This window comes from Drosophila suzukii (assembly GCF_043229965.1).
Source record: "Drosophila suzukii chromosome 2 unlocalized genomic scaffold, CBGP_Dsuzu_IsoJpt1.0 scf_2c, whole genome shotgun sequence".
In the NCBI taxonomy this organism is placed as follows: Eukaryota; Metazoa; Arthropoda; class Insecta; order Diptera; family Drosophilidae; genus Drosophila; species Drosophila suzukii.
The window spans coordinates 29,079,860-29,151,948 of NW_027255896.1; the positions used below are offsets into that span (position 1 = coordinate 29,079,860).

Sequence of the window (72,089 nt, forward strand, 5' to 3'; positions counted from 1 at the left end):
AGTGATGTCAATAGATGTTGAATTTGCAGCGGTTGAAGCCGGCAATTGTGACTTGCGATGAGCCGCCAAGCCTCGGCTTAGTTTCGCCTTCACATCCATGAAGACTTCAGCAAATTTAATCCGATGGTCGCTCGAGATCTCTGCAAAATCCAGTCTTTCCAACGATGTCTGCGCAGAATCAAATGCCTGGTTTAGGGAATTGATCCATTCCATTCGCGCCAGCAAATCAGCTTCGTCAAACTGATTAACCGCATCAGCGTCTAAATAGCATTTCATCGAGCTCATTTGCCGCAAAATAGATTGGGCTTTGACTCGGTAGTAGTCGACGTCAGTTGTGGATTCATTTTGAGCCCGAACCGAGTTTTCCGTATCAGACATTTTTCAATCACGAGAAAGGAAAAAAAATGAAATGAAAATGAAATAAAATAAAATGTCCGACCGCGTTAGAGGCACAAAACACCGTATACCCTTTGCCGCGAAAACGTGAAGGTTAACAAGCGTCGCCGAGATGCAACGGAACCTTTAACTTGGTTGTTGTTGTTCTTGCCGATAAATTGCCTGCCTAGCAACAGCGGATTATTAAACTGGCAAACGAATGTATGTATGGCTATATGTACATATATATATGTAATATGCGCTATTAACAAAGATTAAATGCGATTCACTTTGTTAAGAATTGTTTGCACAACACAGTTTTGGTGTTTTTTCACATCGCAAAATGTACAAAACATCCAACGGCCGGCTGTGCACTTTTATATGCCCTTATGTATGTATGTATGTTCGTATGTTTGTGCCCGAATGCACGATAACGACAGCGAAACAAAGCGTTTGTTTAAACTATATTAAACAATCGCGAGACCGAGTTGCAGACTCCGATAATAACTGCTATCACGTCGGGGTCACCAAATGTTTGTGGGGAAGACAACAAACATGCCACCCTTATATTTATAATTAATTACGCACGAATAGGTTATATTAAAATGTATAGCGTTTATTCGGAGCGGCAGACGGACTGTGAATGTGAAAAAAGCTTGGCTCCAAGATCTTCATATATACATAAGCAGGCTTACAAAGTAATTGTTGAATAGATAAGCGACAGCTTTAGTGGTATAAGAAAGAAGGCGAAAGATAAGCAGAGAGCGCTGCAGGTGCCGTCGTACACCTATGCGCGCATGACTAGGCGCTGGCGATCTGCTCCGAAAAGGGTCAGTTTAAATGATATCCTTTATGCTGGCCCAGTCTTACAGTCCGAACTAACTATAAAGATCCTGAAGTGGCGATATTTCCGATACGACAACAGTGCCGATATCGAGAAAATATATCTGCAGATATGGGTAGATCCGAAGCATTCCCCGTTCCAGCGCATCTTATTCCGCAACAACGAGGGGCACATTCGAGATTTCGAATTACAGACGGTAATTTTTGGAGTCAATTGCGCGCCATTCCTCGCCATTCGAATCCTGCAGCAGCTGGCAACTGACGTGCAGCTCAACCATCCAAGAGCGAGAAGCGTAATTCGAAATCATATGTTTGTAGACGATGTCCTTTCGGGAGCTGACTCCGTGGAGGACGCTAAGCTCATTGTTTGCGAGCTACAAAGTGCTCTAGATTTCGCGGGCTTTCCATTGAGAAAATGGACCTCCAACCACAAAGAAATATTAACTCATATCCAAAGTGATCATCTTCTGACAACAAAATTCCTGGAGATCGACACTGAGAGCACAGCCAAAACTCTCGGCGTACCATCGCCTCGCAAAAGGCAGACGGAGCTGCGATCTATGTGCGCGTAGAGGTAGGCCATAAGACGATGGTGCACTTGCTCACGGCCAAGACGCGTGTGGCGCCAGTCAAAACGGTGTCCCTTCCCAGGCTGGAGTTATGTGGGGCTCTCCTTATGTCCGAGATGGCCGAAGCCATTCATTCTAATATGCCGAGGCTGACCTCAAAACTCCGTTGTTGGACCGCTTCCACGATTGTGCTAGCATGGTTAGCCAAACCAGCGTGCCGTTGGACAACGTTCGTTGCCAACAGGCAATCCGGCTGATTTGGGTAGGTATGGTATAGGAGTTCCCCTTCAAGAGCTGGTGAATAACCCGCTTTGGTGGCATGGTCCAACTTGCCTGCAACGTCCCTGGCCCAGCCAGGGAACCGACCTGCCGGTGACTGATATTGAAAAGCGTGCCGTCAAAGCCCATGTGGCGTCTATGCCGACAGAAGATTTCCTGGATCGCTTTTTCAAATTAGATAGAGCTGTGCGAGTCCTCGCGTGTGTCCATCGATTTGTCCAGCGATGTCGAAGACAACCACCGCTTTCCGGGGTCCGTATAGAGGCCCAGGACGTTGCCGCCGCGGAACAGCTCATGACAATTTGCACTCAGCGCAGGTATTTTCCAGAAGAATACCGCTGCTTGAGTCAGAAGCGTCCCGTGCCCGCGGCAAGTTCGATTCGCCCCTTATTGGGGCGGGGTGGCTTGATCGCTAAAATAACTGAAGCCCCAAGATCGAATGGTACGCAAAAAACACGGCGGTACTTTGGGGTTTTTAACGCGACGTGCTTAGGTGTTTATTAGTATTATTTATTAGTTATTAGTACGCTCCACAGCAGAGCGGAGACTTAGGGAAGAGATAAAGAGGGAGAGCGGACGGCAGTGCGAGCGCGCGAGATGTAGACATCTGGATAAAACTGCTGCTCGACACTGCCTCCTGAAATTAAACGCCCTTTTGACGTAAACAATACGCCTCTAAAATAATTATTTATATTTAGTTTTATAATAAAAATAAAAAATAATCATTATTCCAGAGCGAAATAAATGAAAATCACAAATTATTCATTAACGAATATGAATTATATTTTGCATATAAAGCGATCGCGATGTATTTTTAAACAATCAAATTCGAATCCGTTTGAATCTTTCGGAAGTGATAACTGGAACAGGGCCGAATGTTCCATTTTAATTGACTACCGTAAATAAACGAAATATTACGGTGGCTATTTTGACATTAATAACCCGATCGTTCCTATGGCAGCTATATGATAAAATCGTCCGATTTTTTTTAATTTAATTCGAAATTTTGAAGTAAATTTGGGAAGGTGTAGTATGCACTTATATCGAATATCTACTGTACCAAGAGTACTTGAAACAAACACACTGTAACACTTTGTTGCAGTGTTTATATAAACAAAAGGCTCGGTCAAAAACCTAAGTGGCCGAAACATGAGTCGATCGGCGCGCTCAAAGAAAGTGCAAGTGTCAGCATTCTGTTGCACACGCCGGCCGCTCAGCCAAACTCAAGTACATACACATACCCTCGCGCTCCAGCTGAAGAGAGCATAAATAAATACACTTTATATATATAAGATAGACATAGCCGTCTCTCTGCCGCCCAACTGTAGGCAGCGCAGCTACAAGACTTTGGCTTACTTAGATCCTAAGGCAAATTGTAAAATCAGAAACAACTTGACGTTGGAAGCGGCATTAACGCTGCTCCTAAATACAAAAACCAAATACAAATAAAGAATATTAAAACTACCAAAAGATGCGTTCTCACTAAATGAATAAGGAATATTAAAACTACCAATGCAAGGAGTTTCTCAGAACATGGCGACCGTGACTATGGTCCAAAAGGATCTGGACCTGGATCTGGACTTCAAGAAATAAGAAGACAGCAACAAAGGCGACAGCAGCAAACAGCAGCAACAAAGGCAACAACAGCAACAAAGGCAACAACAGCAACAATGGCAACAACAGCAACAACAAAGGCAACAACAGTAACAACAGCAAAAACGGCAACAACAACAGCCTACAATAACAAGAGAAGAAACGCAGTGAGTAGAGTGTGATGTGTGCCAAAAGAAGTGGTGTGGTCAAAAGATTGAAGATTGAGAGCTGCTCAACAGCGGCAAAGCAATAAAGTGGAACGACTCGGTAAAAATACATGCCGAAGTTGAATACTTAAAAAATTTGCTATCAGAACGTAAGAATCAGACCACAGCCACAGACACATCCACCTACCCTGTAATCCCAAATATTGCCAAAAATAAAAACACATTGCCTCCTCCAGAAAAAGTTGCCATCCCAAAGCTGAAAAAGACGTGCCCAGATGACTGCGAGGGACCACTGTGCTCCCCGTTCTGCGAGTACACCTGTGTAGCCGGCACCGGTGCCCCACCATGAAGTACACCTGTGCAGCCAGCACCGGTACCACGGAAGTGTAAACCGACAGCGCTACCAAGAGCGCATAATTTTTTTATCTTTGCACTGCGTTGAAAAAATTTTTTTAATTGCACTGCGATGCATATTTTTTCATTTATTTTATAAAAACAATTGTAAAAATTGAACGACATAAAAGTTGCCCGATTAGAGTATGGCCTGAAAACCATACACAAAATAGGCAGGAAATTATATGTCAAATATAATAAGAATTGGTCAAAAACAAAAAAGTCAAATCAAAATAAATCAAATTAAACTAGTTGTTTATGAATAACATTAACAACATTTACGAATTAATTCAAAAATCTAAAGTATTTGACAGACCAAGATATATATTAAGAATACCAACCCCAAAGATGGGTTTAATAGATACAAAATCAGTGGATTCCACTGCAAATGTTATTAATAAGGTAGAGTCAAACACAGTTGACTTAGAACTAATTCATACATTGCTAATAATAATTGTTGTTATAATGTGCGCAAACTGTTTCTATAAACTTTATAAATTGCACAATAAATGTCTTAAGAAAAAATATATGAGCCAGGCAATTGATCTGGACAAATTTAAACATTTTGGCACAAACAACATTAATATAAAAATATTGCTGTATTGAAATTTTAAAAATTAAAGAAAATGGAATAAAATACAAATAAATAAATAAAAATATATCAATTAAAAATGGCTACTCTAAAAGCAATTGCAAACACATATGATAGGGACATTTATTTTTGTTCACGTCAAAAGGGCGTTTAATTTCAGGAGGCAGTGTCGAGCGGCAGTTTTATCCAGATGTCTACATCTCGCGCGCTCGCACTGCCGTCCGCTCTCCCTCTCCATCTCTCCCCTAAGTCTCCGCTCTGCTCTGGAGCGCTTAAGTTAAGTTAGGCTTAAGCAGTTCTTGTTTCAAAGTGATACAATAAACATCTACGCACGTCGCGTAAAAACCCCAAAATACTCCCGTGTTTTTTGGGTACCACTCAATCTTGGGGCTTCAATTATTTCAGCGATCAAGCCGCACCGCCCCAACATTTTGGTCCTTCGAGCCGGATTTCAAAATCTTTGGACTTTCCTCTCCTGGAGTTTCCTTTGATTTTGTCCCAGCAGGCTTAAAACACTCCACATAAGTTCCGCTTACTATAATTGCCGGTCATACAGCCAGTTTTTCGATCCCTATTTCGACTAACTTTCTGTATGATATATTGTCTAAATCCAAAAGTGATTAATCCGACGCAACGGCATTTAATATATGTATTTCTATTCCGTTACTTGTGCCCGACAATATTCCAGTTTCCTTTGCCCACAATTGTACACTTCAAACAATTCCAGAAGATATTTCAGTGCTACTATTCAACAAAAATATTTCTCAAATATATTTTCAATTCCAATTGTGTGTAAAATATAACTCAGCCACAGTAAAAAATTCCCGATCATAAAGATTGTACTTAAGATTTGCACTCTTTATTTTTTACTGTGTTCCAGCTGCATGTGTATATTTACAAAAACAATCTAATACAGTCCACTCGAACTACTTTTTTCTAATACAGTCCACTCCAACTACTTTTCTCGACCTACAAATACGGCCTAAACTATTTCTAAAATTAAAAACAAAGTGACAATATCCACAAATTTACTCCAGCAAATCGTTTGCAATTTAGTTGTGCAGGTGACAAACAAACGCACCGACACACAAACATAAGCGAAGTCTTTCCCATTCCCGCAACGTTATTCTGCTATTCGCACCCCACATATATACATACGTACAGTGTACATACATACGTATACCGTATATCGCCAGTGCACAGTGGGTCAAGAGCTCACAAAAAGTGTTCCTTTCAAACAAACAATATTAAAGTCCGTAATTCCTTACATAAGTCCGACCATCCGATATAATAAATATTTATTGCCTATCCGACAGTGTGACCGTATATATTTACAATCTTAATTGGTTCCTAAATTCCAATTTGATTCCAATCCGTTTCCTTACATCAGAATTAAAATTCTAAATTATTTAACGTCATGGCAACATCAGTAAAATCCGCTTTAACCCGATTTATGGCCACAGCTGACTGTCTGATCCACTTTGAGGCCACTGTGAACGCTCCAGGTGCTCCTACACCAACGTTATCCGCCTATAAAATCCGTCGCGATCACCTCAATTCCTTGTGGCAAACGGTAAAGGCAGCATACGACATATGCTCCGACTGCATTATAGCTGCAGGCGAGAGCGCCGCAGAAACAAAATCCATACTAAAGTCCAAGTATTACCAAACGTACTCCACTTATGAAATATTTGCCGCGCAGCTGATGGAACAAATCCAAAAAGGCTCCTCCCAAATACCTCAAGCTCCAGTAACTCCGTCCCAAAATTCCACGTCCTATGGCTGTCGGCTCCCTCCTATCGACACAGAGGTTTTCTCTGGCGACTATCTTCGCTGGCCGACTTTCCGGGACCTTTTCACGGCAATATACATAGACAATCCGAGTCTAACGCCCGTTGAAAAATTATTCCACTTAAATTCAAAAACAAGTGGCGAAGCTCATTCCATAGTTTCGAGATCCCCACTCGCCAATGATGGCTTTCGCTCAGCCTGGAATAACCTAACTGAGCGTTTCGAAAATAAGCGATTGCAGGTGAACAGTCACCTGAAAACACTTTTCAATGTGCAATCCATAGCACAGGAGTCGGGAGCAGCCTTAAAGGAACTTCAACGCACTTTTCAAGGTTGCTTAACTTCCTTAAAATTTTCCGGTGTTAATATTGAGAATTGGGACCCTATCCTGGTTTATATGTGCTCGACAAAACTACCAAAGCTCACTCTCTCATTATGGGAGCAATCCATCCAAAATAAAACCGAAATTCCTACGTGGCTTGAGCTTGATTCATATTTGACGGAGCGCCATCTAACTCTTGAGGCCGTGGATAGCTTCCGATCTGCCAATTTCCACCACGTCCAGTCCAAAGACACAAATCGAGAGGCAGAATTTCCAAAAATAAATTCCTTCAACACAAGGTTAGTTCCGATAACCAAAGGCTGCGATCTGTGTTCGAAGAAGAACCACCCCGTGCGTATATGTCCACGCTTCCTACAGATGACGGTAGAAGATCGCTTAGCCTATATCCAAAGGAAGCAGTTGTGCTCCAATTGCTGTGCAAGTAGCCATCAATTCCGGGATTGCACAAGCGCTCACAACTGTCTCACTTGCCAAGATCGGCATCACACATTGCTGCATCGAAACAGCGGTCCTACTACTCCGACGATTCCATCCGACCCTCCAAGGCCAGTATCCGCCTCAGTTCCACACATCATTTCGTCCTATTCAACGCAAGTTTCCGTACCAAAAGTTCCTCCTAAGAATACTCCATCCGAATATTGGGTTCCATACCCCGCCTTGGATGGCAGACGTACTCGAGGTATTAAATCCTACCAATGCCGAATCTGCCAAAAGATCCATCCTCTACGGAAGTGCCACCACTTTCTACGGCTAAGCCCCCAGAATCGGCTTCAGGAAGTACATATCCAGAAGTACTGCTCCAATTGCTTGGCTCACAATCATTCCAAGGACTCCTGCCGCAGTGGTCATCACTGCCACAAGTGTGGAAAGGCCCACCACACTCTCCTACATACGGACGACCGATCTATACTTCCAACATATTCCTGAGCCTACTATCCTGAGGTTCTTGCTACGGGTGTCCTCGCAAGGGGGGGGAGAATGTTCACGTCAAAAGGGCGTTTAATTTCAGGAGGCAGTGTCGAGCGGCAGCTTTATCCAGATGTCTACATCTCGCGCGCTCGCACTGCCGTCCGCTCTCCCTCTCCATCTCTCCCCTAAGTCTCCGCTCTGCTCTGGAGCGCTTAAGTTAAGTTAGGCTTAAGCAGTTCTTGTTTCAAAGTGATACAATAAACATCTACGCACGTCGCGTAAAAACCCCAAAATACTCCCGTGTTTTTTGGGTACCACTCAATCTTGGGGCTTCAATTATTTCAGCTATCAAGCCGCACCGCCCCAACATTTTTTGGGGCAGTGCGAGCGCGCGAGATATAGAAATCTGGATAAAACTGCCGCTCGACACTGCCTCCTGAAATTAAACGCCCTTTTGGCGTGAACATTCTCCCCCCCCTTGCGAGGACACCCGTAGCAGGAACCACAGGATAGTAGGCTCAGGAATATGTTGGAAGTGTAGATCGGCCGTCCGTATGTAGGAGAGTGTGGTGGGCCTTTCCACACTTGTGGCAGTGATAACCACTGCGGCAGGAGTCCTTGGAATGATTGTGAGCCAAGCAATTGGAGCAGTACTTCTGGATATGTACTTCCTGAAGCCGATTCTGGGGGCTTAGCCGTAGAAAGTGGTGGCACTTCCGTAGAGGATGGATCTTTTGGCAGACTCGGCATTGGTAGGATTTAATACCTCGAGTACGTCTGCCATCCAAGGCGGGGTATGGAACCCAATATTCGGATGGAGTATTCTTAGGAGGAACTTTTGGTACGGAAACTTGCGTTGAATAGGACGAAATGATGTGTGGAACTGAGGCGGATACTGGCCTTGGAGGGTCGGATGGAATCGTCGGAGTAGTAGGACCGCTGTTTCGATGCAGCAATGTGTGATGCCGATCTTGGCAAGTGAGACAGTTGTGAGCGCTTGTGCAATCCCGGAATTGATGGCTATTTGCAAAGCAATTGGAGCACAACTGCTTCCTTTGGATATAGGCTAAGCGATCTTCTACTGTCATCTGTATGAAGCGTGGACATATACGCACGGGGTGGTTCTTCTTCGAACACAGATCGCAGCCATTGGTTATCGGAACTAACCTTGTGTTGAAGGAATTTATTTTTGGAACTTCTGCCACTCGATTTGTGTTTTTGGACTGGACGTGGTGGAAATTGGCAGATCGGAAGCTATCGACGGCCTCAAGAGTTAGATGGCGCTCCGTCAAATATGAATCAAGCTCAAGCCACGTAGGATTTTCGGCTTTATTTTGGATGGATTGCTCCCATAATGAGAGAGTGAGCTTTGGTAGTTTTGTCGAGCACATATAAACCAGGATAGGGTCCCAATTCTCAATATTAACACCGGAAAATTTTAAGGAAGTTAAGAAACCTTGAAAAGTGCGTTGAAGTTCCTTTAAGGCTGCTCCCGACTCCTGTGCTATGGATTGCACATTGAAAAGTGTTTTCAGGTGACTGTTCACCTGCAATCGCTTATTTTCGATTTCTGAAGTTCAGTAGAATAAACCGCGGTCGTACCCCCGCCTACTTTTACCCAGTTAACTTCTTGTGCACATTTATTTCCGACTAAGGGGCAAATACGCGTTCGAGTGGTTTCTCCCCTACAGCTTCATCAGCACCAGCAGCAAACCGCACCAGCAGCAAGCCAGCGAAGCCCAGCGAACCAGCCCGCCGACGCCGACCGTTTTCCCGCCGTCGCCTCCCACGTCATTCCACCAGCGCCAGCACGGTACCCCGCGACCCCCCGGCGTACATTTTGAATTCTGCAATTAGTTGCACCAACTTCAGTAAGCATTTATGAGTTAGAAAACTTATATATTGAAACATTTCATTTAGATGCCTCTCCACTAATTCATTGCACAAGCACCCAAAAGGCAATTGTCCTATCAACCATCCGAGGGGTACAGGTTAGATCAGTAGTAGACGAACACCCAATACTAGGTAGAACGATAGTAATGATGGCCTTTAAGAAATAATTCATCTCCACAATATAATGGAATGGAATGAATTATATAAGCAGCTAAATAACATAAAAGTTGACTTTGACAAATCATATAAGTCACTTACTCAAAACAGGCCAATTCAAAAAAATACCATTAAAAAACATGTGGAAATTCTAGTAAAATGCTTTAATGAAGCACGAGTACTAATATATGGCCAGAGGGAAAAATTAAATCAAGATCATTGGTCCCAAGTATCAAAATTTTTGTTCAGACTACGATCTAATTTAATATCAACTAAACAAAAGCTTAAGTTGGACATATCGGTACCAACTATACTTAACACTTCCCTAGCAGTTGAGACTGGTGATGAATCGGAATCAACAAAACAAACTGAAAGTGACCAAATAGAATCAGAAGACCTTACAGAAACAAATCCTAAAATAGAAGAGCAAGATTTAAATAATCTTACTATTCCAGCTGTTTTAATGTCAGATCTTGATAATTCTACAGATTCTGATGATAGTTCCATAGTAGAAAATAAAATAAGAAACAATATCACAATGGCACAATCTAATATTGATTTCATTAACACAGCATCCAAGCTTATACCAGTTTTCGATGGTAAATCTGAAAACTTAACAAGTTTTATGGATGCATTAGAAATAATAGAATCAATAAAAGGCGAACACGAACAATTAGCAGTTTCCATTATAAAAACAAAGCTAAAAGGTGTCGCCAGAAATCTAATCGGAGATGAAACAACAATAGCTGAAGTCATTTCCAGATTAAAAAACAACGTCAAAGGCGAAACTGTAGAAGTGTTGTCAGCAAAACTGATGAGCCTACAACAACGCAATAAAACTGCCAACCAGTACACACAAGAGGTTGAACAGATGACGAAATCCTTAGAAGGTGCATTTATAACAGATGGCTTATCCCTAGAGTTAGCCAGACGTTATTCCATTCGGCATCTAGTGAAAGCAATGACTAAAAATTGCACAATAGATAAGGTAAAAACTATCATGCAAGCCAGTACCTTCAATACAATGAATGAAGCCATATCCAAATTTGTAAACAGTTGCGCAGAAGCAACCGGACAGCCAAACACTGTCCTATATTACAAAAATTACTCGCACCGCGGTGGAAATCGCGGACGAGGTAATAATCGAGGTAATTATAACAATACCAGATATTATCAGAATAACGGATATAATCAAAACAATGGTTATAACAGAAATAACCAAAATAACAATTATTACAGAAACAACAACCGTGGTGGAAACACCAGCGGCGGAAACAGCCGTGGGGGAAACAACAACAACCACAATAACAATGTCAGAGTAGGACAAACAAATTCGGGAAACTCCCAACCACCTTTAGATACACGACAGTAAACAACATCAAAATTCACACTTTAAATCTCAGTCAAAATACATTTGTCACTTTCATGAACGTAGCAACAGGAAAAGAATTAGTTATCTTACTAGACACAGGTGCGGAAATATCCTTATTGAAGGAAAATTCTGATAATTTTCAAAACATTGAAGATAATCACATCATAAACATACAGGGTATAAGTCAGGAAGTTACCAAATCAAAAGGTTTAACTTCTATTGAAATTTAAACTTCTAAGTACATAATTCAACATGATTTCCACATCGTAAGTATGCAATTCGCTATTCCATGTGATGGAATACTAGGAATCGATTTTATCAAAATATACAACTGTCAATTAGACTTCAAGCCGACTGAAGACTGGCTTATAATAAGACCAAATAACCTAAAACATCCAATTTATGTTCCAATAGCGTACAGTTCTGGCAACAACTCCCTAATTCTGCCAGCAAGATCCCAAGTCGTCCGAAAAATCGAAATAAATTCAGAAGAAGACAGTGTATTAATTCCGAATCATGAAATTCAGCATGGTATCTATATCGCAAATACCATAGCAACAGTCCAAAATGCATATATAAGATTACTAAATATTGCAAGCACAGATCAAGTAGTCTATATCAAAAAAACTCATCATGAACCACTTTCAAACTACGAAATAGTAAAAACGGACTTAGAAGACAGACAAAAAATTGTATTATCCCAACTTGCAAAAAACTTCCCGCCTCAATTCAATGAACAACTTACAGCATTATGCTCCCAGTATAGTGATGTGTTCGGACTAGAACCGAATCGATCACTACCAATAATTTTTATAAACAAAAGCTGAGATTAATTGATGATGAACCCGTATATATAAAAAATTATATAAATCCTCATAGTCAACAAGACGAAATTAAAAAAAAAAAGTCCAAAAACTCATGAATGAAATAGTGGAACCCTCTGTACCACCTTATAATAGCCCACTTTTGTTAGTACCAAAAAAGTCACTTCCAAATTCGGAAAATAAAAAACGGCGATTAGTAATTGGCTATCGTCAAATTAATAAAAAACTCTTGTCTGATAAATTTCCACTCCCTAGAATCGATGATATTTTAGATCAACTAGGTAGAGCAAAATATTTCTCATGCCTTGACTTAATGTCAGGTTTTCATCAAATTGAACTGGAAAAAAGTTCACGGGATATAACATCCTTTTCAACAAACAATGGTTCGTACCGCTTCACGCGATTACCATTCGGTTTAAAAATAGCGCCAAACTCTTTTCAGAGAATGATGACTATAGCTTTCTCTGGATTAGAACCTTCGCAAGCATTTCTTTATATGGATGACTTAATAGTCATAGGTTGTTCCGAAAAACTCATTCTCAAGAACTTAACTGATGTTTTCGAGAAATGTAGGAAACACAACTTGAAGTTACATCCTGAAAAATGTTCATTTTTTATGCATGAAGTCACTTTCTTAGGACATAAATGCACAGATAAAGGAATCTTGCCCGACGACAAAAAATACGACGTAATTCAAAATTATACAGTCCCACGTGGTGCGGACAGCGCTAGAAGATTCATTGCATTTTGCAATTATTACAGACGTTTTATAAAGAATTTTGCTGAATACTCCCGTCACATAACAAGATTATGTAAGAAAGATGTAAAATTCGAATGGACAACACAATGTCAAAACGCCTTCGAACATCTTAAATCAGCATTAATAAATCCCACTCTGTTGCAATACCCCGATTTCAGCAAATAATTTTGCATAATCACAGATGCTAGCAAAAACGCTTGTGAAGCAGTCCTAACTCAAAACAAAAATGGACTACAGCTTGCAGTGGCATACGCATCAAGATCCTTTACGAAAGGTGAAAGCAACAAGAGCACTACAGAACAAGAATTAGCATCCATTCATTGGGCAATAACACACTTTAGACCATATATTTATGGTAGACACTTCACTGTCAAAACAGACCATAGAGCACTGACATACTTATTTTCAATGGTAAATCCCAGTTCCAAACTAACACGAATGAGACTTGAATTGGAGGAATATAATTTTACGGTGGAGTATCTAAAGGGTAAAGACAACTATGTAGCCGATGCGCTCTCCAGAATAACAATCACAGACCTAACAAATATACAAACAAGTAATAAAATTCTGAAAGTCACTACCAGAAACCAAAGTAGACAGAAATCCTGCGCAGGAAAAGATCAAATAGAATTGCATAAGCAACCTATAGAAAAAGCTTCAAAGCCCAACGTATATGAAGTCATTAACAATGATGAAGTACGTAAAGTAGTGACCTTGCATGTAAATAATAAAATGTGTTTTTTTAAGCACGGAAAGAAAATTACAGCAAGATATGATGTTAACGATTTGTATACTAATGGAACCATTGACTTAGGTCAATTCTTTCAAAGGCTTGAAAAGCAGGCCGGTATTCACAAAGTCAGCCAACTCAAAGTGGCACCATGGGAAAATATCTTTGAACATGTTTCAATTAATAATTTTAAAATGATGGGCAATAATATATTGAAATCGTTGAGAGTAGCGCTACTCATCCCGGTGACCGTAATCAAAAATAATAAAGAAAAAGAGGCTATATTGTCTACATTCCATGATGATCCAATACAAGGTGGTCATACAGGCATTACAAAAACCTTGGCCAAGGTCCAGAGACACTATTACTGGAAAAATATGTCCAAAGACATAAAAGAGTACATAAAGAAATGTCCTAAATGCCAAAAGTCGAAAACGACTAAACATACTAAGACCCCACTAACTATAACCGAAACTCCACAAAGAGCTTTTGATATAGTAATTGTAGACACTATTGGTCCACTTCCAAAATCTAATAATGGAAACGAATACGCAGTAACACTCATCTGCGATTTAACTAAGTACCTAGTAGCTATACCTATACCAAATAAAAGTGCAAATACAGTAGCAAAAGCTATATTTGAAGATTTTATTCTAAAGTACGGTCCAATAAAGACGTTCATTACGGACATGGGAACAGAATATAAAAATTCAATTATTGAAGATCTATGTAAATACTTACATATTAAAAACATAACTTCAACTGCACACCACCACCAGACTGTAGGTACCGTGGAGCGAAGCCACAGAACACTCAATGAGTTCATTCGTTCATACATCTCAGTTGACCAAACAGATTGGGATGTATAGCTACGATATTTCGTCTTTTGTTTTAATACAACCCCATCTATGGCACATGACTATTGTCCATATGAGCTAGTTTTCGGTAAAACTTCAAATCTACCAAAACACTTTAATAGCATAGATAAATCCAGATAGCTTAAAAACTGAGAGACAGGTTGAGGAAATAAATTATAATATTAAAGAAATTACATTAATTAATGACGAAAGTGTCCTAACAATGAGCAAATTACAATTACAATTTAATTTTGTAAGGATTGTTGCTAGCTTCAGTGATATTACGAATATCACGTACTAATCCCCCACACTGCTACAAGGTCACAATCCACCAGGGGGAATTATTATCATTTACTGAAATATTGCACATGGCGATTAAACAATTTAATACAACTACGTAGATGTACAAATAATCCAAATATTATGCAATTAAATAAAAAACTGCAAAGTTTTTCCGTTGAGAAAATCATAAATATATGTTCATAACGCTTCAAATAAACAATTGCTTCTTTTAACCGTATTAATTTATTGAAATATTAAGTACAATACTTTGTGAGGAGTTGAATACCTCCCCACAAATATAAGCAGCAGCAGATGGCCGGCCGCTTACCAGATACGCGGCGAATTCGCGTAGTAACGGCGCGGCGAGGAGAGGATGGAGAACGACAGAGTTTGGAGACCAAGAACGGAGAGCGAGAGAGTTTGGAGACCAAGGATGGAGATCGAGAGAGTTTGAAGACCAAGGATGGAGATCCAGAGAGTTTGGAGACCAAGAAGCGGATAAGAGAGAGTGGAGACTTGCCGGGCAGAGCAAGATTGCCATGTGGGGATAACGGGACTCCACCGTACTTTGGACTCTTCCGTGAACTTTGGACCGGGAGAAGAAGTGCCACATCTCGGCGGTGGAGCAGCACACAGACGTGCCACAAGCATCACGGGAATCAGCGGGACGACAGAAGTGGGCAGAACATCGGTTGGAAGCGGTACGTGAAGGACAAGTGGGTCAACCAGGAGTCACGGACTTTGAACCCGGCGTGGAGAGATCCAGCGGGCCATGCGCAAAAGGGAAATAACAGTTCCCGGAGGCCCTATATAAGGCCGCAGAGCGCTGGCAGCTGGATCAGTCGATCACGAGGAGTCAAACCATCAAGATCAATCAGATACCAAAGTGAACAGTTAATTAGCCAGATAGTCTACAAGGGAGCAACAGCGAGTCGAGTCGTTGGAAAAGCAGCGCCGTGGGAGCCTACGAGGAGCAAGATTGATACGTTGAGACGTTCGGGATTGGGATACCAGGAATCTCCGAATTGAGACGCAGGTAGCTGAGGTCCAGAGGTCATCACAGGGCTAGGTCAAGGCGGTCGGTTTAACCCTATCAACAAAGTCCTGGCGTTACGCCTGGAGGATATCGAGTATAACAAGCTAGAATGGAGAGCGGTCGATCGGTACGCTTTCGAGTGGAGTTGTCCAGGAGAGCCCTACGATTTCGACTTGCGAGGTCCCGGAGCGGCGTGTCCGAATCTCAAGTACAACAAGCCAGAAGGGAGAGCGGTCGATCGGTACGGTCTCGAGTGGAGTTGTCCAGAAGAGCCCTACGGTTTCGACTTGCGAGGTCCCGGAGCGGCTTACGCCCGAACCCCGACCACCAAAAGCCACGCTACGTCCAGCCGCGCAGCCAGCACCACCAGGAGCAGTGCGCAAGATAGCGTCAGCAGCACGCCAGCCACCACATCACGACAGCCGCGCAACACAGAGAGAGCCACGCGGAAACATCCCGGACAACACGCAAAAGGGTGAGGCTAGGGTGGAACGTTCGTTTACACTAGGCGCAGAAGCAAAGTAAGGCGCGAGGCAGCTTCCTGGCGTTCCGCCTTGACTGTCCGCGCGGGCTGAGCAGAAACCCCAGTGGGACCATCCGGGACAGAGCAAGGGACAGGCGGTGGTGTGTCGAAAGGAGTGACCCTGAAAAGCGCAGCTTCTGTTCACCCTAGTCTGAGAACGGTGACGTTTCCCTAAGCCCGTACGGCTGATCCCCCTCGCGAGTCTGAGTCGTCACCAGCAGTCACCAAGTCAACGCGTCAGGGGCGACCAGCGAGCGAGCATCTTCAGGGAGCTGCAAGGAGCTTCAGGGAGCTACAGGTCTGGAGCACCGAGTCAACGAGGCGAGAGGTCGTCGAGACAACCAGGACCGTCGGAAATACCGAAGATCAAAAGTGACGAGTCAAGGCCAACCAAGCTAACAAGACATTTGTAATAATATGCCCGCAATAAACCCACTACCAACACGTGAACTCTGTACTTTCTCACTGAGCTACTGGGCGCTCACGTTTATATAAATTTGGTGGGACGAACAAACAATCTACTAAACTAGCCGCACGAATCTCGTAGCGAGCAGACCACAAAAATCAGTTCGTTACATCTGGCGCCCGACGTGATTGTCACAGCAGTGAAAGCAACTTAAACAGAATGGGAAAGAAGTGGATCTACCGGCTTAAAAAGGAGGACTTCGCCAATGTCGCACAGAGGCTTAACGTCACCCTAGACGGCAGATTAGAAGATATGAGAAAGGCATTATCCGAGTATTACTCAGTGGTCAGAAATAGAAACGACTTGGATGTGTGGACTGTATGTAATTTTATTCTTGACGGTTTCGAAGCCTATTTGATACTGATCTGAATTTCACAAAAAGACGCCGTCGTAGCAGCGTTGCCAGAATCGAAAAAGTAGATATATAAATTATGTTTTTTGCTTCGGGATATATTAAAAAAAAGCGATTTTTATTTTAATATACAGCGGAGTTTTTATTGGTAAAGTTCTTTCAAGTTAGATCCCCAATCTTAAACTGACTTTACAAAATGCATTATTCTTATAACTATGGCTTTTAGCGGTGACAGCGACGCGAGCAGCGAAAGTGGACTTTGATTGAGAATTTTGATTGGTCAAATCTGTGGCCCGATGAAACGGTTTCTAGACTGCATCTTTTGTTTAATTAATTTGGATTGGCCAAAGCTTTTATGCTGACGAATGGGTTCTCAGGCTGGACCCTTTGTTTAAATGTTTGAATATTGTTTATGTCTACCGTCGTCGATAAAGGCGTGAGAAGTGTTTATAATTCTGGTGCTGCCGATTGAAGGTGTGGGAAAGATTTGTGTCTGAGGGGTTAAATGTTTATGTCGGATTGATTTGAATAACTGCGATAGTAGGCTCTGGACTTATGTTATTGACAATTGGAATAATGGGTATCTCGGGATATACAGGTTGTATGTTGGGTCACTCGCCCCTCCTTTAGAAGATTCAACATCCTTGTTGAATTTAAACAAAATTTCTTTTTTGTTGGCTAGGCGCCTATAGGTAAATATGATATAAGTAGTAATGCTTAAAAGTATAATTATTAATATTGTAAAAACAATCCACTTATAAATTGATTCTTGTTTTTGTTGATAGGTAATAGAGTTTTTAAGTTTTAACAATCGTATTGGTTCATATAAAGTAATATTAGTGCTGGATAATATAATTTTATATTCTTTTATGTTCTTTGATGTTGTAATTTTAGTATCTCTTATTTCTAAAGTACATTGACTTAATTGTATTATATTGTTACCCTGAATTCTTTTGTTGAATATTTCGCAATCTTGATTAATTTGTGTCCCTTTTAAATTATAAGTAATAATGATGTTAGTCTCAATATATTTTAAAGATTCATTTTCTGATACAAAAGTGTGTTGACATTTCGCAAATTGATTAGTAAGGATTTGAGAGATACATTGATCAGTGATAATAAATTTTTGGTCTAAAATATTTGCTAATGAATTTGGTGAATTTTCCAAGTAAAATACTTTCTTTTCGTCATTTACAAAATATTCATAATTATCATTTATATCAATTTTATCGGCCCATATTATCTGGATATTTAATAATTCTATATTTTTGTGTTTCTTTAAAAGAAGTGGGTATATGGGCTAGAATAAAAGTGTCTTTAGTTTGACTGCTTAACCAAGCTGAAGTTTTGATTGAGAGTAATTTTTCTTCGTTTATGTTCTCCAACTCTTCATGTTTTAGTATTTTAGGATTAAATATTCCAACTCTTGTTAATTGTAAACTCATTTGTAAATCTTCAATGTATTCTAGGAACATATTTAAGGAATATCTAAAAATGTGCAAAGCTTTTTCTTCTTGTTTATCTTTTACGAGTTTGCTTATATCTTTTGATTGTTCATTTATTATTTGAATTATTTCATTAAATTCTTTGTTTTCAATTAACATTTCTTGTAAGTTTTGTAGTTTATCTTCCAACTCTTTTTTATCATCTTCAGTTAATGTTCCAAATAGATACTTGTGAGCTGTCCCTAAAAAGTTAATTAATCCCCGTTTTTGTCTCGATGATGAAGTAATTCCCTTGATTTCATGTTTTAATTGTTTCAATGTTAATGCAATGTCCGGTACATTTTTAAATTGGTTTTCGTATTTTATAAATTCCTGATATGTTTCAAATATTTTAGTTTGATTTATTTTAATCATATGATGTTCATACGTTAGAGGTATTTTTATAGTCCCTGTGTTCAGAAGTAAATAACCGTTGTTCAAAGTAATGGGTGTAATGCTAGTTTGTTGAGCTGTTGTCAATGGTATTTTCGTCCATGTCACTATCATGATCATTTTCATTATCAGAATCAGTACTGTCAGTTTCCCTGGAATGAGGAGAGAGATTTGTATTTTAGCTTTTTTAAATTTACTTATGTGTTTTACTACTTTATGACCCCTATTAGTTTCTTGCCAGTGCTTTTCGTCTCTTTGTTCTAACGCTCCTGTCTTTTTGAATGGGTTTACTAATTTAGCTTTACGTTTCATTTCTTTTTCAACTTTAGTGTATTCCAGATCTACTTCATGTTCCTCGCGGTCTTTATTAAGTTTATCTATCTTATGTTCTTTTTGTTTTTGCATATTTTTGCTTGGTTTTATTCCATAAAGAAATACTTCAGCAGGAGTTTTACCTGTGGCATCGTGGGTTATTTCATGATTATAAACATGTGTTGCCTTTTCTATGTTCATTAACTTATCTTCAGCGTCCGTAAGTGTATTAATAATTCTAAGTTTTTCATTGATTGTTTTATGTACCCTTTCTATATCGGCTATACCATTCTTGCTAGTTGTAATTTCAATGTTAATATTTTCCTTTTGTAACCAATTTTGTAATGATTTAGATACTAGGCCAGGATCTTGATCCATTTTAATTGTTTTCGGTTTACCTATCATATTAAAGATTTTAAGAAGAGCTTTTTTACTTTCAATCCAATCTGTGGTTTTTGTTTCAATAATAGAAATGAATTTTGAATGAATGTCGATGCATGTTAAAAATTTACGTTGGTCAATAAAGTAATAGTCTATAACATATTTATCGCGAATATTTTTGGTTTCTGGAGTTTTTTCAAACGGAAGAGCAACTTTTCTGTGCTCTGCTTTGCATAAATTACAAATTTCACATTTATTAATAATGTTTTGAATAAGTTTTTGTGCGTCTGGGAAGTAGTATTTCATTTTAAAAGTGTCATAAGTCTTTTTAATTCCTTGGTGTATTGTTTTCTCATGTATTTCTAATATTTTTTCATGAAAGTCTGCATATGTGGGCAAGTTGGGAAGTACTACTGAAGTTTTCATTAATTTCGTACCAGTATTTGGTTTAATTAATTTCATATAGGCTCGTTGAAAAATTGCAAAATCTTCGTCATTATTAATGTACATAACAAAATTGTGTCCACATATAAATTTTATAATTATGTCTTTCGCCAAAGTCTCAGTCATGTCACTGTAAATAATTTTATTAATAGTTTTGTTAAAGTAGTGAGTAAGTTCGTTAGTGTCTTGATTTCCCTTTTCAAATATAAGTTGGTGATTAAAAACGTTAACTGGTCGTTCGGTAATTTGTATGCAATCGCCATTATCTTCTTGTGCACTATGCACTGTTGCTGCAGTAGTATCTACATCGTCTTCATTTTGAAATACTTCTTCAATTTTGTAATCCTTTGATTCCTTTTTTGTAATCCTGGATAGAGCATCTGCTACATGATTCTCTTTTCCTTTAATGTACTTTATTTCATAATCAAACTCTCTAAGCTTTATTTTCCAACGTTGTAATTTCATATTAGGTTTCTTTATATTGTGTAACCATACAAGTGGTTTATGGTCAGAACATATTTTAAAACTTCTTCCAAAGAGATAGGGGCGGAAATACTTAGTCGCCCATACGATAGCTAATAATTCTTTTTCAATAGCTGCATAATTTAACTCATGTTCATTTAAAGTTCTACTGGCAAAACAAATGGGTTTCCCTTCTTGGGATAGTACAGCACCTAATGCATAATTGCTTGCATCTGTAGTTAGATCAAACTTCTTTTCAAAATCTGTACATATGAGAATTGGATCGTTACTTATTAAAGTTTTTAATTTTTCAAACGCTTCATTGTAACTAGGATCGTTTATATTTATTTTTGCTCCTTTCTTTAAGCAGAGTGTCATTGGTTTGTCAATTTTTGCGAAATCTTTTATAAATTTACGATAAAAACCACAAAGGCCTAAAAATGATTTTATTTGTTTCGCAGAGTTTAAAATTTTAAAACCTTGAATAGCTTGAATTTTATTTGGATTTGCTCTGATTCCTTCAGTTGAAATTATGTGACCTAAAAATTCAGTTTCTCGTTTCATAAACTCACATTTATCTAATTGTAGTTTGAGATTCGATCTGCGAAGACGTTCGAATACTTTTTTTAAAGATTGAATATGCTCTTGTAAAGAGGTTGAAAATATAACAATGTCGTCTAAATATACTAGACAATGGGTACCTATTATGTCGTGTAATATATTATTCATACAACGCTGAAATGTGGCGGGTGCATTTTTAAGGCCGAAGGGCATTCTAGTATATTCATAGTGACCCTTCTTAGTGGAGAATGCAGTTTTTTGAATAGAGTCCGGGTCCATTTCAATTTGATGGAACCCTTTAGCAAGATCTAATGTTGTAAAGTATTGACATTTCCCTAACTTGTCTAATATTTCGTCCATGTTCGGAATAGGGAATTTATCATTGATAGTTATTTCATTCAGTCCTCTGTAATCAATAGCCATACGAAATTTGGGTATGCCCGATGCATCCCATTTCTTGGGTACCATTACAATTGGACTGCAATAAGGAGATTTGGATTTTCTGATTATACCTTGTCTTATCATTTCTTCAATTTGTTTTTCTACTTCTGTATCGTAAATGTAAGGATAACTATATGGTCTCCTATAAATCGGTTCTTCATGTTTTGTTTTATAACGTGTTTGATTTCGTTCGTGAAAGTCAAATTTTCACCTTCATGATACTGAATATCAAAATATTTTGACATTAAATAATGAAGTTCAGTTTTTTCTTCATTATTTAAGTGATCGTCTTTAATATTATTGTCAGATAAGTCCGTTTGTAAGGCATAATTATATTCTTCATCATCTACTACATTTGAAGCAGTTTGATTACATTTTTCCGTTATATTTACCATAGGGAATTCATAATTATATAATTCAATGGTGTTTTTCATAAAATCAATTTTTGCTGACGATTCTTTCAGAACTTGTCTTCCTATAAGAATGTCATAATGTTTTGAAAAGTTTTTTATAAAAAATGTTTGCTTAGATGAAAATAATTAAGGAATACTAAACTGAATATATTTATTCAAAGTTACAGATTCACCAATTGTTTAAATTTTAGTAGAATTATTTTTAATTGGGTAGTTAAAGAAGTTTTCGTTAATTAAATTTATGCTTGATCCTGTATCGATAAGACAGAGGCATGGTTTATTATCAATTTTAATTTTTATGGCTGTGGTGTTTCGTCCGAGGCTGTTGTCTGAAAATTTTCAAATGTGTCCATTGGCTCAGACTTACGTTGTTGATCTGAATCTGAAACTCGTGGACGTTTTTGGGGAACATTGGTACTCTGAGTACTTTGGTTACCCTGTCCTTGATTGTTTTGAAAAGTTTTAGGATAGTAATTATTTCCTGATCTATTATTATTAGAATTATTGTTGTTACCCCAATTTCTATTAGAGTCGAATCTATTCTGTCTCTGCTGGTTGTTGTTATATTTGTTTTGATAATTGTTATTTTGGAATCTACCCCCTTGGTTATTATCTGAATGATAGTTGGGTTTTGCATTTGAGTATGATTTTGATGTTTTAAAATCCTGAAATTCATCATCTTCCTGAGAGTTTTTGAACATATAAGAACGATTGTTTATGGATTTATCTTCAAAGATTCCTACAGTTTGGGCAGCTTGTTTTAATTTAAGAGGAGACGAAATATCAAATTTACTTAATGTAATAAAAGTTTTGACTGGTAATTTTTCACGAATCACTTCAGCTAATGTTTCTCATCAAGAGTGATCTGGCTTGTCCAACTAGGAGGTTCCTGATGGCTGCTTGGATAATTTGATTTTGGCCTTCTGATGTTGTAGGGTAATGGTAGACTAATTCATCGACTTCTTTTATAAAGAGAGCCAAATATAGTGGGTCTCCGTTGAATTTATTTATCTGTTTTAGTTGCAGAAGGAAATGATTCATGGATACATCTGAGAGGGCTTGTGAGGTTTTTACTGCTGCGGCCACGGCTGCTGCTGCTGCTGATGTTGATGGCAATTCCATTTTTTAATGGTTTTATTTTTTTTTAGGCGAAATTAATTAGATTTATTATCGCTGTGTTAGACACTAGAAATCCTCATTCGTGATTTAACTAATGTTGGTAAGTTCGTTTTGCGGATACAAATAATGTTTTAATTTTCGCGAAGTGATTTTTTTAAGTCCTTTTTAGGTAGTCACTCGCGAGGATATTACTTGTATCCTACCGACTGCGCCAATTATGTTTTTTGCTTCGGGATATATTAAAAAAAAAGCGATTTTTATTTTAATGTACAGCGGAGTTTTTATTGGTAAAGTTCTTTCAAGTTAGATCCCCAATCTTAAACTGATTTTACAAAATGCATTATTCTTATAACTATGGCTTTTAGCGGTGACAGCGACGCGAGCAGCGAAAGTGGACTTTGATTGAGAATTTTGATTGGTCAAATCTGTGGCCCGATGAAACGGTTTCTAGGCTGCATCTTTTGTTTAATTAATTTGGATTGGCCAAAGCTTTTATGCTGACGAATGGGTTCTCAGGCTGGACCCTTTGTTTAAATGTTTGAATATTGTTTATGTCTACCGTCGTCGATAAAGGCGTGAGAGGTGTTTATAATTCTGGTGCTGCCGATTGAAGGCGTGGGAAAGATTTGTGTCTGAGGGGTTAAATGTTTATGTCGGATTGATTTGAATAACTGCGATAGTAGGCTCTGGACTTATGTTATTGACAATTGGAATAATGGGTATCTCGGGATATACAGGTTGTATGTTGGGTTTGGTATCCAGGATATTTGCGTATACGTCACTTATATGTGTATGCGGTATTCTGTTACATAGGATAGAGATGGCATTATGTGCCTAAATATGAGAGTTTATTAAAGACAGCAACTGAAACACAGTTTCTGAACTGGGCAAAACGGCAATCTTCGTGATTGGCCTGGTCATCTCTCCTGTTGAGGTCTTCAATTTGACTGCTCGAACGAGGTTGTCCTTCCCTGGATAGGTTTCCATAACCCGTGCGATGTGCCACGATGCTGGTGGCGTATTGGACTCCTTAACGAGAAGTACATCACCGATCGAGAGGTTGGGTGTTGAAGTGGTCCATTTCGGACGTTGTTGCAGAGTAGTCAGATACTCCTGATGTCATTGTTTCCAGAATCCTTGAAGCATAGCCTGGATGCTTTGCCAATATCCTAATCGACCCACAGGGATGTGGCTTAAGTCTGGATCTGGCACGGTGGTTAACGGTCGCCCAATTAAGAAGTGGGCGAGTGATAAGTAGTTGTCTTCGGTATCCGATGTGTAGCATAAGGGGCGTGAATTTATCACTGCGCTGATTTGAGCAAGCAAGGTGCGCATTTGTTCGAACGTTGAACTGCCGACTCCCATTTCCCTCCCCAATGAGGAGCTCTGGGCGGAATGAGTACCCACTGAATTCCTTCATCCGCCAAAGTGGAAGTGACGGTTTCCTTGTGTCGTTGTGATGAAAGCAATTCTTGCATTTCGTTGAGGGCTCTTTTAGCTCCAATAAAGTTGGTTCCGTTGTCGCTGTAGATCTTGCTACACTTGCCACGTAGGGCTATGAAGCGCCGCAAGGCAGCCAAGAAGGTTTCTGTTGTCAGGTCTGTGACAAGTTCCAGGTTTATGGCCGAGGTGACCATGCAGACGAACAGGCAAATGTAACCCTTGCTGATACGTGGCTTCCGAACTTTGGCATCCTTCAGAAAGATTGGACCTGCATAGTCGCAACCAGTGTTGACAAATGGAAGGGCTTGAGTGACACGCACGCTGGGTAAATCAGCCATTTGTTGTTGGGCGGTGTGGTGGCGTTGACGAAAGCAGGATAAACAGTCGTGTGTTATTCTGGGAATGAGATTACGTGCTCCAAGTATCCAGTATCTCTGACGAACGATTACAAACAGGGAAGAAACGCCAGGGTGAAGATTTACTCGGTGCTCGTGTTCCAGCAAAACTGGGTGTTTTGCCTCTCGTGACAACTGCGATTGGTGCAGTCTTCCGCCTACCCTCAGCAAATCGTTTTCGTCTATCATTGGTGCAAGTTTGACCAGCTGCGATCGGTTCCTTAGGGGTTTCTTGGCAAGGAGCAATTGATAGTCCTCGTGGAAACAGTGCTGCGCGTGTTTTAAACAAATGATCCTTGCTGCCTTAATCTCTTCAAATGTAAGAGCTCTTGAGGCCCTATCGCAGGACGGGTTTTGTGTGCGTTGAATGAATCGCTTCACATAGGCGACAATGTGAACGAGCTTGAACCAAGAAGAAACTCGTGCGATCACCTCATCTAGTGGATGAACCTGAGTTGCAACAGCCACTGAAGCCAAACAGTTGGACTTGACTTCTCCTTAAATGCGTTTGTCTGAAAGAAATAAACCAAAACGTGAATCGCTCAACTTTACCAGGTATTGATCCTGGTCCCGAAGCCACAAAGGTCCATTCCACCACAAATGGAAGTCGATGAGGTCAGCAGCCATCAAACCCCTGGAAGCGCAGTCAGCTGGGTTTGATTTGCAGTCTACATGCCGCCAGGCCTTCCTAGGAAGAGTGTCAAGGATTTCCGAGGTTCTGTTTCCAACAAAAGTTTTTAGTTGGGCTGGTGCGTAGGATAACCAGAAGAGCACTATTGAAGAGTCGGACCAGGCAAAAACAGTTATGTTCTTGTGGCGTAATCCAGAGGAGATCGAACGAATGAGTTGGCTTAGAAGAAGCGCTGCGCAAAGCTCCAGGCGTGGCAAAGATTGTTGTTTCAGTGGCGCCACCCTTGTCTTCGCAGCCACAAGGGACACCGAGATGGATCCGTCGTCATTTGTAACTCTGCTGTACACCACAGCAGCATACGCCTTGGTTGAGGCATCCGAAAATCCGTGAAGTTCGATATTGTCTGCGTCGTTTGCAACGAAGCGTGTCAATTGGAATTTTTGTAGAGTGTCTAGGTCTGCTCTCCACTTCAGCCAGGTGTCCGCTAGTTTGGTTGGAAGCGGGTCATCGCAATCCAAGTTTAAGAGCCAGAGTTTTTGGAAAATAATCTTAAATTTGATTACAATGGGTGCCAAGAGTCCGAGAGGATCAAATATCCTGGAAACGTCGGACAAGACTTGTCTCTTTGTGTAGTCAGGATTTGCCGTTAGACCAATGTTGTACGCCAGAATGTCTTTTCCAGGATCCCAGTATAGTCCGAGAACCTTAACTGGCGACGATTGTGCGTTGGTATCATCCTTTTGTATGAATGAGGTATTTGGTACCCATTTCCCGAGCTCAAGATTTGCGCTTGACATCAGCTGAATCAACTCGTCTCGGTTTCGACGTAGTTCATCCTCATTGTTTGACCCGGTAAGAACATCATCGACATATAAGTCCTCCAGTAGGATTTTTGAAGCATGGAGAGCGAGAGAGTTTGGAGACTAAGGATGGAGATCGAGAGAGTTTTGAGACCAAGGATGGAGATCCAGAGAGTTTGGAGACCACGGAGCGGATAAGGGGAGAGTGGAGACTTGCCGGGCAGAGCAAGGGTGCCATGTGGAGATAACGGGACTCCACCGTACCTTGGACTCTCCCGTGATCCTTGGACCGGGAGAAGAAGCGCCACATCTCGGCGGTAGAGCGACACACAGGCGTGCCACAATCATCGCGGGAATCAGCGGGACGGCAGCATTGGGCAGAACATCGGTACGTGAAGGGTCAAGGCGGTCGGTTTAACCCTATCAACAAAGTCCTGGCGTTACGCCTGGAGGATAACGAGTATAACAAGCCAGAAGGGAGAGCGGTCGATCGGTACGGTCTCGAGTGGAGTTGTCCGGAAGATCCCTACGGTTTCGAATTGCAGGGTCCCGGAGCGGCGTGTCCGAATCCCAAGTACAACAAGCCAGAAGGGAGAGCGGTCGATCGGTACGGTCTCGAGTGGAGTTGTCCAGGAGAGCCCTACGGTTTCGACTTGCGAGGTCCCGGAGCGGCGTACGCCCGAACCCCGACCACCAAAAGCCACGCTACGTCCAGCCGCGCAGCCAGCACCACCAGGAGCAGTGCGCAAGATAGCGTCAGCAGCACGCCAGCCACCACATAACGACAGCCGCGCATCACAGAGAGAGCCACGCGGAAACGTCCCGGACAACACGCAAAAGGGTGAGGCTAGGGTGGAACGTTCGTTTACACTAGGCGTAGAAGCAAAGTAAGGCGCGAGGCAGCTTCCTGGCGTTCCGCCTTGACTGTCAGCGCGGGCTGAGCAGAAACCCCAGTGGGACCATCCGGGACAGAGCAAGGGACAGGCGGTGGTGTGTCGAAAGGAGTGATCCTGGAGAGCGCAGCTTCTGTTCACCCTAGTCTGAGAACGGTGACGCTTCCCTAAGCCCGTACGGCTGACCCCCCTCGCGAGTCTGAGTCGTCACCAGCAGTCACCAAGTCAACGCGTGAGGGGCGACCAGCGAGCGAGCATCTTCAGGGAGCTGCAAGGAGCTTCAGGGAGCTACAGGACTGGAGCACCGAGTCAACGAGGCGAGAGGTCGTCGAGACAACCAGGACCGAAGGTCAAAAGTGACGAGTCAAGGCCAACTAAGCTAACAAGACATTTGTAATAATATGCCCGCAACAAACCCACTACTAACCCGTGAACTCTGTACTTTCTCACTGAGCTACTGCGCGCTCACGTTTATATAAATTTGGTGGGACGAACACACAATCTACTAAACTAGCCGCACGAATCTCGTAGCGAGCAGACCAGAAAAATCAGTTCGTTACATCTTTCGCCCGACGTGATTGTCACAGCAGTGAAAGCAACTTAAACAGAATGGGAAAGAAGTGGATTTACCGGCTTAAAAAGGAGGACTTCGCCAATGTCGCACAGAGGCTTAACGTCACCCTAGACGGCAGATTAGAAGATATGAGAAAGGCATTATCAGAGTATTACTCAGAAACGGATAATGACACACAACTCGTTGACATCTGGGACGAGTTGGAAGCTACATACCACGACAAAGGCGGCCCGAACATCACGTTAACGAACGCCGAAGGGGACAACTTAGCCTACAAAAGAGGCAAGCAGGAAGGAATCAAGCCAAGACAGGAAAATAACAGCGCTGATCTCGAAACCCAGTCAGTCCGACTATGCAAGGATCGCTACAGGTCCGCGAATAGTCGTTCAGGTTCGACGGGGCGGAAAACCCGTTCGAGTTCCTGGAACAGGTGGAATGGTCCGCCAACACATACGGCTTGGAATTAGACATCATTCCCCGAGCGATGCCTGAATTGCTTAAGGGAAGGGCTCTGAAGTTGTTTATCGCCAACAAAAAACAATGGAAAACCTGGGCGGAGTTCATAGATAGTCTCCACACATACTTTCTGCCGGGAGAATTCTTCACCAGGCTGGCGAATCAGGTCTGGCAACGGAAGCAGGGCTTCAGCGAGTCGTTCAAAGACTACGTGATCGGCATGCAGACGGTGGTGAGGCCACTTAATTATTCCGCGAAAGATCTCCTAAGGATCATCAAGGAAAACTGCCCCCCAAGTCTACGGATCTTCCTAAGGGCGTACAAAGTGTCGGACCTGGACACGCTGATGATATAAGCAGATGAGTATGAAGAACTCGAAAAGGAGCGGGAAGCTTTCGCGCAAGAAAACAAATTCTGGAAGACCAAGTCGGCATCACCAACGCAGGTAACATGCAGAAGATGCGAAGAGACAGGAACCCAGGAGACACGAGGAAACGACCAATGGTCGCCACCTAACCGACTCCCACGGCAGCAGCCAACACCACCACAACAGCAACAGATGCAGCCGGCAAACACTGTTTGGAGGCCACCAATTACAACACAAAGGCCTCGTGAAACGACACACATCACAGACCCCCAGGAGGCCTGCCGAAAGTGCGGCGGTCATGGACACTGGGCGCGGGGATGTCGTCAACAACGCCTGTTGTTCTGCTGGGTGTGCGGGAGAGTAGGAGTCAGGAGCGTCGAATACTGCCAGCAGGCGGGAAATGCCCAGCGATCTCAGCCGCAGAGAGGCGAGCGGGGGTCGCAAGATGCTACCTCTCCAAACTAACGGGAAAGCTGATCGAGGAGGAGCAGCAGTTGTCCGCAGCGGTGACGATTGGTGGGGGCACATACAAGGCCACAACCGACACCGTGGCAACAGCAAGCTTTATAAGCAAAGAACTGGCGGACAACCCGGCTGCCCTCGGGAAAATTACGAGGATACGACGGCAAGTTAGGTTGGCAGACGGAAGATGTGACGGAATCGATGAGCAGCTGGAGGTGGAAATCGCGTTCGGGAACAAGCGACTGAACATTAGCCTGCTGATACTACCAGGTGTAGTGGATTCATTGGTGTTGGGGTGGAACTTTCTAACTCAAGTCGGTACCGCTGGACACGAGGAGATAATACCGGCCAGGAATCGACACAAGGGATGGCTCGAGAAGAAGCTATCGGTGGCAGTCGTACAACGGGCAAGCGAAGATGACGACACGACGAAATTTCTGGAGGCAGAGCTATCGAGTTTCAGCAGCATGAAGGGAACATCGGACATGGCAGAGCATCAGATCACGATGAAAGACGACAAACCAATAAAGCAGCGATATTACCCCAAGAATCCGAAAGTTGAAGGGGAGATCAATGCGAAGGTAAACGAGCTTCTCCAGATGGGTCACATAGAACACTCAACAAGCCCATACACCTCTCCCATCGTGATGGTTGAAAATTAAGACGGGCAAATGGAGACTGTGCGTCAACTTTAGACAAATCAACGCCAAGTCGATAAAGGATGCCTACCCGATGCCCCGAATAAATTATATTCTTGAACAACTGAGGGAAGAACGGTACATCAGCAGCTTGGACCTAAAGGATGGGTACTGGCAAATCCCACTGAAAGCAGACAGCAGGCAGTACACGGCGTGTACAATGCCGGGGATAGGCTTATTCTAGTGGAGAGTATTGCCATTCGGACTTCATTCGACGTCTGCGACCTTTCAACGGGTGCTGGATCGGGTGATCGGTCCCGAAATGTCGCCGCACGCATTTCCTTACCAGGATGACATCATAGTGATCAGGCGCTCGCTGGAAGAAGGTATGTCCTACCGGAAAAGGTAGCAGCCATCGCCGAACTAGAACCACCATCGACAGTAAGAGAGCTCCGACAGTACTTGGGCGTAGCATCATGGTACGGCCGGTTTGTAACTGACTTCGCAAAAATAGTCAAGCCTATCAACGATCTGCTACGCAAAGGCAATAAGTGGGTGTGGACACAGGAACATCAGACGGCGTTCGAAGAGGTGAAGGCAAGACTCGTCGAAGACCCCGTACTGGCATGCCCGGATTTCGACAAACCATTAATTTTGCAAACTGACGCGAGCGTCTACGGCATCGGGGCAATCTAGACCCAGGAAACTGAACGGCGCTGAGAAGAATTACTCAACGACCGAGAAGGAATGCTTGGCAATCGTCTGAGCGTCCGAAAGCTCAAGCCGTATCTGGAAGGTTACCACTTGTATGTAGTAACCGACATGGCGCTAGAGTGGGCGTGGATCTCAGCGTTCATCCGGACAGACGGACATGGCCAGATCGACTCGGCTAGTGATCCTAATCAAGAATATATATACTTTATGGGGTCGGAAACTCTTCCTTCTGCCCTTTACATACTTTCCGACGAATCTAGTATACCCGTCTGTCTGTCCGGATGAACGCTGAGATCTCGGAAACTATAAGAGCTACAATACTGGGACTAGGCATGCAGATTTCCGCCCAAAACGGTGGCTCCTACAGTTTTGAATGCTTGAAAAAAAATTTTAACTGAAATGTATTGTTCTCATCAATACCTATCGATTGACCCAAAAAAAACGTTTGCCACGCCCACTCTAACGACCCCACACCGACGAAACCTGTAGCGCCCATAATTTTCATGCTAGATACAAAATTTTAACTGAAACGTATTGGTCTTGTCAATACCTATCGACTGATCCAAAAAAAAGTTTGCCACGTCCACTCTAACGCGCATAACGCGCGATCACATATTGAGATCACGGATAGGTGGCGGTTTTCAATCTCGCGTTGCTGCTTGCATATATCCATTTCCCTAGGGTCCTATTAGCTGAGTAACGGGTATCTGATAGTCGAGGTACTCGACTATAGCGATCTTCCTTGTTCTTAAGATAATTCCTATGGGTGCCATAGGATATAGTTGTCCGATATATAAAAATTTGTATTCGATATTCTGAAATATTTAAAGAATGATATTCCCAGGAGTAGAAGTTAATATGTCAAAAAACACCAAAGTTTAAATTTGTTTTACATTTTTTCAAAATAAGTTTTTTGATCATTCCTATGGGACCTCTACGATCTATGGGATCTTTCCGACTTATATACTTCATAGTAGATATAAGTCTTTTGGGAAGGTTAAATATCGATTAAAAATTTAAATTTGACGCTACTTCCGATATGTGAATCGATATTTGGACATTGCGATTTCTCTATTTTTTGTTTGATATGTCGGCCCAATTTCCATCTTTAAAGCCGCCTGTGTTTTTATTTTTTCGAATTCGTGTGACGCTTTCTGCAACTATCTTTGCACGAGAATTCAACAAAAGTGCCGAAGTAAGCAGTTTATTATATTTAGAGGAATATTTTAGTTAATGCATCTTGCAGAGTCACACAAAAAAGCAAAATCTTATCAGTTCATACATCACTGCAAAGATGTCGCAAAAACTAAAAGTTGATATCGGCTAATTTCTGAAGGCAGTGTCAAGCGGCTGTTTTCTTCAGATGTCTACATTTCACGCACTCGCACTGCCCCCACTCTTCTAATTCATCTATCCTTTAAGCCTCAGCTCCGCTCTGGAGAGCTTAAGTTAATCTAGACTAAAGCAGTTCTATTTTCCAAGTGTAACAATAAACACCCACGCACTTCGCGTTAAAAACCCCAAAGTACCCCGTGTTTTTCGCACCTTCATTCTTGGGGCTTCATCTTATTTCAGCAATCAAACCAACCCGCACCAACACTTTGGTTCAGTCAAAACCGGATTTCATAATCTTTGGATTTTCCTCTCCTGCATTTCCCAGCAGCAACGGTGGTTCGAACCGCTTCAGATAAGTTCCACTTATTGTTATTATTTGCCGGTCATACAGCCAGTTCTTTTAACCATATTTCAACTATCTTTCTGTATGATATATTGTCTAAATCCAAAAGTCATTAAACCGACGCAACGGCACTTAATATATGTATATCAATTTCGTTACTTGCGCCCGACAATATTACAGTTTCCTTTGCCCTCAATTGTACATGTTTACGACAAAAGGGCGTTTAATTTCAGGAGGCAGTGTCGAGCGGCAGTGCGGCCATCTCTCCCTTAAGTCTCCGCTCTGCTCTGGAGCGCTTAAGTTAAGTTAGGCTTAAGCACTTCATGTTTCAAAGTGTACTAATAAACACCTACGCACGTCGCGTAAAAGCCCCAAAATACTCCTGTAGTTTTTGCGCACCAATCGATCTTGGGGCTTCACCTATTTTCATCGATCAAGCCACCCCGCCCCAACATTTTGTGGCCGTCTCACTGGACTCGGTGATCTTCGTCACCCTGTTTCTGGGTATTCTGACCTGGTCTAGGACCGAATAGCTCTGGAGAAAGCTGTTCCACCTTTGGCACAGCTCAATTGATAGTTTATCGTCCCATCCTAGATCCTGAAGCCAAATCTCTTGCATAAAGATTTTGGCACACACAACAAATGGAGCGAGCCAGCCTGCTGGATCAAACAGCTTGGCAATTTGGGAAAGGACTTGGCGTTTCGTGTGGGAGATTTCCGTTGCTAAATCTGGTGGGACGAAAAAGAACTCATCGGACGTCGCCTTCCGTCGTACGCCGAGAGTTTTGGCTGTGCTCTCAGTGTCGATTTCGAGGAAGTCGGTTGTCAGAAGATGATCGCTTTGGATATGAGCTAATATTTCTTTGTTGTTGGAGGCCCATTTTCTCAATGGAAAGCCCGCGAAATCTAGAGCACTTTGTAGCTCGCAAACAATGAGCTTAGCGTCCTCCGCGGAGTCAGCTCCCGAAAGGACATCGTCTACAAACATATGATTTCGAATTACATTTCTCGCTCTTGGATGGTTGAGCTGCACGTCAGTTGCCAGCTGCTGCAGGATTCGAATGGCGAGGAATGGCGCGCAATTGACTCCAAAAATTACCGTCTGTAATTCGAAATCTCGAATGTGCCCCTCGTTGTTGCGGAATAAGATGCGCTGGAACGGGGAATGCTTCGGATCTACCCATATCTGCCGATACATTTTCTCGATATCGGCACTGTTGACGTATCGGAAATATCGCCACTTCAGGATCTGGATAGTTAGTTCGGACTGTAAGACTGGGCCAGCATAAAGGATATCATTTAAACTGACCCCATTCTCTGAAGGGATGGGGAGGCATCGAAAACCACACGTAGCTTGGTGATTGTTCTTTCGGGCTTGAGCACGGCATGATGCGGAAGGTAATAACTGGCAGAATTATGGGTAGGACGGACTTCTGTCATGTGATGGAGGTCGAGATACTCTTGAATCACGTAGTCGTATTTGGTTTTCAGCTGACTGTCCCTCTTTAGGCGTTGCTCGTTTCTTAGGAACTGCGACAACGCGGAGGATCTGGAGTGACCGAGGGCGGATTTTACGTTTTCGGGATCACGAAACGGAAGACTTACGACATACCTGCCGGTATCGTCTCTCGTAGTCGTTCGGAGAAAATTTTCCTCACATGTCAAATCGGAAGATTATGTCACTTTTACTGGCAGATCCTCCACCTCTCAAAATTTGGTGAGAAGCCTATCCAGGGTCGTGTCAACCGTGTGGGAAATTCGCGGAGCAGGAACGGGTCCTGCTAGGATCCACCCGAAAATGGTTTCTTGACCGAGGAGAGAGCCACAAATGTTCGCCCGGTTCCGCTTAGGAGAATGGATGGCAGTACGTCGGCCCCGACCAGAATATCTATCTGTGCGCTCTCGTAAAACTTTGGATCCGCTAGTGGCAGTTCGGGAAGATCCCGTAGAACCTGTTGCGGAATTGGACAAGATGAGAGGTTTCCAGCTAATTGAGGAAGAACATAGGCCGCGGTGTTTATTTGCAGCCAGGCTTGGTTGGAGAACGGATGGTAAACTGACAGAGCTTTTTGGATTCAGCGGATACTGTCTGGCTTAAGCCTGATACTTGGGCTCGGATTACCTGGTAAGGCAACTTAATTAGTTTGAACAGCAGCTCAGAAATAAAAGTTGCCTCTGATCCTGAATCTATCAAGGCACGAGCTTTTAAATTCGATCCCAAGCGACATATGTCAATTATGGCGGTGCAAGAATTTATTCTTCGGGGCGCTGCAGTGGGGGCGGATGTTTTTGGCAGAAGTTGGCTCGAGCCTGCCGGCCGTACGTCGTCTATGGCTTCTAAGATCTGGTGACGCTCCGTAAGGAAGGCGTTCAGCTCCAGCCACTTCGGAATCTCGGCCTTGTTGTGCAGGGACTGTTGCCACAAGGGTAGCGTGAGCTTTGGAAGTTTGGAGGAGCACATGTACACTAAGAGGCAATCCCAATTTTCGGCTTGAATACCGGACATTTCTAAAGCCGTGTGGCAACCCTGGACGGTGCTGACCCAGAGTCCTGATTAACGGACTGCACATTGAAAAGTATTTTTAATTGGCTATTTACTAACAACCGCTTGTTTTCCAAACGCTCTGTTAGGCTAGCCCAAGCTGAGCGAAAGTCATCGTTAGTAAGGGGGATTCGACACTATCGTGTGTGCATCGCCGCTTGTTTTGGCATTTAGGTGAAACAGTTTTTCGACTGACGTCAGCCTTGGATTGTTTATATAAATGGCCGTAAACATATACCTAAAGGTCGGCCACCGCAGATAATTCCCGGTGAAAACCTCGGTATCGCACGGAGGCAGCCGACAGCCAGAGGAAATGTATGTCCGGGTAGGAACAGCTTGAACTTGGGGAGTCTGGGCTGTCATATCCGCGATCTGAGCCCCACATATCTCGTAAATGGAATAGCAGTAGCCGTATTTAGCTTTGAGAATTGGCAAACTATCAGCTGCACTGTCCCCGGCTTCTCCTATGCACCCGGTGCATTCATCGTATTCTGCCTTGATGTCCCATAACGCCCTTTTTTCTTCGCGGCGGATGTTTAGCATGGACAAAGTAGGAGGGATCGGTGAAGGAGTGTTCGTTCTGGATTCAAACTCACTCAACCGATCTGAGACCTCAATAAACTAGCTTATAGCAATTTGGGAAGGTGTTAGTGCCATTTTGACCTTTGCACGTGCGAAGAGGACTTAGCGGTTAGTTTGGGTGTGGGCGGATCTACGGATATGCCTGGAACTACGGCAGGTGGAGTAGACAACTTGTTGTTATCACTTCCAACGGACATTAAAAAAATGACCTTTGTTGGGTCAGAATCTGCTCGCCTTTGCTTATGTCGTATAAATAGGAAACCTGGCCCACTTCTGGAACAGTGGAACGAGGTGTCGACAAAAAAAAGTAGTGGATCGGAGAAATAGAAATTGGAGCAAGTACCGACCTGGTTTACTTTGCGGAATTAAACCCAATGCTACGGATTAGGAACGGTGAGTAAGGAGTTCGTATATCACCCGTGGAGAAAAAGTACTATAATATTTAACCTTTTTGGTATATGTATATTGTAATTGGGATGAAGTGTGGTATTTTTTTTGTAGTGCTGTTATTTCTTGCAATTGAAATAAATTGGGGGGATATGTAATCGATATGTGTAGTAGATATGTGTTAATATGTAGTCCCCGGTGGAGTAATTGTATTATTTCGCCTTTATTTAAGCTTCTGAATGAAGAAAAATACCGAAATATGCCAATAAGTTTTTGGCCGGAGGATGCTATTTGTAGAGTATTTAGTACTACAGTATTGTTTTATTTTAAATTAATATTCCGAGGGAAAAATACTAAAATATACCGAAAAACTTGGTGGACGGAGGATGCTATGCAAGCGGTGGAGTGCTGGTATTATTTTCCCTGGATAAAATAAATTTTACGGAGTAAATACCAAGTACCGGAAAAATTCTTAAAAGTTTGATGGAGGTAAATAAAACACAATGACCAACCAAATTTTCACGTCGGTTGGTGTAATTATACCCGTTACTCGTAGAGTAAAAGGGTATACTAGATTCGTCAGAAAGTATGTAACAGAAAGAAGGAAGCGTTTCCGACCCCATAAAGTATATATATTCTTGATCAGAATCACTAGCCGAGTTGATCTAGCCATGCCCGCCTGTCCGTCTGTCTGTCTGTCCTGATGAACGCTGAGATCTCGGAAACTATAAGAGCTAGGCTATTGAGATTTGGCGTGCAGATTCCTGAGCTTCTTACGCAGCGCAAGTTTGTCAAGTCAGCAGCGCTTTACGCCCACTCTAACGCCCACAAACCGCCCAAAGCTGTGTGTGCTAGATAAAAAATTGTAACTGAAATGTTTGGTCTCGTCAATACCTATCGATTGATCCAAAAAAACTTGCCACGCCCACTCTAACGCCCATAACGCTTAAATCTGTCTACCGCCGGTAGGTGGCGCATTTCAATCTCGCTTTACTGCTTGCATATCTCCATTTCCCGTTAGTCCCTTAAGCTGAGTAACGGGTATCTGATAGTCGAGATACTCGACTATAGCGTTCTTCCTTGTTTTTATTTTATTATTTTCGACCGGATGGCCGACGGAAAACTTTCATTAGTCGGAACGGGATGGTGGAGTTAAAATTATGTGTGAATGTAGATATGGATATGTATGTAGATATTTGAAGGTACGTAGATATGTGCGTATGTAATGTAATGTTCGCAGGTTTTAAATTTATTAAATATTTATTGCCGGCGGGGTATGTGATGTGGTGGAAGTTTTCGGTTTATTTGTATGTGGACTGTATTTTGAAAAACGAAAAAATATGTGCAAGTATTTCAGCGGCTGCAGATATACAGTGAGAAAATCTAAAAAAAGTTTTGGGGGCCTGAATTGGCAGAACACTGAAAATTAATAAAATTCTCACTGTATGCTTGGCTTATATTTGCACAATATTTTTTCTTAGCATGGAATTTTTTTTCTCGATTTTATATATGTGTATGTGTGTATGGATGAGCGGCCAAATGCAATTAAAAAAGGAGTCGGAAAATATGGCAATATGGCCGCACTTAGCAAAAGGAAAATCGAAGAAAAAAAATGGCGAAGTAATTTATTAATTGCCATTGTCGGATTTAATCGGACTTGGATTTTGGACAAATCGTACAGAAAGTCAACCGAATTATATTTCGAGTGGCTGACTGCAGACCGGCAATTAATAAGACGAAAAAGCTTTACTTATCTTATCCGGCTCGACGGACCAAAATGTACGCCGGGGGGTAGCGGGTTACGTCGGTGCTGGTGGGATGGCGTGGGAGGCGACGGCGGGAACTGGCCGCGTCGGCGGGCTGCTGCGCTGGGCTTCGGCGGTTTGCTGCTGGTGCGGCGGATAGCGTCTAAGCTGTAGGGGAGAAAACCACTCGAAAAGCGAAGTGCCCCTTGACCCAAAAGTAGAACGCAAAAAGTTCACTTTGTAAAACAGGCGGGGGAGCGACCGCGGTTTAACCGATATGAATGCCAAAATTGAACTACTTAAGTCTAAGCTCAATTCCGCGCTCCAAAGCGCAGCGGAGATTTCCCTCCTACCTACCTACCTCGAGTACGTCTGCCATCCAAGGATGGGTAAGGAACCCAATACTCGGGTGGAGTATTGTTAGGAGGGATTTTTTGTATGGAAACTGGCGCTGAATAGGAAGAAATGATGTGTGGAACTGAGGCGGATAATGGCCTTGGAGGGTCGGATGGAATCGGCGGAGTAGTAGGACCGCTGTTTCGATGCAGCAATGTGTGATGCCGATCTTGGCAAGTGAGACAGTTGTGAGCGCTTGTGCAATCCCGGAATTGATGACTGCTTGCAAAGCAATTGGAGCACAACTGCTTTCTTTGAATATCGCTAGGCGATCGTCTACCGTCATTTGTAGGAAGCGTGGACATATACGCAAGGGGTGGTTCTTCTACGAACACAGATCGCATTCTTTGGGCGTCGGAACTAGCTTTGTGTTGAAGAAATTTATTTTTGGAAATTCTGCCCCTCGATTTCTGTCTTTGGACTGGACGTGGTGGAAATTGGCAGATCGGAAGCTATCGACGGCCCCAAGAGTTCGATGGCGCTCTGTCAAATAGGAATTAAGCTCAAGCCACGTAGGAATTTCGGCTTTATTTTTGATGGATTGCTCCCATAATGAGAGAGTGAGCTTTGGTAGTTTTGTCGAGCACATATAAACCAGGATAGGGTCCCAATTCTCAATATTAACACTTGAAAATTTTAAGGAAGTTAAGCAACCTTGAAAAGTGCGTTGAAGTTCCTTAAGGCTGCTCCCGACTCCTGTGCTATGGATTGCACATTGAAAAGTGTTTTCAGGTGACTGTTCACCTGCAATCGCTTATTTTCGAAACGCTCAGTTAGGTTAGTCTAGGCTGAGCGAAAGCCATCATTGGTGAGTGGGGATCTCGAAACTATGGAATAAGCTTCGCCATTTGTTTTTGAATTTAAATGAAATAATTTTTCAACGGGCGTTAGACTCGGATTGTCTATGTATGTTGCCGTAAAAAGGTCCCGGAAAGTCGGCCAGTGAAGATAATCGCCAGAGAAAACCTCTGTGTCGATAGGAGGGAGCCGACAGCCATAAGACGTGGAATTTTGGGACGGAGTTACTGGAGCTTGAGGTATTTGGGAGGAGCCTTTTTGGATTTGTTCCATCAGCTGCGCGGCAAATATTTCGTAAGTGGAGTACGTTTGGTAATACTTGGACTTTAGTATGGATTTTGTGCCTGCGGCGCTCTCGCCTGCAGCTATAAGGCAGTCGGAGCATATGTCGTATGCTGCCTTTACCGTTTGCCACAAGGAATTGAGGTGATCGCGACGGATTTTACAGGCGGATAACGTTGGGGTAGGAGCACCTGGAGCGTTCACAGTTGCGTCAAAGTGGATCAGACAGTCAACTGTGGCCATAAATCGGGTTAAGGCGGATTTTACTGATGTTGCCATGACGTAAAATAACTTATAAATTTAATTTAGTAAGGAAACGGGCTTAAATCCAATTGCAATTTAGAAACCAATGAAGATTGTAAATATATACGGTCACACTGTCGGATAGGCAGAGTCAATAAATATTTATTATATCGGATGGTCGGACTTATGTAAAGAATTACGGACTTTAATATTGTATGTTTGGAAGCCACATTTATTGTGATCTCTGTGCACTGTGCACTGGCGAAAATATCGATATACGTATGTATGTACACTGTACATATGTACATATGTGGGGTGCGAATAGCGGAATAACGTTGCGGGAATTGGAAAGACTTCGCTTATGTTTGTATGTCGGTGCGTTTGTTTGTCACCTGCTCAACTAAATTGCAAACGATTTGCTGTAGTAAATTTGTGGAATTTGTAACTTTGTTTTTAATTTAAGAAATAGTTTAGCCGAATTTGTAGGTCGAGAAAAGTAGTTGGAGTGGACTGTATTAGAAAGAGTAGGTAGAGTGGACTGTGTTAGAATATTTATAAATATACACACGCAGCTGGAACACAGTAAAAAACAAGGAAGAACGCTATAGTCGAGTACCTCGACTATCAGATACCCGTTACTCAGCTAAATGGAGATATGCAAGCAGCAAAGCGAGATTAAAATGCGCCACCTACCGGCGGTGTACAGACTTAAGCGTTATGGGCGTTACAGTGGGCGTGGCAAATTTTTTTTGGGTCAATCGATAGGTATTGATGAGAACAATACATTTCAGTTAAAATTTTTATTCTAGCATCAAAACTGTAGGAGCCACAGTTTTGGGCGGTTTGTGGGCGTTGGAGTGGGCGTGGTACATTGCTGAAACAAACTTGCGCTGCGTAAGAAGCTCAGGAATCTGCACGCCAAATCTCAATAGCCTAGCTCCCATAGTTTCCGAGATCTCAGCGTTCATCCGGACGGACAGACAGACGGACAGACGGACAGACGGACATGGCTAGATCGACTCGGCTAGTGATCCTGATCAAGAGTATATATATGTCGGGTTATGGATTTGATTTTCCATATTTTGCGCAGATTGTATACGGCGAATATCCTTGAGCACACCACAGTCGATTTGAGAATGCGCGCAAGCCTTCTTGCATACCGAAAAAGTCCTCCCGAAAATGCTGCAACGAGCATACTTGTGTCTCTGTCTCTCGCAGTGGCTCAAGGATACACGCACAACAATCGTAGTGCGCATCTCTCTCTCAAACCTCTAACCTCTCACAACTTTCTTTCTCGTGTTCGCATCGAACTATACTGACCATCTGGCGAATAGACGGAACAAAGCGTACTAACAAACAACCGTTAGAGTGCAGAGACGAGAATTGTCACTTGGTACACGCATTTGATTTAATGCTTTTACACTGACTACCATAATTTAAGATCCGACACCGCCATTCTGACAATTATACGTCTTCTTGTACTGTAATCTTAATATTTTAAATATGACTTGTAAATCCGTGATTATAGCTCGTGTTTTCTTTTACTCATCAATTTCGAACATCATTTATTTATTCGATATATTATCTTACACTTAACATTTTTCTCTTATTTCATAATCTTTCATTATTTTACATTCTACACAACGTTATAAACAAATTTCAATTCTTATTCTCATTGTATAATCAAATTCATTTTAACATTTAATTCATATCATTTACTTCTCAGCATTTCAAAATTCGACTCTAGTTATCGTCACTATGATTTCCTTTTGATTAAGAGCCTAGTCCCGTCAAGAACGCCACACGCCATGTTCCAACTTTCGTCTTTCACTTGTGCTTGCTCAATGACGCAGATAGCTGAAATCTCAAAACCATACCTTTAACTCATACATTTCAATCAAATATTGTCATATATCAACCATACATAAACTTTGCATCCGCCAGGTTATTTCCATTCGAATTCTCAAACACATCCGCCATTCACAAACATGTTCTTATCGAAGTCTATTGCAACTTCATTTCAACCATTCCATACTCTATATGAACATTTTGTTTTCACATAACATAGTTTAAGATCCGACATATACTTTGTGGGGTCGGAAACACTTCCTTCTGCCTGTTACATACTTTCCGACGAATCTAGTATACCCTTTTACTCTACGAGTAACGGGTATAATAAAGAGTGCAAATCTTAAAGACAATCTTTATGATCGGGAATTTTTTACTGTGGCTGAGTTATATTTTATACACAATTGGAATTGAAAATATATTTCAGAAATATTTTTTTGAATAGTAGCACTGAAATATCTTCTGGAATTGTTTCAAGTGTACAATTGTGGGCAAAGGAGACTGGAATATTGTCGGGCACAAGTAACGGAATTGAAATACATATATTAAATGCCGTTGCGTCGGATTAATCACTTTTGGACTTAGACAATATATCATACAGGAAGTTAGTCGAAATAGGGTTCGAAAAAACTGGCTGTATGACCGGCAATTAGTAAGTGGAACTTATCTGGAGCGCTTCAAGCCTGCTGGGACAAAATCAAAGGAAACTCCAGGAGTGGAAAGTCCAAATATTTTGAAATCCGGCTTCGACCAAAATGTTGGTGCGGGGTGGCTTGATCGATGAAAATAGGTGAAGCCCCAAGATTAGATGGTACCCAAAAACCACGGGAGTATTTTGGGGTTTTTACGCGACGTGCGTAAGTGTTTATTAGTACACTTTGAAACATGAACTGCTTAAGCCTAACTTAACTTAAGCGCTCCAGAGCAGAGCGGAGACTTAGGGGAGAGATGGAGAGGGAGAGCGGACGGCAGTGCGACCGCGCGAGATGTAGACATCTGGATAAAAATGCTTATACTTTCCTAATTATATATTTTATGACCTCTTTTATGAAGGGATAAAATTCCATGACTTTTTTTCCAATACCTTGACCTTTGCGCCTGCGTCGAGGCATTTAAGCAAATCCTTTGTAACATAACTATTTGTGTTGTTGGTAACAGTTATAAATGGTTCGCAAATAAAAAATACTTTCCTAATTATATTTTTACGATCATTTTTTATGACATTTGCGCCTGCGTAGAGGCATTTTAGCAATCCTTTACACCACCACCTATGTTTATCGTAGGTAACCAACTTGACTATGAGGTTATGGTACGGTTAGCAATGGGTGGTTTGCTTAATGGGATTTAAATTATCGGTGACAAATTTATAAGTGAAAGTCACAGACATTTTTGGACAAAGGATACAATTGGTCATTTAGGTGTGGGTATACACATTTGTTATGGTGATAGAAAATGGGATAATCACAGTGTTTTTTGTTTTTTACTGTATTACGCTGGAGCGATTTCAATTACTTTCCCAATTATAGTTAGTTTTAAATCGTTTTTTGACATTCATATATTTTGTTCTTTATAGACATTTTATTGTAGCTAATAACTATAGTTATGGGATGTAAGGCTAGCTATCGTAGTTAAGATTACATTTATTATACCTACATAAGATAAAAGAACATGAAAAATGGAAATGTTTTATTTTAACAATATACTAGTTAAAGTGGATGATATTATTATATATTCTTAATATCTGTAATTATAAATCAAAATTGTTTATCAAAGCAGCTTCTACACAGCTTTTAGCCAACTTGTGAACAATTTATTTCTTTATTAGTTTTACAATCACAGGATACATCTTCCCCCAACATAATCGGACATGTTCCTCTAAGATTTATATATCAATCTTGACAGCAAATTGATCATCACGATGCGGAAATCGAAAATACTCCGCTGTCACGACTGCTACTGGAAGTTAAGGAGATGATTTTTCGTATAAGGGATTCAATATCAGACTTAGAATGTCTTAAATTTAATGGTGAGGCAGACCAATGTGAGTTGGTCAGCGCTGTGTCTCGCTAGGACGACCCTATCTTAATATTTAATCTTAAAAATAGATATGATGCAATATCATTTAATATTAATAATTGTGAAACTCTATTGATAAATTTAAAAAATTGTAAGAAATATTATGAATATTATTTGAATGTGATTAATGAATAATTTTCTAAAATAAATAATGTTGAAAATATACAAATAAGAACTATGTATTATTCATGGGATACTATAACAAAAACATTATTATCTCTGTTGGCTTAATAATTTTTAATAATTAAATTGTAAGAATAAAATGAACTCCAAAACCAGTTGTTGAAATTGTTTAATATTGATTAGAAGAAAAGAGACAGAAATATATTGTGCATTACAGATACCTTGAGAGTCAGTTCTATGAGGTTGTAAACCAGTGTCTGACTGGTATGGAGTTGGCAGCCATTTGTTAAAAATTGGTATTCACCAGCGGGAATCTGTGAAATCAATAAATTTGAAAATTAAACTGCAAATACTAAACTCTTCTCCAGGGATTGTAGATGGTAAATTGAATTGTAGGTAAGTCTAGTCTTTTTAGAGTCTGATATCTTTTACTATATTCTGCTAGTTACATGTTATGAGTTAATATCTGGGATTTCGGGTGCTCAATAATCCCATAAAATGATAAAAGTTTAACAACCTACTGTTAGGAAAAGATCAGAAATATAACGAAAATAAAGTAGAGGATGCCATTAAAGAGGGAGGTCAGATCCAGTTTAAAAATTGTGTACATTGCTTTGAAAGGAAAAGAGAAAATCAAAAGAAATGTACACTTTAGGTAGCTGGGGCAGCCATTGGAAAAGTCAAATCTGTTACAGTGGTGGGTGTGGCTAGGGGTTGAAGCACGCAATACAATTCTAAACCTGTTTACATGATGGATAAAAGGATATTAGTTAGAGAAGGATGTAAATATCTTAAATATGAATTACAAGTACCCATCTATGACAAACCATCATTATTAAATATGAGGAACATATTTTTCACCGGTGGGGGATTAGAGGGATCCAAAAGATCAATTTTATGAGAGAAGACTAATACTGTTTTTTGGTAAATTAAATAGGCACATGAAAACATATTACTCAATTAGTTAGAGAATATCAAACAACTAGATTTATCAAGCATTTTGATGGAAAAATCAAAGTATTGAATTAATATAAATTTTTTTATTATCCAAATAGAAGAAATTTTCGTTTTTGGTCAAGGGATAATATTCCATGAATTTTTCGATTACCTTGACCTTTGCGCCTTCATCAAGGTATTTTAGCAATCCTTTGTAACAACTATTTGTGTTGTTGGCAACATTTATAAATTGTTCGCAAATAAAAAATACTTTCCTAATTATATATTTTATGACCTCTTTTATGAAGGGATAATATTCCATGAATTTTTTTCCAATACCTTGACCTTTGCGCCTGCGTCGAGGCATTTAAGCAAATCCTTTGTAACATAACTATTTGTGTTGTTGGTAACAGTTATAAATGGTTCGCAAATAAAAAATACTTTCCTAATTATATTTTTATGATCATTTTAGCATTTTAGCAATCCTTTACACCACTACCTATGTTTATTGTAGGTAACCAACTTGACTCTGGGGTTATGGTACGGTTAGCAATAGGTGGTTTGCTTAATGGGATTTAAATTATCGGTGACAAATTTATAAGTCAAAGTCACAGACATTTTTGGACAAAGGATACAATTGGTCATTTAGGTGTGGGTATACACATTTGTTATGGTGATAGAAAATGGGATAATCACAGTGGTTTTTGTTTTTTACTGTATTAAGCCGGAGCGATTTCAATTACTTTCCCAATTATAGTTAGTTTTAAATCGTTTTTTGACATTCATATATTTTGTTCTTTCTAGACATTTTATTGTAGCTAATAACTATAGTTATGGGATGTAAGGCTAGCTATCGTAGTTAAGACTACATTTATTATACCTACATAAGATGAAAAAACATGAAAAATGGAAATGTTTTATTTTAACAATATACTAGTTAAAGTGTCATTATGAATCAAAATTGTTTATCAAAACAGCTTTAAGTCAACTTGTGAACAATTTATTTCTTAATTAGTTTTACAATCACAGGATACATCTTCCCCCAACATAATCGGACATGTTCCTTTAAGATTTATATATCAATCTTGAGATATTTTGGCTTTGCATTCTTTCTCTTGTACATAGCAAACACATTGAAAATCAGAGTGTAAGTTTTTAATTCACATCGAAAGTCCTGATCAAGAATTTTGGATCATTCTTAACAAAAGACTATATAATAATAACAACAACAATTAATAACAACTAGTAACTAGCTAATAATAATTAGTAAACATTAAGTAAACAGATACTAAATATATATATAGCAGATACTTAACAGCTGGTAAACATCTTGTATACATCTACTAACCAACTTGTTTACATCTACTAAACATATAGAAACCAGATACTAAACAGATAGTAATCAACTTGTATACATCTAGTAAACAACTTGTATACATCTACTAAACATATAGAAACCAGATACTAAACAACTTGTATACATCTACTAAACATATAGTAACCAGCTAATAAAAACTAGTAAGCAACTAATAGACATCTACCAAGCAGATTTTAACCATCTAATAATAGCTCATAACAGTTAACAACAGCTAGTAATCAAAGTCCAAACAGCTCAATTGACGTCATGAATCACGAAAACCAGATGAGTAATGTAATTAAAGATTTTATTAAACTTATTCAGAATCTTAGACAATGATGCCTTACTCATACAAATAGTATACAAAAGAATAGAACTAGAAAACTAGAACTAGAAAAATAGTTGACAACAAAAACCGATATTACCAGTCCCAACACCTCTATCATAAACTTGAATCAGAAATTAAATTGAAAGACGCTCCTATGCTAGCTAATGATGCTTTTGAAATACGTTATAATATTATTATGGGTTAGAACAAATGAATGCTTTAAAAATAATCCAACATCTGAGAAAGATTACATTGTGAGAACTATTTTACGTCTATCTATGGGAACCAAACGAAAATCTGCGTTTGGAACGAAGATTAACAACCGACATGTTTCTTACAGAGGGACGGAGTAAGAAAATTAATTATATTCAAATATACATTAAATATAATTAATTATGAATTTAATGAAATATGTTTACAATAATAAAATATATAGAAAAATATTGAATGATCCTACAAATTTTGTTTCTGTCTGTAATTAAAACTACAGGTACAAATGAAGGGGAAGTATTTTATTCAATGTCCTTGGGTCTTGGGCATGTGACTTTGATGACGGTCAGGTAATGATAGTTCACTGCAAGTGTGTTTGGCTAACACATCTTAGAAACTTTAACTTGTGTACTTTGATAGTTCTTAATAAGAGACTATAGCGACTCATAATACTTGTTAACATTTAGTTACCATCTAAAACCAAGTATTTTACAGACACTATACAGATAGTAACCATCCAAAATCAAGTACTGTACAGGTACTATACAAAAAGTAACCATCCAAAAACAAGACTTAACAGAAAGTAACCATCAAAATACTGCTAGGTAACAACTAAATACGACGAGTCCAACCTGTAAAGTCTATGTCGGTATGACTACTACCCTAAAAAATTGAATATCTCTGGATAATCTTCAAAGTCAATACCTATTAAATTCTGGATGGAGCAGTGGAGACGAAATTTCAACGGGATCCCCACTTAAAATTTTTCTGTACCATTAAAAAATTTGTTGGGATTGGCTGAGGATTATAAAAAAGTTTTGTTAAATTGTAAACACGAACTAGTGTTGATGCTAACTAAGAATCTTGGTGAATCTTGAACAAACCAAAAATGAACAAACTTTTAAACTGGAAATTACGAATAAAATCTGGAAAATTCCCCATGTAACTTTGAGCGATTTTACAAAAATTAAGATGTACGATATTATTGAAAGTTGTGTAAACCAACCAATCGCATTCCAGAGTTGGGATTTATATGTTAACCCCAAATTGGGGTATGGGAGTCAACACAGCTGAAATGTGAACTTGTCGGCTAACCGCGAAAAACCAAGATTTCCCATAATTGGATTTACACTAAATGGAGAACTTATCACAAATAACTTATCAAACATGAGAGTTCACTTGAATTCTGAGTCATATCCATAATAATCTGAATGTTGATTTTAGTAAGAATTAGTATGCTCACCTATATGAAATGTATACAAGATTTCAATATAGTTACTATAATCGTGAATCACAGTCATTTTTGACCCTACATGAATTTAAATTGCAGACCCCTATTATTGTGGTTGATCTTTCATATCAAAATGAATCAGTAAAAATTGGTCCTATTGATGTGAGAATTTCAATAGAACTAAAGACACCAAGTCATGAAAATACCCAAGCTTACTGTCTCCTCATACAAGACCGTTTAGTTGAATATAACCCACTAAACGGACTAGTACAACGAGTTGTTTAACATTAGATAAATGTTGAAAGATACTGTTTCGATTGATGTTCAAGGTTTCTTTGATAACAATAATAATTTTATTCTAAAGGAAATTGGCATTTTATTCGAAAAAAATCCAAACTTAAATAATAGTTTTTTAATAGAACCACCATATGATTTTACTTTGCTAAATACAAAATCTCGAAAGACTGTAATTTGGTTAACCAATACACATCACAACATTTTTTGGAACGATGGAGAAAATAGTTTTCCACAAACTCGAAAGTATCTAAGGACAATTACAAGCGGAAAACAAATTATTTGTAAAGGTGTGGAAAAGAAACGATTTCTACAGACGTTTTTTGGGATTCGTCAGCTCATTAATGTCGAGGAAATGGGCTGTCCGTCATTAAACAGGTTTAAAGGAAACCGGTTTCCCTATTGTGAAACACACCTTAAGGGCGGGGTTACATACATTATCTTGACTTTTTTTAAAAGTAGCTTAAAAACAATAAAATAATTTTTATACATTATTTTAAAGTTGAGACTAGATGTGTAAAGATGTGCAAGAAAACAAAATTAACCAAATTAAGTTTCATGAGGAAATTGACCAATTTATTGAACAATTTAAAGGAGAGATAATTGGTCAGCATCTTCAATACCTTCTAAACACAAAAACTATGTTCATGAATCGAGGTGGACATGACGAATTATGGTGAACACTTTACATTTTGTAATCCAGAAATGACGTCGGAAACTTGCGCTTGCTTCTTCTATGCGAATCGCCGGAATCAAAGCAGAAAATTAATTTCTATATATAACAAAAATGTTCGCAATACCAAAATAAATGAATAAATGTATTATTATGGTACAAAATTAACTTCTGACATTTTATTTCGAGTTAAAATTAGAGGTACGGAGAATCCTTACTACATTTTAGGTTCGTAGAACCACTAAATTGTGTTTAATTGTGTTTTTATAAGAAGCTGAACAGTTCTGTCCCTCTGTCTCTACGTTTAACAAAAGGTCAGCTATAAGGGTTCCCGGGCAAAAATAAAATGCCTACATTTTGAATTGAAGCTTCAAAACACGACCGAGCAGACATTGTGATGACGGAAAACGGCCGTCTTTTATAAACACCAGATCATTTTCTTTAAAAATCATTCCAACTCACACCATTTCGGTCTTTGCTGCAGGTGAGCTAGCCAGTCGCGATACCAGGCCTTCCAGAAGTGGCGAAGCATGGAAAAGGAACTGCTCTCTGAAGGATGTAGATGGTGGGAGGTATTCTGGCCGCGCAAACATCAAGAACAAATGTGAAGAGGTCAAGACTTCCAAAACGTCTGCGTCAGCTGTAATAGGACACAGAGATTACGAGCTAAGGCACGACTCTATGCTGATAAGTACAGGCGACAACTCTTTATAAGTCATCCGCCGATCCGCTACGACACGTTTTAGGTCGTGCTTCACCCACCGAAGTTAGACGACTCAGGGCGGTTTAAGTGCCACTTGGTTCACTGCATAGCGTGCTTTGGCGCGATCAACTTTCCGTAGTCAGCTTGTAACGGCAAGTGAAACGCCTTCATTGTCGCAGGTACTGGATCTTCTTTCGTCGTCCGGTGATTCTGCCCAGAGCCAGCAAAGAGTGTTCCGTAGGGTGTCCTGTTACCACTTCCTGGTGGTTATGTGTCCCCATCTCGACGAAGGTCCTCCATCTATAGACGTCGTGGTAAAACCAATGTTAAACAATGGTAGCATCCGTTTAACAGAATTTTTGAACTCGATGTGAAGCCAGACAATTAGCTATTTAACTAGTTTTCTCAGTTCTTATTTAGAAGCCAATGCATTCCCATCGCCTGAATGGCGTCCATACTCTTTCAACTTAAAAGGGTCTGACTGCAATGAAACTCGTATGGAATCGAGACCAATTTCATGTATGCGGATTTTGTAGCACCGTATACCTCCTCTTCTCCTTTGGTATTATGAACTCGAACGCGTTTTGTAGGGACCGTTGAACTTGGGCCTGTGTTAAAGTCGAACGGCGAATTTCTGTTTTCGATCGCGATCAATATGACTAGGCCATCGTTCAGAAATTGTTCCAAATCCTTATAAGATGAGTCCGTTGAAGAGTTACCTTGGTGATGCTAATAAGAGTTGTAGGTCCCTTTGGGTAGCTTTGATGCGATGTAACGTGCAAACCAGTGCTGAAATTCCCCGTCCAAGGCCTGACGCGGCGGAATTCAGCCAAGCAAACATTGCATAGTTCACCCCTGTTAGCTGCATTTAACTGCTGTCATTATCGCGTTTTGTTGGCCGCTATTCCTTAAAATATGCAATTATTGAGTTGTGATGTATCAAGCTTACGGACAAGTCGAAGTTGCCTGTATAATCGATGCACGGACCGGGTCCGAGCACTCCGTGGTTGCTGACTGAGAAGTATAAGCCTCGGCCGTGTCGTAAACTTCGGCTAGAGTACAATATGTGACCATAAACTGCTCCTCAAATTTTGTCTGGATGTTCTTCACGGCGTAGCTTGAGCTCTTCAATTCCTTTTTTTGCTCCACTCGCCTTGCCGGTTCCCCTCAGTACAAGCGCAGAGTTTATGCTGAAATGTAATTTAATATTCACAGACTTCAGATTTAGATTGTTAAATTAATATAAAAGCAATTCGAAGACCCACAGCGTGTGTTCTTGTTCATTCGCACCAACGAATCCGCCGTGAGATCCTAGACCACTTCTAAATGAGCAGCCATCGTGGAAAAGCAGACAAAGACGGCGATATAGCACCTGTGGGTTGCCTTATTTCTAGCCTCTGCCTTATGATAGAATGGCCCACAATAGTTATGAAAAGCTGGATTTTGCTGCACTCTATTTGCTGGCAGGCTACCCATGTCGTGCTCCCAAGTAACAGGCTTCATTCGGAAACATCGGACGCGTTTGTTGATAACGCTGGTGCCGAACTTGCGGCCTCCAATCAGCCAGTACATTTGCCGTAAGTCGGCAAGCAGCGCCTGCGATCCTCCATGCAAATATTTCTCATGATAATAAACGATGATCCCCTCGGTGACTGGATCCTTGGGCAACAGTATCGAATGCATCGTATCGTAGTCCAAGTTTGCGTTCTGAAGCCTTCCACCCACGCGAAGTAACCAATCGGTGCCGAGTATAGGCCTAAGCGAAACCAGCTTGCTTTTCTGTGACAACGGCTTGCCCTGGCTAAGAGGTCCGTACTCCTTCGCCAAGTTAGCCTGTTGGATGCTCCTCAAAAGAAGTACAGTTCCAGAGTTGATCTCCTTCAACGAAAGACGCACCATTTGAAATGAACCGATAAATGTATGCAAATACGCGCTGCAACTTATCGAAAGAGTTGAGGAATTTTGAGTTTGATGAACTGTTTATGCAAACGGCCCCAATTAGAGCCACAGATCGGCGCTCTGGAAGATCCTTTACTGAGTCTATCAGGGACTCCTATCGCAAGTATAGACACGCTCCATAAGCTGACAGGCTAGCACCGCAGAATCCATGCAACTCAACGGAAGCCCTTGGTTGCATTACGAATCGTGGAAATTTTAAGTTCTGTACGACCGATAACTGTGAGGTCAACTCCCCCCATGACCAAAGAATGGGCTCTGGCAGTGCGTCATCCCAATCCACGTTCGCACTCCATAGAGATTGCAGAAAAATCTTAGATTTTGTGATAAATGGAGTTATTAAACCGAGTGGATCATAGAATTTGGCAATCGTTGACAATGCAACCCGCTTAGTGGGTCGTTGATTGGTTGGCAGTTGAGAAAAATTAAATAGGATTTGATCAGAAGATGGATCCCAGACTAGTCCCAATGCCTTGGCGACATCCGATCCATCGTGAAATTTGATTAACTTCTCCTTGTCGCATTCAGACTCTCCTTCCAGGGCTGCTGACTCATTCGAACACCATTTGCGGATTGGAAAGTGGCCTCGCGGCAGTAGTTCCTTCACCTGACGACGAATTTCTCTCACCTCCTCAACTGAGTCCCCACCAGATATTAAATCATCGTGTTCAATTTAAAAACACTCAAGTCTTCCGTGGAGCTCTCTCTCCAAACGATGCATTGCAAAAAATCTTCTGGGTACGAAACACGCACGCAACGGTACATCTTGCATATATCTCCACAAAGGGCAACTTTAAAAAATCGAAAGCGAAGCAGTATATTGAAGATTTTTTGTTGAATTGTTGGTCCTGCAAGAAGTAAGTCGTTCAGAGAGCAACCAGAAGTTGTTTTAGCAGATCCATCAAAAACGACACGAAGCTTCGTACTCGTGCTCTCCTGCTTATGTACGCAATGGTGGGGCAAAAATAATTGTGTTTCTGACGGTTCCTTAGTTACAAAAGACATGTGACCTAGGTCGATATACTCCCTCAAAAATGCTGAATACTGAGCTTTCAGGGCTGGGTTTCTATCTAGTTTAGCTTCCAAACTCTTGAAACGACGACGAGCCAGGCAATAAGAATCACCTAGGGATTCGAATCCGGAAGTGGACAAGAGACGAACAGAGTATTGGCCGTTTTCAAGTCTAGTGCAATTTTCAGTGAAAAGTTGCTCACATCGCAAGTCTTCCGACAATAAAGATGGCTTAGACGAAGTGAAGTCCTCAATTTCCCAAAATCGCTTTACTATGGCGGCAAGTGTGTCATCGGAATGATGAGCTGGGCCCTTGATGCTGGCTTGTAAAACCGATTTACGAGTTCGATGATAACCCTCCAGAGACTATCCAACCATGATTTGTGTTCTGAAGAGTTGGCGAAGCCCTATCGAAATGAATTTGTCCCATAGAAATTATTTCGAAAAAAAACCCAGCGCCGAGTAAAAGGTCAATTCGTTGTGATTGATTGAAATGGGGATCAGTGAGCGAAATGTTTTGCGGTATCCTCCATGATGTTGCATTTATATTGAAATGGGGCTGATAATCAGTAATACATACTGTGAATCACAAACGCTGTGAATGCCGGACGAAAGCTTGCATCCCGTGATTGCACAAGAATGTCGACAGTCTTATCAGAGATCATGGAAGATTCCCCTATCCCAGAAATCGAGGTCTGCGTTCTTCTTCTTCAAGTTTAGTTGGCTAGCTAAGCGAGAGGTTATGAAGTTTAGCTAGGAAAAAATCTAAAATTGCTCGGCAAGGCATAAATGCTCCAATTCTATTTCTAACGTAGATAATAGCAGTTGGAGGCAACACGTAGTCGATCGGCAAAATATTTAAGGTTTTGGGTGGAGGGCTTAGTAAATGATGATCAGGATGCGATGATGTATGCGAACATGATACTAATGCTGATGAAGTAGATGGTAATGGCTGAGAGCTCGAGGATGGATGGCATGATGGAGATGAAAATGAGGTGGATGTTGCGAATGGGTCATGGTTCATGTGTAATAAGGAATGGTGCTTCATGCGACAATATTTGCAGTGAGTCGACTTGCATTGCTGCAAACTATGCCCCTAGAGCAAAGGTGCAACTTATTTGCTTCTCTATATCGAAGATTCGGACTCAAATTTAAAAATCGAGAACACTTTGGCAAATAATGATCCCGTGCATCGCAAAATAAACATATCAAATGATTTGAGTTAGTAGCAGAAATGTAAATGTAAATGTATCTTGGCTATATTTGTGCAAGTTTTTTCCCACCTGCTGGCCTGGTGTTTGAGTTACCAAGGCTTGATCCAAGTCTTCCATCATCCTGCACCTCTTTTCCAAAAACGACTCCCTAGTATCCCAGGTAGGCAGCTCAGTGATTGACAAATCCTCTTCCCATTTTTCCCGCGTCCTCTGATCCAGTTTCCGAGTGACGATGTGAATTAAAAGTCCATCCAAAATTTGTTGCGTATTGGCCTGGGTTCGAATTGCTCACAGATGCGGATTCATGCAATCACTGAGCTCCCGAAGACCCTTCGACGATCCATTCTCGACACCCTTTAAACCGATTGTTGCCTGAACGTGTGCCTAAAAGTGTAAAACTTTTTTATCAATTCAATTAACCAGCACATTCATAGCCTTTTTAAAATAAGCATTCGAGGGTTCGAGCGAGCGTATGGTTTCCAGAGCCACGCCGCCCAAACTCGAACGCAAATATTGCTGTTTTTCAATGTGGCTAAGCTAATCATCATTTTCGATGACCGTAGTGAAAGTCGCAAGAAAATCCGGCCACTTATAGTAGGATCCATGAAAACGAGAAATTTCCATATTTGGCAACCGAGGCTTCCTAGATCGAAAAGAAAGATCCGCATTATGAGTGATGTCAATAGATGTTGAATTTTCAGCGGTTAAAGCCGGCAATTGTGACTTGCGATGAGCAGCCAAGCCTCGGCTTAGTTTCGCCTTCACATCCATGAAATCCTCGGCAAATTTAATCCGATGGTCGCTCGAGATCTCTGCAAAATCCAGTCTTTCCAACGATGTCTGCGCAGAATCAAATGCCTGGTTTAGGGAATTGATCCATTCCATTCGTGCCAGCAAATCAGCTTCGTCAAACTGATAAACCGCAACAGTGCTTAAATAAGATTTCAACGAGCTCATTGGGCTTTGACGCGGTAGTATTCATTTGGATTCATTTTGCGCCCGAACCGAGTTTTCCGTATCAAACATTTTTTAATCTAGAGAAAAAAAAATGAAATAAAGTAAAATGTCCGACCGCGTTAGGGGCACGAAACACCGTATACCTTGTACTGCGAAAATGTAGAGGTTAACAAGAGTCGCCGAGGTGCAACGGAACCTTTAACTTGGTTGTTGTTGTTCTTGCCAATAAATTGCCTGCCTAGCAACAGCGGATATGTGTAACTGGCAAACGAATGTATGTATGGCTATATGTACAGATATATATATGTAATATGCGCTATTAACAAAGATTAAATGCGATTCACTTTGTTAAGAATTATTTGCGCAACACAGTTTTAGTGTTTTTCACAGCGCTAATTGTACAAAAAATCAAACGGCCGGCTGTGCACTTTGTGTGTTTGTGACCGAATGCACGATAACGACAGCGAAACAAAGCGTTCGTTAAAACTATATTAAACAATCGCGAGACCGAGTTGCAGACTCCGATAAAAACTGCTATCACGTCGGGGTCACCAAATGTTTATGGGGAAGACAACAAATATGCCACCCTTATATTTATAATTTTTAACGCCCGAATAGGTTATATTAAGTGTATAGCGTTTATTCGGAGCGGCAGACGGACTGTGAAAAAGCTTGGCTCCAAGATATTCATATAGATATATGCAGGCTTACAAAGTAGTTGCCGAATAGATAAGCGACAGCTTAATTGGTATAAGAAAGAAGGCGACAAAAGATAAGCAAAGAGCGCTTCAGGTGCCGTCGTACACCTATGCGCGCATGACTAGGCGCTGGCGATCTGCTCCGAACAGATCCAAAAGATCAATTTTAATGCATTTACTTTATGAGAGAACACTAATACTGTTTTTGGTATATTAAATAGGCACGTAAAAACTTATTACTCAATTAGTTAGAGACTATCAAACAACTAGTTTTACTAAGCATTTCGATGGAAAATCAAAGTATTGAATAAATATATATATTTTTTATTATCCAAGTGGAAAAATTTTTTTTTTAGTCAAGGGATAATATTCCGTTTTTTCCATGACCTTGACTTTTTCGCCTGCTTCGAGACATTTTATCAATCCTTTGAACATAACTATTTATATTGTTGGTATCAGTTATAAATGGTTCGGAAATAAAAAATACTTTCCCAATTATATTTTTGATGGCTTTTTAATGAAGGGATAATATTTCATGAATTTTTTCCATTAGCTTGACCTTTGCTCCTGCGTCGAGGCATCTTAGCAATCCTTTACCCCACCACCTTTTTTATTGTAGGTAACTAGCTTGACTCTGGGGTTATGGTACGGCTAGCAATGGGTGGTTTGCTTAATGGGATTTATATTATCGGTGAAAAATTTATAAGTGAAAGTCACAGACATTTTGGACAAAGGATACAATGGTCATTTAGGTGTGCGTACACACATTTTTTATATTTATAGAAAATGGGATAATCCCATTGTTTTTGTTTTTACTGTATTACGCCGGAGCGATTTCAATAACTTTCCCGATTATAGTAAGTTTCAAGTCATTTTTTTTGACATTTAATTTTTGTGTTCTTTCTAGACATTTTTTTGTAGCTAATAACTATAGTTATGGGATGTAAGGCTAGCTATCGTAGTTAAGGATACATTTATTACACCTACATAAGATGAAAGAATATGAAAAAAGGAAATGTTTTATTTTTACAATATACTAGTTAAGGTGGATGATATTATTATATGTTCTTAATATCTGTTATTATGAACCGAAATTGATTATCAAAACAGCTTCTAAACAGCTTTTAGACAGCTTGTGAACAACTAATTTTATCATTAGATCTTCAGGATACATCTTTCCCCAACATAATCGGACATGTTCCTCTAAGATTTATATATCAATCTCCAAAAAATTTGGTTGTGCGATCTTTCTCTCGTACACAGCAAACACATTGAATATCAGATTGTAAGTTTTTACTTCACATCAAAAGTTTTCTAGTGATCAAGAATTTGTGATCATTCTTAACAAAAGACTATAACAGCTCGTAGAAGTTAATAACGGCTAGTAACCAGCTAATATTAATTAGTAAACATCAAGTAAACATCGAGAAAACAACTAAAAAAAAAACGAACAACCAGCTAATAACATCTAGTAAACAACTTGTATACATTTACTAAACATAAAGAAAACGGATACTAAACAGCTAGTTACAAGCTAATAACATCCGGTCTTGTATTCATCTACTAAACATATAGAAACCAGATGCTAAACAGCTAGCATCCAGCTAATAACATCTAGTAAACAACTTGTATACATCTACTAAACATATAGAAACTATCTAATAACAACTATTAAGCAACTAGTATTAAATAGATAGTAACCATCTAATAATAGCTCACACCAGTTAACAACAGCTAGTAATCAAAGTCCAAGCAGATCAACCGCCATCATGAATCACGAAATGAGTATTGTAATTAAAGAGTTTATTAAACGTATTCAAAATCTTAGACAATGATGCCTAACTCATACAAATAGTATACAAACAGAATAGAACTAGAAAACTAGAACTAGAAAAATAGTTGTCAACATAAAACAGATATTACCAGGTCCCAACACCTCTACCATTAACTTGAATCAGAAATTAAATCAAAAGACGCTCCCATGTTAGGTAATGATGCCTTCGAAATATGTTATAATGGCAATATGGGATAAAACAAGTGAATGCTTTAAAAAAAACTTAACATTTGAGAAACATTAAATTGTGAGAGCTATTTTACATCTATGTATGGGAACCAAGCGAAAATCTGCGCTTGGAACGAAGATTATTAACCGATACAAGTAGTAGGGAAAGATGGGTTCTGGGACAATTAGCATATTATGATTCCTATGATTGTAAAACTAATTTAGAAATCAAAAGGTCCCCAATAAAATAAATCTCACAAGTTAATGATTCTCAGATGTGGAATATTTTCAAATACACATTTTTGTTTCCGCCCCAGAACGTTTAACTCGTAAATTGTCTAAGATTCTCTCCTTTCCACAAATTGGTCATAAACATGTCATAAAAGGGATTCAAGCAAGAGCTACCCGAACATGCGCACCTGTCAATTACCTGACACATGCACAACCCAGAAGGCGCACGCTCATTGACAAGATCATGGTCCTCACGCCAACGACCTCACGGCTGACTACTACCTCTAATACGTTCCCATAATAGGGGTTGAAATCACCACCGCGCAACAAGCCTTAAGTAGCCGACATATCTCAGTCAAGGATACATTTTCCATTCTCCGTACCTGTAATTTTAACTCGAAATAAAAAGTCACAAGTTTATTTTGTAGCATAATAATACATTTATTCATTTATTTTGGTATTGCGACATGTTTTATTATGTTATTTAATCATTTTCATTCTTTTTTCTATATTATAGTATTTATTCATAATGTTGAGTGCTTCCTTTTTGAAATCCTAAATTCGATGGCATACACAAGTATCAACTCCCTAGGTGGCTGCATCATTGCTCCACACGCAGGTCACCATTTCCATGAATAGATGTTTTCATATTACCTCGTTCACATTCAAAGAGTTTTGATTGTATGAACTGGAGCCGTACATAGTGTGCATTGAACAGAATTCCGTCAAATTCATTCAGAAAGTTATTTATTTTAACTGAATGCATGTTGTCTATCTAAGTCAACAATCTCGTCTTACCCTTTTCAATATGCTTACACAATTTATAAGGAAATTTTATACAGGTTTTCATCTACTTCTTTTACCCAAAAATATGCATTCTCGAAATTCAACAAATGAAAATCTTTGATTTTCCTCTTCTTTTACCCAAAAATGTGCATTCTCGAAATTCAACAAATGAAAATTTTTGTTTTTTCCCAAGCTCGAAATAATTTTTTCCAAACTGTCACCTATTGGCTAACTGAGTATGAGTGTATACAAAATGACCTTTCTTTTCCCACCTGCTGCAAAGTATGTGCGACCTCTTCTAACCAACACTCTCCTTTATTCTATGATTTTGTGTCTCCTTTATCGATTTTATGGTATCTATCCTATTGGTTACACTTGTATCAAATATTTTTTCAAAATCAATACTTCTCATCTCTTCTAACCAATGAATAGTCTATGTAACCTACTAGAATTGCCTAAGTTTTTGAATTTAAAAAAATCTTAAGTATGCATCTCTCATCTTCAATATTATCGTTTTCGCCCACTTCAAACACTATAAATGATCGAGAACAATAGTTAGTCTTCCAAAAATAGTCTTGAAATGGGATACTCTGCTACGTCAAACACAACTTTCCTTTCTCACGTGCACAGCAACACCTGTGATAATGAGGCAAAGGGTACGTGATCACATCTTTCCCCAATCTTCCTCTAAGATAACAACCTTTGGATACTATGGTTGTGCGACCTTTCTCACGTGCACCTTTCTCACCTGACTATTAATTGCACATAATGAGGGAAAGTATACATGATCAATATTGTCAAATGGGCAATTAAGTATACTCTTTATGGACATGATCGTGACATTTATGACTTCAAAGCCCATTTAAATCAGTTAATTTATTGGATTATGCTAATTGTCTTAGAACCCGGATACGTTAATGTCCCCCCAAAATCCGCGTTTCCATACTACTCATATCATCACCCATATGAAATGTAAAAAAGATTTCAATCTAGTTACTATAAACCATTTTTGACCCCAAATGAATTTAAATTGAAGGCCCCTATTATTGTTGTTTACCTTTCATATAAAAACGAATCAGTGAAAACTGGTCCAATTGATGTGAGAATTTCAATAGTCATGAAAATACCCAAGCTTATTGTCTCTTATTGAATATGACCCATAAAACGTACTAGTACAACGAGTTGTTTAACATTAGAAAAATGTTGAAAGAAAATGTGTCTATTAATGTTCAAAGTTTCTAATAATTTTATTCTAAAGGAAATTGGAATTGTATTCGAAAAAGATCCAAAATTGAATAATAGTTGTTTAATCGAACCACATTATGATTTTATTTTGCTAAATACAAAATCTCGAAAGACTGCAATTTGGTTAACCGATACACATCACAACATTTTTTGGAACGATGGAGAAAACAGTTTTCCACAAACTCGAAAGTATCTAAGGACAATTACAAGCTGTCTATTCGACAACGGAGAAAGAGTGCTTGAATATTATCTGGACAATACGCAAAGGCCCAACCTGGAAAGCTACCACTTCAAGGTTGTGACGGATCTGCACTAAAGTGGATGAAGAGCATTGAAAGCCCTTCAGGAAGAATCGCCAGATGGGCCCAGGAGTTGCAACATAACGACATTGAGATTTCGTACAGAAATGGCTAGTTAAGCCTGACCAGACAGCCGGTGCCGGAAACCCTACGGAGAGTCAAAGACAAAGAAAGATAAAGGCGCAGCCGCAGAAATTCCCGGACTATGTGTTTGAAGACGAAACGCAGTAGAGGCAGATCCCACACAGAGAGGGCAACGAAGATGTGATGGTCTGAGCGCCCGAGATCAAAACCGAACTCAGAAGAGCTGTGGGCAACGGTGTGCGCAGACTTTGTCGGATCGGTGATGTCGCTTTGGCCAAGAAGCACCACGTGTCGAATGCGGTAGAAGGGTTTGCGACGAAACTAGCACCGTGGTCCGTATCAGGTGGCCGATATTGTGTGGCCCTTTTTACGGAATGCGCCTTAGAAAAGACAGCTAAAATTTTTTATCTTGCATGAAAATTGAGGGCACCACAGGATTGGGCTGTTTGTGGGTGTTAGAGTGGGCGTGGCACTGAAACAAACCTGCGCTGCGCAGGAATCTCAAGAATCTGCATGCCTAATCCCAGTGTTGTAGTTCTACGAGTAACGGGTATACAAAGGTAACAAGTAGAACAACCAGAATCCAGGTGTGCAGCGGCAGCGGAAACCGTTTAATCGTCAGGCTAAAACCTGAACCAGCGGAAAATGCGACACACAGATCAGAACTCTGTTCAGGTGACCTGCTACTGAAGTGACCGTCAAAAGCACCCGGATCCAGGGATGCAGGAGCCAAAGGCAGGTAGTCTCATCGTCATGCAAACGACGGAGTCAACGCTCCAGAAGCCAAGTCGCTGAAATTTGGATACCAACGTAGATGAAGCGGGCAAGCCAGAAGCCGTAATCCAAAAAAGGGGGAGACAGTACAGCTCGAAAAAATTTTGCAATAGCTGAAAGAAAAGCAGAGAGTATGGACAGGTCCACCTCGAATGCCAACTCACCATGGCTTAGCGAACACACTGTGAGAAAAACAACCAACCAGAACCAACAGATTAAATCGAAAGAGGCATTGACCCCTACCTGAAGGGCATGGGAGCAGGGTGGCTTGGGCTGGATAAGGATGTAAGTATTAGTAAACACGATCCAAACGTTCAGAAAATTGCACTTACCCTGTAATTCACCATTCGCCAATTCGATTGGCACTGAACGATAGTGCCAATCGATGGGCACGGAAATACTGGATACATCGGCATATGGAGGGCCACACTAGGAGATATCGCATCGATTAGGTGGCAGCGCTCCTTTAAAGAGTATCGAAAGCAGGCAGATGAGGTAAAGAAGATGACTACAGAACAGCGATTACCGAGAATACCTATTGGAGTGGTAAATTTGAATGTCATCGGAAACATTGGATAGAGGAAATTTATGTCTACGAGAAGAACTTCGTGGGAAGTCAAGTGAACCGGAAGCAGTTGGGCGTCGATGGAGGGCATCGCGAGGACTCGAAGGCTACAAGGATACACGGCATTACAGCCAAAGAGGAGAATCGAGAACTCCTAATTGGGGGAAACTACTGAGGGTGGGAATGGACCAAGAGGAAGATCAAGAGGAAGATCAAGAGGAAGAGCGAATGGACTCAAAGGCTACAAGGATACACAGAATGACAGCCGGAGAGGGGGAACAAGTTTCAATTCGTCACCAGAAGAAAGGGGGGAATGTGAGGTGTTAAACAACTCCGCACAACTCCTGCCAGTAACGGCACTTCGGGAAAAAAGAGTAAGGAGGATGCAGTTAGAGAAAGATTGAAGAGTACGAGGAAAGAGAGTTTACAGAGTACCCTGAAAGAGAGTTTACAGAGTACGACGGAAGAGAGTTTGGAAAGTACGAGGAAAAAGAATTTGGAGAGTAAGAAAATACAGAGAGTTTGGAGAGTAAGGAGCAAAAGAGCTTGGACAGAAGAAGCAGAGAGAGACAGAGCGAGTCAGAAGGCGAGAGACGAGAAAGCACATTCGTGCCGTGAGCGAAGGAACAACTGTACATTGCCGCACTTTAGACTCTAGTGTGGTAAAACGACGGACTTTGGACCATGGTGTAGTAACGTGCGCAGAGGGAGAAAAGGAGACGCCTAGGATTAACGGTTAACGGGAGCCCGATATAAGCGGGCCCAGCGCATGAAGGTGGATCAGTTATCGATAATTAGATCGCGAGTGAGCAACGTCAAGCAAGTCAAGGAGATAAAGCCGTAAAAGTCAGCAAGAGCGCTACGTCGAGACGTTCGGGACAGCATAAGTCTCCGAATTGAGACACAGGTAGCTAAGATCCTTAAGGGCAAATACACGGCTAAGTTGAGTGGAGATTAGTGTTGACTGGCTGTGGCGCCCGACGGTTGTCTGGAAAGTATTGAAGGCGTATTCCGCCAGTCCTGACGTGGAATCCATAGCTTGTAGCGCCGGACAAGGTCATCGCCGAGCGGGAACAACAAATCCTCCGAGCGAAGCAGGACGGTTACAGGATCTCGCGGCATGCAAATCGACGAGGGAGGCACCCAGACTTTCTCGCGTCAGGTACGACTGCAACAGGTTCGAGGGAAAGCTAAGGTGGAACGTTGGTCTTTCACTGGGTGTTCGCTACAGGGACTGCTGGCGTACACCGGACGGTTGCGTCAAAGGGACAGAGCGACCAACCTGAAGACCTTTGGTACAGCCGTGTCTGGATGTATGTTCAGAGTTCCTGTAACAAATGCTTTTACAGGTACGTCCATTTGTAAAAATATTGGACAATTCACTAGTAAATTTTGTCTTATATTCAACACAATTTGATGGCTTATTTCTACCTAAAAAATAACTCTAACTAGAAAGGCAGGGAACCTTTTTTTATTTTATTATAAGAAACAAAAATGTGCCACAATTGTACACTAGAGCTTTTGGCTAAGGGAAGACCGTCAATATTAACGTCAATGCTTTAAACTTCTGATAGTTTTGGTACCACAGAACATTTTTCAAATTACTTTAATATGCCAATACGCTAAAATTTCATTGAAATTTTTTTCATTTCAAATTACAATTAAAACTATGGCACAACTACGAGTGGGCTTGTGCTTTTTAAACCATTTCTTCAACTTTAAAATTAAGTCATCCTGATTATCAGGGCCTACTTCTACAATATCCTGACCTCCTACGAAATTTTCCGGACCCATATTTAACTATTCGTGAACTTGGTCCTGGACGGTTTCCATATCCTCCTGATTCCTAATTTCCTTAATACCTACGTTTGAATTCTCTTGAACTAACCTTAACCTTTCACGTAACTGATCACTTTCTCTTTTAATTTATCTTCTAACCTACCAAAAACCTGTCATTTTGATTTTAAAAAAACAGGAAGAGCGCTATAGTCGAGTACCTTGAGTATCAGATACCCGTTACGCAGCTACAGGGGCCAAAGGGAGATGGAGATATGCAAGCAGCAAAGCGAGATTGTAGTGCGCCACCTACCCACCATCTCAATATATGATATGTGGGCGGCACACAGACTTAAGCGTTACGGGCGATAGAGTGGGCGTGGCAAGCTTTAAGGTAAATCGATGGATATTGATGAGGCTAATCCATTTCAGTTAAAATTTCTTTTCTCCCATGAAAATTGTGGGCGTTGGAGTGGTTGTGGCATATTCGAACAGAGCAATACATTTTAGCTAACATTTTTATTCTAGCACTGAAACTGTAGTACCCACAGTTTTTGGGGTTGGTTGGCGTTGAGTGGGCGTGGCAAACAAAATTGCGCTGCGCAGGAATCTCTAGAATCTGCATACCTAACCCCAGTATTGCATCTTTTATAGTTTCCGAGATCGCAGCATTCATACGGCCAGACGGAAGGACAGACGGAAAATACACTTTTCCTCTACGAGTAACAGGCATTTTCGTTATTCGTTAGTTGTGGCCTGGAAATCCAAATTTTGTATTACATTTTTGTTTAATATAAAATAAAAATAGGTTAAAATCGGATAATTAATGTCGAAATAGTACAAAGACCGTCATATTTTGTTTTCGGTAAAAATATACTGTAGTAAATTAAAATTTAACATTATTTTAATGTTTTTCTAATTAGTTTTATAAAAATAGGAAAGATCTATACACTCAACGCTCCCACGGAAACGACCTGACAGGGTATAGAAGCTTTAGCCTGCTGAAGTTAGCTTCTTTTCTTGTTAATTAGTCGAGTACCTCGACTATCAGATACCCGTTACTCAGCTAAAGGGACCAGAGGGAAATGGAGATATGCAAGCAGCAAAGCGAGATTAAAATGCGCCACCTACCGGCGGTAAGCAGACTTAAGCGCAATGGGCGTTAGAGTGGGCGTGGAAAGTTTTTTTTTAATCAATCGATAGGTATTGACGAGACCAATACATTTCAGTTAATATTTTTTATCTAGCATAAAAATTGTGGGCGTCACAGGTTTGGGCGGCTTGTGGGCGTTAAAGTGGGCGTGGCAAACTTTTTTTTGGGTCAATCGGTAGGTATTGATGAGAGCAATACATTTCAGTTAAAATGTTTATTCTAGCATCAAAACTGTAGGAGCCACAGTTTTTTTTTTTTTTTTTTTTTTAAGTACAAATGTTCTTACTTTGAGCTGAATGTTCTTAATTCTAGAACGAATGGTAGGAACTAAAAAAGTGAAATGAGTTGGTTTCGTTCCACTTTCAGGTTGATTTTAGACTTAATTTAAGAACAAATTTGTATCAATACGATAACATTTTGTGATTGATTTTATTTAAATTTGGGATTAAAAGAAGAATATATTAAACTTATATCAAAAGGAAAAAAGATTTAAAATTGAATACTCTTCAATAGTTTCATATTTTTTTTAAACTGGTGGCAGGTGATTAATATTTTAATATTTAAAGGCTTGATTTATAATATATAAATCTAAATTAATGTAACGTGTGTGCTACACTTCAAAGCAGAAAATCTTTAAAAACAATTCAGCAAACACTAGCGTGTGTATGTACACTCCATACATACATATGTACATTGTACATACATAGATTTTACTGCAAGGAAAAGAACTAAAGGAGCTGTAAAAGTGTATTTTATTTTAAAGCTCTAAGTACTCTGGAATTTATACTAACCTTCATAGAATTTACTCCATTTCAATATCCTTCAGGAACTTAAACAACTGCTCATTACTTTCACTTTCCATCACTGTAAGCTTTTTACAACATATACGGCACAAACAAATCGAAATGTCAAACGAATGGTTCATACGAAAAATAGCACAGAAGAAGAGTATAACGCGTGCTAACTGTCAGCCCAAAGATACTAACGCGTTCACAATTCAGAATACCATTTCAAGTCGAAATGCAACTCACTTTTTGTTCTATTTTTAGACCTCTCCGTTCTTACTTTCAGAACATTTTGAGATTATTAGGTTTTTTAGAAGAAATTGAATTTGATTTAAGAACCAGGAACTAAATTTATAACATTTCGTACTTGTTTTGAGAACATTTTTTATTTAACCAAATTTTAAGAACAAACTCAACTTCATTCAATCACAATGATAACATTTTAAGCTCAAAAAATGCCTTTTTCATTTTAAGAACATTTTCAACTCAGATAAGAACGTCAGAATTTCTCTCCGCGGGTCCAATTTTTGTGATTTATAACTTTCAAAAATGAGTTTTTATGGAGTCAAAATAATGTCCAAATTCTTTCGATTATTGTTAAAATTTCTTTAACGCGAACAAAGTTGCTGTGGGTATGCTAGTCTATCATATACTGTGTTTAAGGGTGTATTACAATTTTTAACTAAGTGAGGTAAAACGTAGAACATTTTGGTGCCACTGTACGTCGAAAAAAAACCACTCCTTTTGTGACCCATAGGATATTAGTTTTATTTATGCGTACGTTGATCAGGGTAAAAGCGCTTTTCGATCGGACGACTATTTTATATAGCTCCCACAGGAAAGATAGGTTAAAATGAACGAAGATATGAGCAGCTTACAAACTACCAACATTAAACTTTTCACAACATATGTATCTACAAGGTGAGTTCCAAAGTAAACAGGACTTTTAAAAAAAAGACAGAACAAATAGTTTATTCGGCAAAATCAATTTATTTTATTCAAAATAGTCTCCTTCTGCTTTAATACAGCGTTTTGCACGGTCCAAAAGCATGTCGAACGAGTGTTTTAGCTCGTTGCCCGGTATGGCCGCCAGTATGCCGGTGCAAGCCTTTTGAATGGCCTCTACGTCTGCATAACGCTTTCCTTTCAATGGCAAATGCATTTTTCCGAAAAGGTAGAAATCGCACGGTGCCATATCAGGTGAATACGGGAAGTGGTTGATGGTTAAAATGTGATTTTTGATCAAATAGTCGGACACAAGCGTCGATCGATGAGACGAAACAAACGCCAACTTCCATCTTCGCGATATTCGGGCCGAACACGTCGAATATGGCGCACCAAACGCTTCAAAACTCCAAGGTAGAATAGCGCATTAACGTTTTGGCCGGGTGGAACAAATTCTTTGTGGACAATACCCTTGGAATCATAAAAACAAATCAGCATTGTCTTCACTTTTGACTTCTCCAGGCGCGATTTTTTGGGTTTCGGCTCGTCCGGCGCCTTCCATTCAGCACTCTGGCGTTTTGTTTCGGGATCATATTAAAAACACCACGTTTCGTCACCAGTCACAATCTTGTAAAGGAAGTTCGGGTCTTTTTTTGCCTCTTTAATGATGTCCTTCGAATGTTGAATTCTGAGCAATTTTTGGACGTCAGTCAATTTGTGCGGAACAAACCGTGCACACACCTTTTGTAAGCCCAAATGTTCGCTCAAAATGCGATAAATCGATGTTTTGGAGATGTTCAATTTTATTTCCATGAATTTCAATGATGATTTCGGCTGATTTTTTATTAATTCACGCACAGTTTCGATGGAATTTTCGGTGATCACGGATTTTGGTTGGCCCACATGTTCATCGTCATTTATGTCCTCACGACCATTTTAAAAACGTTGAAACCACTCGTGCACTCTGCTACGGGATAGGCAATCATCGCCATAAACTTGTTTCATCAATTGAAACGTTTCGGTAAAAGTTTTACCAATTTTAAAACAAAATTTAATGTTGGCCCTTTGTTTGGAGCTCATTTTCGCACCGATGATAAAAACATACTGACACTTAAAACGCAATAACCTCACTTCCAATAGATGAAATGTCATGCAATTTTTACTGGAAGTCGATAAACGATAGCAGATTCTAACGCACCAGTTCACATATAGATGGCGCCATAGAGGGTGATAGATTAAAAAAGTCCTGTTTACTTTGGAACTCACATTGTAATAGTGAAAAAAAGATCGTGAAAAAAGAATTTAAACAAAACGAATAAAATAAAATGAATAACCAAAATAAGTTTTGTCAATCCTGCATAAGCGAAGTGGAACTCAACCCCTTGACGGAAGAGTCAAAAAAATTTCTGAGGGATTCAAGGGAAGAATACTACATTACATGTATGTAAACGATGGATCGGACTTGCTCTTACCTGAGAGTTTCTTGAGTGAAGCTGGATTGTCCCTGCTACCTCATCTCAGCATTCTATTAGAAAGTTATACTTCAGCAAAAGTAAACTTTGAACTGTTTGCAGAGTATATACTTTTTAAAGGTTAATCTGAAGAAATTGAAATGAAAAGTTTTCAAAGTAATATGACGATCATGAATAAAGATTCTGACTTAGAAAATATCTTCCAGGAACATAACATGGAAATAATTTTAAAAACACAAGAATTTCAAGAGAGAGACAGTGGATGGTCTCTTATAAAATTGATTCGCTTGGAAATGAATGTGAATCATTATACACCGATGGCTGGTTCATCTTTCATACCACTACCTCGTTTCCTTTTAACGAAAAAAGCAATAGTTAACGTTTGTAACGAAAATGAAAAATATTGTTTAAATGGGTTTTGATTTCTGCCTTGAAAATTGTTAACAGGCCGCAAAGATGTTCGGCATATAATATTGATATATCGCTGGAGATAATTCGTATAAGTGATGAAATAATATTAGATTTCACAGGGTTGACTTTCCCCCTTGAAATAAAAAGTAAAAAATTTTTTTAAAGAAGAATACTCATATGAGTTTAAACGTATTCGGATATAATGAAGAGAGAGGGAAATAATTGGACCGCTTTTTCAATCGGAAGTGGAAAGGCCTCTTCATATCAATAAGATGTTTTTGGAAGAAGGTGGAAATGGACATAACATGTACATAAAAAATATTTCAATTTAAATTCGTTTATTCATTTTTATCTCTTTTAAGCAATTAAATAATTTGTATCTATTTCTCTTTCAAAGACTAATGACTGCTCAAAGAGGAAATCAGAAGAGGGCGCAATATTTCTGAAATGTGTGTTTAAATTTTTCCAAAACTGGAGAAGCTGCATTGAAAAATAACCTCTTCCACATCGGTGACAAGGTTATTACAATTCCAACTGGATCATATGAATTGAATGATATGACCGATTTTATTTACAATAAACTAAAAGACTATAACCTTGAAAATACATTTAAAATTCAAAGTAATAATAATACACTTCAAGTTGAAATAACTACCATGCGAGAGTCAGTTTACTTTAATAAGGATAGATCGGTTGGACAACTGTCTGGTTTCCATCAAAAAGTACTAGAACCACATCCTACAAAAACCTATCGATCAGATCAGACCGTGAACATATTAAAAATTAATACAATTCGTTTGGAATGTAATATAATCAGCGGCTAATATGTAGATAACACACCGAATCATACATAACATGAGTTTGGCATTAATGTTCCGCCTGGGTAGAAAATGACCGTGACACCACATAACCTAATTTATTTACCAATCAACTGTGACGAAATAAGCACACTATCTATACGCATAGTTGATCAAAACGGTGATTTGGTGAATTTACGTGGTGAAAACGTTTCGATTCGCATGCACATTCGGTTAATAGAATGATTATTTATAATAAAAGACGTAGCTAAAGTTCTCAGCCAAGCATTACTAATTGTAAAGCTATAGAAAGAGGATCGACAGTAAAAAGAAGCTCACTTACTTTGAAAAATAAACTATTTTTAAAGTCGTTAGGCTTGAAGCTTCGAGTATAATATAAAAGGTGGAAAGGAAAACAATGAACGAAATTTTAAATGTTCGAGAAAAGGTTTACTCAGATGAGGATATTCCGAGGAAAAAGTTTCATACTTATTCATCGTATAATCAAACATTTAAACCAAACGATGAAATTCGAATTACTATTCAAAATCAAGATTTGTACGTGCTTCCTCACGAAAGTTACCTTAATTTTCAAGGAATTATTAGAAAAGATTCACCGAATGGACCTGCAACTGATAATGTTGCCACTTTTTTTAAAAATAATTGTATGGCTTACTTTTTGGATGAAATTAAGTACGAAATAAATGGATGTGAGATTGATAAAACACGATTTGTCGGTATGACTACAACCCTAAAAAATTATATATCTCTGGATAATCTTCAAAGTCAAAATCTATTAAACTCCGGATGGAGCAGTGGGCACGAAATTTCTACTGGAACCCACTTTAACTTTTCTGTACCTTAAAAAAATTTATTGGGATTTGCTGAGGACTATAAAAAAGTGTTGTTAAATTGTAAACACGAACTAGTGTTGATGCTAACTAAGAATCTTGGTGATGTGTTTGAACAAACCAGAAATGGACAAACTTTTAAGTTGGAAATGACGAATATAACCTGGAAAATTCCCCATGTAACTCCGAGCGATTTTGCAAAAATTAAGATGTACGATATTATTAAAAGTGGTGTAAACCTACCAATCGCATTCTGGAGTTGGGATTCATATGTTAACCCCCAATTGGGGTATGGAAGTCAACACAGCTGGAATGTGAAATTGTCGGCTAACCGCGAAAAACCAAGATTTGCCATAATTGGATTTACACTAAATGGAGAACTTATCACAAATAACTTATCAAACTTGAAAGTTCACTTGAATTCTGAGTCATATCCATATGATAATCTGAATGTTGATTTTAGTAAGAATCAGTATGCTCACCTATATGAAATGTATAGAAGATTTCAATGTAGTTACTATAATCGTGAATCACAATCATTTTTGACCCCAAATGAATTTAAATTGGCCCCTATTATTGTGGTTGATCTTTCATATAAAAACGAATCAGTGAAAACTGGTCCTATTGATGTGAGAATTTCAATAGAACTGAAGACACCAAGTCATAAAAATACCCAAGCTTACTGTCTCCTCATACATGACCGTTAAGTTGAATATAACCCATTAAACGGACTAGTACAACGAGCTGTTTAACATTAGAAAAATGTTGAAAGATACTGTTTCGATTGATGTTCAAGGTTTCTTTGATAATAATAATAATTTTATTCTAAAGGAAATTGGAATTGTATTCGAAAAAGATCCAAACTTGTATAATAGTTTTTTAATAGAACCACCACATGATTTTACTTTGCTAAATACAAAATCTCGAAAGACTGCAACTTGGTTAACACACATCACAAAATCTTTTGGAACGATGGAGAGAACCGTTTTCCACAAACTCGAAAGTTTCTAAGGACAATTACAAGCTGAAAACAAATTACTTTTAAAGTTGTGGAAAAGAAACGATTTCTACAGAAGTTTTTTGGGAGTCGTCAGCTCATTAATATCGAGGAAATGGGCTGTCCGTCATTAAACAGGTTTAAAGGAAAACGGTTTCCCTATTGTGAAACACACCTTAAGAGCGGGGTTTGTGCTCTAAACAATGCATTCATTATTTTGACATATTTTAAAAGTAGCTCCAAAACAATAAAATAGTTGATATACATCATTTTAAAGTTGAGACTAGATGTGTAAAGACCTACAAGAAAATAAAATTAACAAAATAAAATTTCATGAGGAAATTGACCAATTTATTGAACAATTTAAAGGAGAGATAATTGGTCAGCATTTTCAATACCTTCTAAACAGAAAAACTATGTTAATGAATCGAGGTGGACATGATCTCAAAACTACGAATTATGGTGAACACTTTACATTTTGTAATCCGGCGGTCGTGATTTCAACCCCTATTATGGGAACGTATTAGAGCTAGCAGTCAGCCGTGAGGTCGTTGGCGTGAGGCCCGTGGTCTTGTCAATGAGCGTGCGCCTTCTGGGCTGTGCATGTGTCCCTTTTATTGCGGTCAGGTAATTGACAGGTGCGCATGTTCGGGTAGCTCTTGCTTGAATCCCTTTTATGACATGTTTATGACCCATTTGTGGAAAGGAGATATGATAATTGTCCCAGAACCCGTCTTTCTCTACTACAGATATATTTCTTACCGAGGGTGGAGTCAGAAAATTGAAATGTCTGCACTGCGATTTCTCAACGGCCACCAGTTCAAAGAACGAAACCGTTTACAAATAAACAGAATCGCCAAATTCGGCTTTGATTAAAAACGATACAGAAGCTCGAGATCCCGCAATGCAAACAAACAAAGAAAATTGATTAAGTCCGAACGTCAACAATGACGTAATTCCATAAACGTAAAAATCCAATAAGATCGCAAAATCCAATAAGACCGAATTATGTAAACATAAACAAAGAAGTGGCGATCGCATCATCCACCTGCGATTGCGTCACCTAATGCACTAACAGTAAATTCTAAGACGCAAACCGAGGTTTCATTCTAACCAATTCTGTAACATACAATTAGTCTTTTTCCAACGTTCTAATAAAGAATAACCAACGAATATAAAAAAATTCTTCTAAAATTTTTGTTCGGGCGAAGACCGACTGATGTAAATGGCGCAGTCGGTAGGATTTTTTTAAAAAATATCCTTGCGAAAAAACAAAGTCGGGAGCTTACTGATCAATTAAAAGGATATTTCTTAACTACTAGGATATCCAGATCAGCGCGTGGAATTGCCCACAAGTAAGCAATTTATTCGACTAGCTCGGAAGTGCAACTAAGAGATCCGCAAAAGAACCTAAGTGCAAATTAAAGGCACTGAATAAATATTATAATAAATTAAACTTCAATCGACTACTGAATAAATCCAATTCGGTTAGTAATAAAGTTGAGTGGAATTTAATTAAACACAACAAAATCGACCAACAACCACCAGCTCAATGGCAACCACAAATTGGTGTGGCACCCAACCCATTGACGGAGCAAAACTTAAATCAACTTTTGTCCCAGATCCGGAATATTCCAACGTTTGAAGGAGATCCATCTACCCTAGGAACCTTTGTCAGAAGAGTTAACTACCTTTTGCGTCTGTATCCTACAACCAATGATCGACAGAAAAGCGTTATATTTGGAGCAATTGATCTTCAAATCACCGGTGATGCCCAGAGGATTCTGCAAGTTCTACAAGTCAACAACTGGCCAGATCTTAGAGCAGCCCTAATCGACGAGTACAAAACGCAAACACCTGTGGAGGAACTATTAAGGCGATTATACAATACTAATTTTCAAGGTTATCTAAGAAAATTTTGTAACGAGATTGAGCTTAAGCAGTTAGTTATAAGCAACAAATTAGAACTTGAAGGAAATCCAAATGAATTAATATTGTACACAGAAGCAAAGTTTAGGACTACAAAAAATCTAATACAACGAAAATTACCTGACAGAATTTTTATGACATTAGCAAGAAGCGATATTTCAACAGTACTTAAACTGAAGCAAGCGGCTCAGCAAGAAGGGCTACACGAAGAAAATGAAAATTTAAAACATT

General features: G+C 39.9%; 1 protein-coding gene across 1 annotated transcript; it reads right to left on the reverse strand.

The window, feature by feature from the left end:
* Nucleotides 1-23,949: 23,949 nt before the first annotated feature.
* Nucleotides 23,950-26,381, reverse strand: LOC139354386 (uncharacterized). Its single transcript, XM_070998614.1, has 3 exons — nucleotides 25,506-26,381; nucleotides 24,519-25,403; nucleotides 23,950-24,228 (listed from the first exon to the last, which is right to left on the reverse strand). Exons 1-3 carry the CDS (start codon nucleotides 26,379-26,381, stop codon nucleotides 23,950-23,952), a joined length of 2,040 nt encoding a protein of 679 aa, XP_070854715.1.
* Nucleotides 26,382-72,089: the final 45,708 nt, after the last annotated feature.

Bases quoted from the DNA above. Each gene is read 5' to 3' on its own strand.
- LOC139354386 (XM_070998614.1), bottom strand. From the start codon at position 26,381: ATGTCAAGCGCAAATCTTGAGCTCGGGAAATGGGTACCAAATACCTCA. The intron at 25,404-25,505 runs GTAAAGTTGAGC...GTTGCAACTCAG, and splicing joins GGGACCAGGATCAATACCTG to GTTCATCCACTAGATGAGGT. The intron at 24,229-24,518 runs GTACTCATTCCG...CAATGACATCAG, and splicing joins CGGATGAAGGAATTCAGTGG to GAGTATCTGACTACTCTGCA.